This window comes from Juglans regia, chromosome 1, assembly GCF_001411555.2.
Source record: "Juglans regia cultivar Chandler chromosome 1, Walnut 2.0, whole genome shotgun sequence".
Taxonomy (NCBI): Eukaryota; Viridiplantae; Streptophyta; class Magnoliopsida; order Fagales; family Juglandaceae; genus Juglans; species Juglans regia.
The window spans coordinates 28868087-28940175 of NC_049901.1; the positions used below are offsets into that span (position 1 = coordinate 28868087).

The following is a 72089-nucleotide window of genomic DNA, read 5'->3' on the forward strand; positions in this document are numbered from 1 at the left end:
TACCAATCCCCAATCGGAATGGTAGAAGTTGTAACACGTTTAGTAAGAGGCGACGATGACCAAGAGGAAGAGAACGGCACCTCCTCCTCCGGAGAGGATTGTGCCTTAAATGGCCATGAATCAGCCTGAGTCCTCCATCTGGGAGCGCTTCGAGGCCATTGATCGAGAAATCATAGGTATACTAGAATTCATCGCAGAGTTCAAGCGGTGTAACAATCGAGACAAGGATAAAGCTTAAGAGAAGCGCGTGAAGCTCGAGTCTTCTTGAAGAGTACGGGAGTATAAGTGTTTTGTGGGAAAGAGAGAGAGAGAGAGAGAGAGAAGGCAACAACATTTATGGCCATCTTTTGTGGACTTATGTTTCTTTTGTGAGATTCCCGTGTTTTTGGGAACTTAAAAGTTATGTTTCATGTTTTTGGGATATTTTGCCTTTAAGGCCTATGTTTATGTTTTGGGGACAATGTTTTGGGTTATGATATTAGTTTGTGGTACCATGTGCTTTGCAATTGCTTATCGCGTTGCTTAGTTACCCGACTTTTATTAATTGTTCCGCTGCATCGTTATTACATACTGCTAGTGTACTTAGGTGCATAACATATTATCTGTCATGTACGATGGATGTGTAGCCTTGTGTTACATGTTCCGGTGTCTCAGTCACCGTCCAATCCCAAGCGGGGGCTGGGGGCGCCACATTAGCCCTAGCCAAAACCCTAGAGTCCCACAAGGAAATTCCTACATTTTAGGAATCCTCATCTCATCTTCTAAATTCAATCCCTAGAATCACTCAATCCCTAGAATCACTCAATCCCACCAAAGACCTTCATCCTCTTGCCATATCCAAATCCTATCTTCCATCTCCAAATCCCTAAATTCTAGGAACAACCCTAGACTCATTCAAACACCACCAAATCCTCATTTCCAAGCCTTAGCCGAATTCCCATCATCCTTAAATTGTCTCCAACAATTTAGGAGTCCTAGCCTCACTCATCCACATCCTTCCAAACCCTAGCAACTCATCCTACACACCAACCCTAATCCAACTCCTCCCAATTTCGTAATCCCCCTTAGCCACCACCCATATCCTAGCCTAGCTTCACCATACCAACCCTAAACATCACCCAAGTGGCGCCAATACCAAGGACCATCATCAAGTCGTTCCACATTGCATCAAACACACAAATTCATCACTTAGATCACCCCTAATCATCATCATCATCAATTCCACCGCTAAACCCCATACCTCCATCAACCTAGGGACTCTCCATTGCCACAATCCGTTCAAGGCCAAGAAAGTTAGCAAGAATCATTTGGTCATCACAAGGCAAAGCGAGCTAGCGGACCTTAATGTTTAAGGACTAGACCGAGGTCCTTAACTGCCACACCATGGGCTATTTGGTGGCTTTAACTCTTACATTCATTTTATCCCGAATAGTACCCCCTACTCTCAAGGTTGACTTATCTTGCTAGAAAAGCATTGAGAATCCAAAACTTGGTCTCACCTGTCGTGTTCATCTTCTCCTCTCCCTTCTTTTTTTTTTTTTTTTTTTTTTTTTGCAATTCACCATTTTGTATGGTTCCACCGCATCCCTTGCATTGTCTTCATGCTGTTTAGGCTTGACCTACCTTGTAACTTCAAATCCCCCCCCCCTTGGGAGCAAGAAGTATTCCTAGTGTTTTTAAGGAGGCCTCAACGAAGCGAGCTCTGGGAGGTGCCCCCAATTTTGGTGAATCCTTACGGTTCGTGAACTTTGGGATGTACCCCCAATCATGGTGCATCTTTACTGGTTGTGAGCTTTGGGGCGTACACCCTAGTCTTCGTGCATACTTGCGGGTTGTGAGCTTTGGAGCGCACCCCCAACTCTTGGTGCAACTTTGAGGGTTGGAACTTGGGGAAGTACCTCCTAGTCTTGTTACATCCTTGTGGGTCCCAAGCTTTGGGGTGCACCCCCCAAGCCTTAGTGCATCCTTGAGGGTTGTGAGCTTCGGGACGTACCTCCTAGTCTTGGTGCATCCTTGTAGAAATGTGATGTCGATGACTATCATGGTTTATAGAGAAAAGATAGCCATAGGCTCCCGAAAAAAAGAGGGTGTGATTGCCACTAAAGGAGGGTGTGGTTCCTGCAATCTTCCCAATGCAAACTCGAGGGAAGGGTGCACAGGCTTGCGCCCATCTTCCCAAGGCAAACTCGAGAGAAATGTGGGCGTGGCTCCTGCAATCTTCCCAAGGAAAAGTAGATAGAAGGAGCATGTGGTTGTCATGGTCTTTCCGAGGTAAACTTGAGGGAAGGATGTGTGGGCTTGAGGGAATGAGGGCATGGCTTTCACAGTCTTCGAGATGCAAAGTCGAGGGAAGGATAGTGTGGTTTTCGTGGTCTTCCCAAGGCAAACTCAAGGGAAGGATGCGCAAGCTTGAGCCGTCTTCCCAAGTTAAACTTGATGGAAGGAGGGCACGGTTGCCATAGTTTTCTCGAGGCAAACTTGAGGGAAGGATGTGTGGGCTTTAGCCGTCTTCTCGAGACAATCTCGAGGGAAGAAGGGCGTGGTTGCTACAATCTTCTCGAGGCAAACTCGTGGGAAGGATGTGCAAGCTTGAGCTTTTTAGTGGAGGGAGGGTGAAGACGTTCTTCATTGCTCAGAGCAAGGACATCGTGGATCCAAACTTCTAAGTCGTGTGGCTTGATCTTGGGGCTTTAGCTCAATTCATCTTTGGCCTTGATGATGGTGTTCGGTGAGCATTATATTTCGTGAGCTTGCAAGCACTTTGCTCTACAAGAAATATGGGGTTTTCCCATGATTTCTTCCTCCATGACTACCGCTAGTGGGAAATAGTGGACTTATGGCACATAACGCTCCCATCACAATAAGTTTTGCCATATATGATGAGATTTCGTGCGTCGAGTGAAAAACCGTGGAGAAAAACAATCTTTGGTGATGAGATATCGTTTGTGTTAAAAGGTTTTGGGAATTACTACTTTTGTGCCCCCATACAAGAGCTTTTTCCACGGAAGGTGTGTATTGCTTCGTAATTTCTACTCGTCGAGCTCTCAATTAGCAAGTACTAGCGATTTGGCTTGAAGAGCTCTCTACATCAAGAGGTTTCCATCACGATAGTTGTGAGGTTCTTCCAAGGTCTCCAAGACTTTCCTTCCCTAGGTTACAACCTCCACACTTCCGATATCTCAAGCTCCACACTTCTGAGATATCAAGCTCCTCTGTTGTAGTAGTCTTTTGAGCGCTATGCTTCCTCTATATAGAAATAGCCTCTGCTTTTAACATGGTTTTCTGGGCAACTCATGTCCTTTCTTCGATGGCTTTATCTCCTTTCACTTGTTCTTGTGGGGGGTCATGCAACCTTTGCTTCAGAGAACAACGAATTGATCTCATGAACAACACAAAACTGTTGATGCATTTTTTTTTTTTTTTCACGGCTCAATGCCCATAGCATGGTCAGATGACCCTCTCCTCTCACACAATGGTCTACAGTGGTGATGCACTTGAGACTCTCATTCATGGCTTCCTTAATCATGAATAACCAAAATTAAAGGAGGGCGGTTTTTTCGTGGTTTTGGCACTGAGGCTTGCGTCTAAGGATTCGGGGTGTAAATTCACTATAAATGGATTTTTCATACAAGCTCTCCATCCTCGCAAAGCTCTCTATAAGTGCTCCCATGGAGTTATCTCTGGTCCTCAATTTCTTCTCTAGAGCTCTCTGGTCTTCATTCTACAAGGAAAAGCTAAAATTGAAAGAAGTCCCTTTTCTGTTTCCATCAACCCCCCCTTTTCTGTTTCCATCAACCCCAAAATAACCCACCTTATGATCTATCTTCCCGTTGTATGTCCCATCATCTGACTTTATGTTTCATCTCTGTTGCTTTGTCTTTTCTTCTAACTTTGTCCCGTTTGGATAGTGAGATGAGATGAGATGAGATGATTTTAGATGAAAGTTAAAAGCTGAAAGTTGAATTGTTTATTATATTTTGTGTGTAAATTTAAAAAAATTGTAATGATAAGATAAGTTGAGATGAAACACTTTTACTATCCAAACGGGCCGTAACAGTCCTATCATCCAACTTTATGTCTCATCTCCCTTGCTTTATGTAAGGTTGATAACTCTCCCTTCTTCCCTTTCAATCTTTATACTTCCGTGTACTTGGCCTTCGATCTCTATGGACTCTTTGGTTGGCTTTAACTCTTGCATCCATTTTACACTGAAAAATTATCATTTAGTAAATTTAGTAATTTTCTCCGCTATGCGACTAGTTAATAGGAAAACTGGACAACAAATTACGCAGTCTTTTTACGTTCCCAGTGGCTGCAAGCCCCTGTTATTATATTCAGAGCAGTAAATTTCTTAAGTGTTGAACTGCCTTGCATCGAACATTGTCCAATGGTACCTACTTTGAACAATGTTTGTCAGAAACTAATGCCGCACCCAAAATCACTGGGGTTCCGAGGACACTTTCCCTCAACGACAAGGGTGCTAATTTGTTCACAGAAATTCAGTTATATATAGGGTTGTAATTAAAAAGGTAATGGAAGATCAAGTGGACTTTGTGCGAGCCAATACAAGAGTGAAAAATCTAATTTCTGTTACTATTGTTGCTCCTGGTTATTTCTCCGGCCTTAACATTTGGCAAAGTGCTGGGAAAAAAAAGAACCCTAGTAATTAATACAAACCAATTAAACCTCAAACAGCAAACCAATACCAACTGCAACTATATTGAAGAGATTGAATTACATAACAAAAAATAGTTTCATCATCAGCATAAATGATTTCATATTACCTTGCTAAACGTAATTACAATATTGTTAGAGAACTATAACATTACCCTACCAATGGTATATTGCATATGCGTGGAAACCTCGGCTAATATCTATTATGGACATGAATTAACCAACATTGTGCAAGGCAGAGCTAAGTATGAGCAGAGACTGAAGGTAAAACCTCCTTCTCTCTGGTCCCATATCGTACCTCTGTGTTTTGCCCGAAATGAATATATGAGTGAGAGAACTTTGCTCTCTTCACCCCATGAGCCTACATTCCCTAACGAACTTGTTTGAGAAACTTACATATTTATTCCAAATGCTTCGTACCTCCGGAAACCCAATCTCGAGCCATGGCTTTGCAGGGCCACTGAAATGTATTACAGCAGCATCTTCCAATATCTCTCGATGAATTTCAGTCGATTGATAGCCTAATCCGGCAACATGCCATGATGGATCAATAGGACGCACATGACCCTCAAAAGCTATCAAGGAAGGTGGAAGGACTCCTGGATGCCATAATGCCAACCCAGATTTGAGGCTCTGTGAGATAAGGTAATAATATTATAGCAACAAACAAGGGAAAATTATTTCCTTTTCAAATCAACATGGTAAGCATATTTACCCATCAGACTAGTGAAACCTAGAGAGATATTCCCCAAAATATCTATCCAAAACTGGGTTTTGGACAGTATAGCATATGAAATTTATGAATAATATTCATCCATGCCAGAAGCAGATGATTTCATTTTTTTCAAGGTAGGAGATGCCTATCCCATGTGGAAAATGCTGGCAAATGGCTGAGTTTTTCAGCAAGGTAATCTAAATGCTTTTGGGAGGACAGTAGTTTGAATAAAAATGCTACCATGAACAACTTAATTATGCTATTTGTCACAAAGAAACAGATGGGGAAGGATAATAAACTGCAGCGTAAGCAAAATAAAAATCAGAAGGAAAACTTATCCTCCATTCAATCTCAAACATTATCTTCTCTGTATCTATTACGCACTGTTTCTAGCTGCTTTCCCTATGGCATTTCAAAGGAGTAAGAACAATCAATATTTGTTCAATCGCAGGTCATTAATCACCCAAGGACAGTACAAGCAAGTATAAGCCACCACTTCTAATCATAAAAAAGAGCAAGATTCTCCCATATTACTTGCTTTAAAATAATGGTTTTAATTTCTAAGAAAAACACAAAACAAAACTTTTTTTCAAGAGCAAATGCATGATGCCAAAAAATCATTAGCTATATCCATCTCGACGACAATATGCAAATCACATTGACAACAGTTTCTCGTTACCATCTTGTGAAAGTGTTAGGGACAGTTTCTCGTTACGATCTTGTGAAAATGTGAGGGAATATACTTACAAGCTCTAGCCATTGATGGTAAGTTGCAGTAATGTTGGTCCTTCTCCAAGCTTTTATATCAAATATATTCATGCCATACAGCCATGCACAACGATCATGATCAAAGTTGGATGATATAATTGGATGAGAGAAGTTCAAATAGTCCCTGTATTTTCTTCCTGGGCAGCAGCCATCTCCACACCATGAATTAACAACTGCACCAACAACTTTTCCTTTGAGATCCAACTCCAACAAAGATGCTATGTCGTGTTGCACAACAATATCATCATCCAAGAATAGTATCTTGTTGAGATCTGGAAATAGCTGTGGCCCATGAAAATCACATGATAAATCAATTGTCAAGTGTGAAAATCTGATGTGTCATTTACTCAGAGAAGATTCAGTGAAAATATTGGGTGACTACCTCGGGGATATAAATTCGGAGATGATTCAAGAGGGAGAGGGAGCTAGGGCTTAATGCCTCTAGATATCTTTTGTGTCCTTTATATTCAAAATCTTCGTCATTCAAATTATTGTAGTTGTGCTTCCAAATTAGGCGATGAATCTCTAGCATCTGTTTAACCCCAACATTCACTTCCTGAGACCAGTCATATTGGTGCAATCCCTTAACTTCCACCACAGCAGATTTAAGAGAATTGATTGCAAACCATGCATGCATTGGGGTGTATGTTTTTTTGTCAGTTACTATGTGGAACACTAATTTTCCAGGGTTGGCTGAATTTTGGATCGTAGAAGAGACAACAACAGACGCTGCAAGGACATTATCAGTTAGGAGAACAAGGTGGAGAAATGAGGGGTCAGCAAGGCGAGAAACATATTCTGGTGGAGGTAGAAGAGATCGAGCCATTGAATTTACAGCATATTCTTCAGCAAGTTTGAGGCAAAGACAATGTAAGCTCTTGGGAACACCGTGTGATGCTAAATGCCAGAAAATAGACTCGCGCTGTCTTGCTGACTGGACCTTATGCTCCATCCTTAGCAGCTACATATCAAGACAAGAAATGTAGGTTTAGGCTTAATCTTCATATTATGATGATCATATGTCTCTTGTTTTCATTCACTCTCATACTTCAAAGTACTAATGCAAATATCCACATTGACCTGACATGTTCAACCCATCTCGTACAGTTTCCTCTTGTTTGAGATTTGAATATACACAATTCATGCTATGATTATCAAAATAATAACAACCAGCCTGGCATTTTTTGCACATTTCATGCAAATCACTAGCAAAAAAACCAAGCTCCATAATTTCCACAAATTACAAGAATACTAGGATGGTTATGCATGGATAGAAGACCAGGATACAGGGTACAATATGAACAATATGATATCAATATGCAATACAAAAACTTCTAAAGTAGTAGAATTACATCAAATATGGATAAGAGGCTTAAACCAACACGATAGAGAGTGTATACGATGCAATGGTCCATAACCAGTACATTATATCTAAACTAGTGAAAATTAGGTTGGTATGCAAGAATCTATAGGATTTTATCACCATTGGTGACATATTATCTCTATAATTATCCCTAAGTTTATGTTTGAATTCAGAGATTGAACTATGCATTTATAGGCTATATGAACCAGACATGCATCATATGAATCTTCAAACATAAAATATCTTAAATGGTACAGTTCAATCAATCTCTATGAGCACTCTTCATGGCTTCTTAACTATAGCATCCACAATCGCCCAGCCATTTACCCCAACAGTTGCAGCCACAAAACCATCATGGTAGCCATAGTCACAATAATCTCATGCCCAATCCCTCTCTAGCGACAATCATCACTACTATATTCTCTTCAATAAAATTTAAGCTGCCACAGCATTCTTCAAAGCTCTGGAATTCTAACATGATTTTATGTTCAGCTAACAGAAGGTCTCTTCAATTACACCCTTGCATCTTCAAAACTTAAGTCCAGCTCTTATGAATAGATCTTTGATAGTCACAGCTGCGGCAACCTTTTAATCAAGATCTTCTTTTTCGAATCTCCAAGTCCATTACCTATCACAACCAGATTTTTAAAATATTACGAAGTGTACAAATCTTTATTTTATCCTTAATAACATTTCACTTCCACGACAATCTCACAACGCAATTACCGTCAAGCAACAATTATCACTACGTTCCTCTTTAGCCGCCACTTCATTCTTCAACTCTCCATGGCATACTAACATTTCAAATAAGTGGTTCCCTCAAAATTTTCCATTTCTTTTAATTTCAAATGCCTTTTATTTCAAAGATATCATTGCTAGCGGTGAGATCCTTTTGTTCTCTCTTTTAATTTTCAATCTCTATTATTTCCAAGAGATAGGTTTCCAATGATGACACCCTCTTATTTTTTTGTTTCAACTTCCTTTATTCCTTACGCAACATTATTTTGTTACTTTAGCATTAACAATCAGTTGTCAACATGTTCAAAGACAGAAAAAAAATTATCAATTTAAACAAAATCATAGGAAGTTTAAGATAACTCTATATTTTAGGAAGACAGCTTCTCACGGAATTCCATCAAATGATTTCAGGTTGTCCAGCTTGCAAATTATCCATGATTCTTGCATGCCACAGATCAAGCCTAATATTTGTTTGTAATGTTATGTTATAGAAGTGTATAGTAATGTAGCTTTACTTCCTTTCATTCCTTTCTTTCCTTATATAGATGAGCTGTAAAACTAATATATAAGTTGAAAAATAATCTCTCTATTCTCTGCCGTGAGATAGAGCTTTCTCAGAAATATCCTTAGTTTACTGTATTCCAATCGTAAAAAGTCTACCCAGTTCCAGAAACTCATCCAAAGTTTATTTTGCAGCTATTCTAATTATTCCTATACTTTTCACGATGGATCTTTTTAGTGGCCTCAACGTTACTGTCGCTGGATTCTTTGTTATTATTTATCTGTAGCTCGTGGCCATAAAAGAGTTTTTAACTTTGTATTGAAGGCAAATGATCAGTAAATCATTTTTTTCTATAAGTAAAACATAAAATTATTAGGGTAATGATATACCTAAAACTTTTTCATAACTATTTTACAACCTGTTAGTATTTGTAGTACTGGCTAAATTCAGTTTCAAAACAATGGGTAACGTTTGTTATTTGGTTTGGGTTGATAGATAAGATTTAGGCCATGTTTGGGAAGTGAGATGAGTTGAAACCATCTCATCTCAAAATATTTCATAATTTTCTTCCTAAATATCACTAAAACACAACATTTTTCAATTTCAAATTTTCAACTTTTGCATCTAATCATTACCTAATCATTACAACTTTCTCAAACTTCCACACAAAACACAAAAAACAATATAATGCTTTCAAATTTCAAAACAAAAATAATATTAAAAAATTATATTCAAACAATTTTTTAACTTTATAATATTTTTATTAACTTTTTCTCTCTCCATTCCCAAAACCCAATAAACATTTAAATCAAACCATTTCACTACTATTTACAGACAATTTCATTATAATTCATAGAAATTTGATCTCATCTCATTACCCAAGCATGCCCTTATAGGTAAGGGTTAATACGAGATCAAATTTATGTACAAATGTTCTATTTGAATAGATCAATTTAGTATTGGATGGAGACGGATGCTTAAATATCTCAAAATTCAAAGTTTGGATAAGACCATGCTATCTGGAAATTTGAGGATTCCTCAGAATTCGTGTCCAGTCAGGAATCTGTCATGATAGGTCATCTGCAGATTTTCAGGAATGGGATTTGGAAACTGAAAAAGAGTTTGATCAATAGTGATAATCCATCCAAGTGTGCCAAGAGAGTAAAAGAGTTTTGGGACTTTTACAAGAATTATCTCTCTTGGAGTTTTGTAACCACACAAAATACAAAGATAGTGATAGTGTGATTTGAGGTGAGTTCAGCCATGGGAGGTTCCAGGGGAAGAAGCCAGGTTTGAAGATTATTAGAGGTTCTGGCTGCTACTACAGTAGGGACAAAACAGGTCATTTTGTCATGGCAAGTAAGGGCTTCATAGTATAAAGGGTTTGTAAGAAAACCCTTTATAATAGATGTTGGCTTCTTTTGCTTTATCATTCATATTTATATGTTAATTCAATATTGTGATTTGATACATGTGGGCTGATTCGATATTTAATAGATGTTGCTACTATTTGACATGAATTAAAATTGGACAAAGAACTGTGACATACACCTATTCACCCTCCTCAAGGTGTTATTTAGAGTCAATCTTGTAAATTCACAACCCATTCTACGCAAGCATGCCACTCCATTAAAAATAAGTTTTAAGTTTAAGAAACTACCCTTAATTTAATATGGAGTTGTAAGATAATTGTCAGTTGTAAGATAATTGTCAAACAGTTCTGAGTTGATCTTTTCCTGCTGTCATAATATGCAAGCACAAGGGCTTCCAAATTTGGGATCATATTTTTGGGGACTAATTTTCGAAAAATGCCTTGATGTCCCTAACTCCAACAGCTGTCTGCTTGTTTTAAGGTTTAAGATGAATTGATTTAGGTGCTGATTTGTTATAGAAGGCAAGTAGATGAAAATTTCCTAATTGGGTATAGTATAGGAGAAGAAAAACTGACCAAATTTCTGATTGGCACTAAACCAGTAATTCCTGCATTTAAGAGTCCTAAATCAAGGCTTCGACGTTTGCTACTAACCAAGGAAGTTGCCACAAAAAACACCTTTTTCTCCTCAATCTATATGCAACCCAAGAAAACCCTAACCTTTTCAACTCAGGCTAAACTCCCCTTTGATGCTGCTCTTTTTCATCCCCTAAAACTCCAAAAAAAATCATAAAATCACAGCTTTTCTCCTTCCTTAACAGAAATTCTATCTGTTGGCCTGTTAAGTATCAAGATCAAGAAACAAGAAAAAGAACAGAAAGAATCGTTCTTGGACTTTATTGAATCAAGAAATGGAATTATTCAAGGTAATTCCAACCTCCACAAACTACCACCAAAGTCTCCAATGACCCCCACCCCTTTCCCTCTTTGTATTTATATGAACTGAACTACAAACACCTTCCCAAAGAAGAAGACCCTCATCACACCGTTTTACTCACACAAACAAATACAAAACGCCCTGTTTCATTTACACTACATGCACCCTTACATTCATCAAAACGACCCGTTTCATTAACCCAAACTCCCCATTTTATCTTCAGCCTTTAACTGCCAGTTCCCTTCCACGTCAAATGACGATTTCCCCCACTTAACAAAGCCTTGACCACAAAGCTTGTGACTGCCATTCCTCCCACTCAGAGCACTTTGCCCACAAGGTGGGGATACAACTCCATCAGCTTCCACAATGATTCCCAAGAACTGTCTTCTGATAATGCCCCTCTCCACTGAATTAAAACTTCTGCGATAGGTTGATTGCCCCTTTTCTTTAATCTTCTCTCCATTATCAGTTCTGGTTCTGGTTGAAGTAAACCTTCCTTGTCCACTGGTGGCAAGGTTTGTAGGGGTGTGATGTGCTGCCCAAGCTTCTTTTTAAGACATGAAACGTGGAACACTGGATGGGATCTTGAGGAAACTGGTAGGTCCAGTTTATCAGCCACTTCCCCAATCTTGGCTAAAACTTTGAAAGGACCATAATATCTTGGTGCCAGCTTAAGGTTGTCTCAATGCTACTGACTTCTGTCTATAAGGTAGCAACTTCAGAAATACCCAGTCTCCCAACTCAAAACTCCTTTCAGTCCTTTCTTTATCTGCAAAGAACGTCATCCTCTCTCAAGCCTTATTCAAATTCTCCTTCAGTTCTGACATAATCTGCTCCCTAGTCTCAAGTGGCTAATCCACAACAGCATTAGCTGTTGTCCCTGTAACATAGGACAACTTTGGAGGAGCATAGCCATACTGGTTGAAAGGAGTCATCCTGGTTGATGAATGACTAGTGGTGTTATAACACCACTCAGCCATAGGAAGCCACACACTCCACTGCTTGGGCTGAGACTCTACAAGCACCTTTAAGTATCCCTCCAAGCATTTGTTCGAAGCTTCAGTTTGCCTATCTGTGTGTGGATGATAGGCAGAGCTGAAAGCTAAGGCAGTGTCTTGCAGCTCAAAAAGATCCTTCCAAAATTTACTAGTAAACACTGCATCTCTGTAAGAAACTATGGTTTTAGGCATCCCATGCAATCTGAACACCCCTAAGAAAAACACTTGGGCTACCTTGATTGCAGTATAAGGATGGGGCAGAGAGAAAAAATGGGTATATTTAGTCAACCTGTCAACCACAGAAAATACTATTAGTGGATTATATTTATTTGAATTAATTCCTATGTTATCTATGTATTTTCTGGTATAGATATATTTGGACAGCTGTATAGGATTTATATGATTTGTAATTTGAATATTTAGATTATGTAGATAAGTATGGGAAACAAATCTTATCCAATATTTGAATCCCTATAGGATAGGAAGTCAGTTTTCGAATGGCTAATTGGATGTAATCTATTTTGACTATTTAATGAATGAGAGGGGAGAGGATGAATTATTCAGTCAAAGAGAAATCTGTTATGGTATCAAGAGCAGGTTCATAATTTTTTTTCTACGAATTTTTTTCCTTTCTCGGGGGATTTCTTTGTGGGTTATCCATTCTCGGCGCTGGCTGAGTTCGTGTTTGGTCTTCCGTGTGCTTCTCGGTGCCTTCCTTGTTTGTTCTTGACCTCCCGCGTGACTATCGGCATTGTCTGAGTTGAAGGTTGGGGTTTCTTGTGACTTTCAACAACCTCGTAGTGTTCCTTGTGCATTATCGGCGCTGTCTGCGTCGATCTTTGGCTTCTGTTTCGGGAAAAAAAAAAAAAAAAAAAACAATTTTCTCTGTTTCGGTGATTATCGGCACTCTGTTTCAGAGTGTACTGTGGATTTCTGAGGTCATCGGCACCTTCTGTGACTGTTTTCTGGGCTGCGATACGTTGTACTGGGTGAGGGTGCTCACTTCTCAGACTATCGACGTTTTCTGCAGCAGTTTGGTCCTTGGTGAGGATTGTTACATCTAGGGTTTCTTGTCTATCATGTCTTCTGAAATTAGAGATTCCCTTCTGGTTCGATTCAATGGTAAGAATTATGCTGCATGGTCTTTTCAGTTTCAAATTTTGGTGAAAGGAAAGGAACTTTGGGGTCATATTGATGGGAGTAGTGTGGCACCAGAAGACAAAGTTCAGCGGGCTTCTTGGGAAAGCAAGGATGCCCGAGTCATGTCTTGGATTCTAGGATCTGTTGATCCTCACATTATCTTGAATTTACGCTCATTCAAGAATGCTCGTGATATGTGGAATCATCTCAAGCGGCTGTACACTCAGAATAATGCAGCAAGGAGATTTCACCTTGAACTAGAGATGTCGAATTTCTCTCAAGGAGCTCTCTCTGTGGAGGAGTTTTATTCTGGTTTTTGCAACTTGTGGGCTGAGTATACAGATATTGTATACACTTCAATTCCAGCAACAAGTTTGGCCGATATTCAAGCTGTTCATGAAGCAAGTATGCGGGCACAGTTTCTTATGAAACTAAGGCCGGAATTTGAATTTATTCGTGCTAATCTGATGAACCGAGATCCGGTGCCTCCACTTGATATGTGTTTGGGAGAGATATTTCGAGAGGAGCAAAGATTGATGACTCAAACAGCCATGGAACAAACTACTTCAGCTCCTGTGGCATATGCAGCTCAAGGAAAAATCAAAGGGAGGGATTTCAGCACTACTCAATGCTATAGTTGCAAAGGTTATGGGCATCTTGCTGCAAATTGTTCTAAGAAAACTTGCAACTATTGCAAGAAGCAAGGACATATTATCAAGGATTGCCCAATACGTCCGCCACGTCGCCAAGCAACTGCCTATTCAGCTGCTGCTGAGGCTACTAGTGCTGCCAGTTCTACCTTGGTCCCTTCCTCTCATGTTCCAGCTTCCACTTCTCAAAATTCCATTCCTATTACACCAGAAATGGTCCAACAAATGATAATCTCAGCTCTTTCAGCTTTTGGTATTTCAGGTAAAACCAAATCTGCCTCTAAACCTTGGTATTTTGATTCCGGTGCCACCAATCATATGACAAGTACCTCTAACTCTCTTGTTAATGTCTCACGGTATGCTGGTCCTCTTCAAATTCACACGGCAGATGGTAGTTCCCTACCTATCACTGCCGTAGGTGACATTTCTCCTTCCTTAAATAATGTTTTGGTGTCTCCTTCATTAAATACCAATCTGATTTCTATTGGACAATTAGTTGACAGAAATTGTAGAGTGTCATTCACTTCTTCTGGTTGTCTTGTACAGGATCAGGTGACCGGGAAGATGATCGCGAGGGGTCCTAAAGAGGGTCGGCTGTTTCCTTTATGTTTAGATTCCAAATCTGTTGAGTCAAAGTCTTTATCTTCGTTTTCTTGTAATGTTGGTATTTTGAGTGTGAAGGATTGGCATAGGCGGTTGGGCCATCCCAATTCTCACATACTTCATAAGTTGTCATCTTCTGGTTTAATAGGAAATAAAGATCTCTATTCTCTTGCTCAATTAAATTTTGATTGTGATACATGCAAGTTAGCTAAGAGTAAAGTTTTGCCTTTTCCTTCAAAAGGATCTCATGCCACTCGTGCCTTTGATGTTATTCATAGTGATGTGTGGGGTATTGCCCCGATAGAATCTCATGATCGTTATAAATATTTTGTGACGTTTATTGATGATTATACTCGTTTTACATGGATTTACTTTCTTCGCACTAAGAATGAAGTATTTTCGGTATTCAAGCGTTTCTTGGCTTATCTTGCTAATCAATTCTCTACCTCTATTAAGGTTCTTCGCTCTGATTCAGGAGGAGAATATATATCTACTGAGTTTCAAATATTTCTTCAAGATCAAGGAATTATTTCTCAACGTTCTTGTCCATATACTCCACAACAAAATGGAGTAGCTGAAAGAAAGAATCGTCATCTTCTTGATATGGTCCGGGCTCTCCTAATTGATTCGGGTGTGCCCTCTCGTTTTTGGTGTGAAACTTTGTCTACTGCTGTATATTTAATTAATAGATTACCTACTCCAGTATTAGACAATGTTTCTCCTTATTCTTTGCTATTTGGGCACTCTCCAGACTATTCTCAGTTGCACTCTTTTGGTTGTGTTTGTTTTGTGCATCTTCCATCTCACGAAAGACACAAACTTTCTGCTCAATCAGTCAAATGTGCTTTTTTAGGGTATAATTCTTTTCAGAAGGGTTTTGTTTGTTATGATCCTCAAGCTAAACGCATTAGAGTTTCTCGCAATGTGGTGTTCTTTGACAAACAACAATTTTTTCATACTCATATAGACCCTATTCCTCCTAGTTTCTGTGTGTTGCCAAATTTCTCAGATAAAGATACAACTTCTACACTAGCTTCCGCTCGGTTTAAACCTGGTTGTGTTTACACCAGGCGCAAACCATCTCATCCAGAAGATCTGACCGCTCTTTCTGCCCCTCCTGAGCATCCGCCCGTGCCTCCTGATCAATCACTTGACACATCTTATGATCCACCACCACGCCGGCATACTTCTAGAGTCTCCAAACCCCCGGATCGGTATGGTTTTTCATCTCATTCTTCTATGTCAGCTACACTTTCTTCTATTGCTATTCCCTCCTCTTATAAGCAGGCTATGGAACATGAGTGTTGGAGGGATGCCATGCAAGTAGAAATGGATGCACTAGCGGTCAATGACACTTGGGATATTGTGTCTTGCCCTTCTTCTGTGACACCTATTGGTAGTAAGTGGGTGTATTCTGTGAAGCTTAGATCAGATGGGTCCCTTGAGAGATATAAAGCTCGTTTGGTAGCTTTGGGAAATAGACAAGAATATGGGATTGATTATGACGAGACGTTTGCTCCTGTTGCTAAGATGACGACTGTTCGTCTCCTTCTTGCTATTTCCGCTTCTCAGTCTTGGAAATTGCATCAGATGGATGTGAAGAATGCTTTTCTTCATGGTGATTTAAAAGAAACAATTTACATGAAACTTCCTTCTGGTATGCCCCTTTCCTCAGCTAATGATGTTTGTAAGCTGAAAAGGTCATTGTATGGTCTAAAACAAGCTCCCAGAGCTTGGTTTGAGAAGTTTCGCAATACCTTACTTGAGTTTCAATTCACTCAGAGTGCGTATGATGCTTCTTTGTTCCTTCATAAGAGTGATTTTGGCTTTGTTTTTCTGTTGGTCTATGTGGATGATATCATTATTACTGGATCCGATATTGAATTTATTCAAAAGGTTCAGATGCATCTTCATAGGGTCTTTCATATGAAAGATTTGGGACTATTGACTTATTTCTTGGGGCTGGAAGTTCACAATCAGCCACATGGGTTATTTATTAATCAACATAAATACACCCAGGACCTTGTTCAGTTGGCTGGGTTGGGGGAGACTACTTCAGTTGATACTCCTATGGAAGTCAATGTGAAGTATCGGAAGGATGAGGGTGATTTACTTTCTGATCCTACATTATATAGAAAGCTTGTTGGAAGTCTAATCTATCTCACTATCACACGTTCGGATATCTCATATGCGGTCCATATTGTCAGTAAATTTATGGACACTCCTAGGCACTTGCATTTAGTGGCTGTTCGTCGTATTATTAGATACTTGATTGGGACCCCTAATCGTGGGTTATTTTTTCCTGCTGGCACTTCTCTACAACTTATGGTTTATAGTGATGCCGATTGGGCTGGTTGCCCAGATTCTAGGCGTTCTACAACTGGGTGGTGTATTTTTCTTGGAGATTCACTCATCTCCTGGAAATGCAAAAAGCAAGAGTGTGTTTCTAAATCCTCTACTGAAGCTGAATATAGAGCTATGTCAGCAGCATGCTCTGAGGTGATGTGGTTGCGGGGCATTCTTCAAGAGATTGGTTTTTCACAAGATCGGCCAACTCCTCTTCATGGTGACAACACTAGTGCCATTCAAATTGCTGCCAATCCAGTATTTCATGAGCGTACCAAACATATTGAAGTCGATTGTCACTATATTCGTCAAGCCTATGAGGCTATGTCGATTATTCTTCCTCATATCTCTACGGATCTTCAAGTAGCTGATATATTCACGAAAGCGATGACAAGACAGCGGCATCAATTCCTAGTTAGCAAATTGATGCTAGTAGATACACCGGCATCAATTTGAGGGGGGATATTAGTGGATTATATTTATTTGAATTAATTCCTATGTTATCTATGTATTTTCTGGTATAGATATATTTGGACAGCTGTATAGGATTTATATGATTTGTAATTTGAATATTTAGATTATGTAGATAAGTATGGGAAACAAATCTTATCCAATATTTGAATCCCTATAGGATAGGAAGTCAGTTTTCGAATGGCTAATTGGATGTAATCTATTTTGACTATTTAATGAATGAGAGGGGAGAGGATGAATTATTCAGTCAAAGAGAAATCTGTTAAATACTACACTAACCCATGTGATAGTGGCAAACCCTCTATAAAGTCCATCTAAATATCAGACCATGGACTCTTCTTGTCCCAGTTAGTAGCGGCAGCAAGCCAGCAGGATGGACAACTTCATACTTAGTGATTTGACAGGTATCACACTCTCTCACCATCTTCTTAATGTCTACATGCATTCCTTGCGAGTAGAAATCCATCTTTAGCCCATTCAAGAGTTTTGTGGTAGCCTGCATGTCCAGCTTGAGGGTCAGAATAGCTGTGGTGTAGCACTTTTTGTTTGAAATCTGGAACCAAAATAATTTTGCCTTTTCTTAGTAAAAGCCCTTGATGTAAGGAATAATGTTTGTCTGTTTGTTCCCCTTTCTGAAGCCTTGAACATAACTTCCGAATTCCCCGTGAAAGTGCATAACTCTGCTTAAGCTCCTCAATCCAAAGTGGGGTGGAAAAAAAATAACTGACAGTGTTCATTCTTCCTCTTCAAACTTCCTTGATAAGGCATCTGCAGCCTTATTCTCCTTCCCTCTTTAGTAGCCGATGGAAAAGTCATATCCCATCAATTTAGTCACCCACTTTTGCTGTAACTCAGTACCCACCTTTTGCTCCAACAAAAAGTTGAGGGCTTGTTGGCCAGTCTTGATTTTAAAAGACTGGCCAAGGAGGTATGGCCTCTACTTCTGTACAGCAGTTACAAGGGCTAACAGTTCCCTTTCATAAGTTGATAACACCAGAGCTTTAACTTTGACTCTTGAGGACCTTGCTATAATATGCAATAGGTTGACCCTCTTGCATTAACATGTCTCCCAATCCACATCCACTTGCATCACATTCAATTGTGAATGCCTTGGAAACCTCTTGAAGCCTCAATACAAGAGGCTGTGTAACAACCTTCTTTAAATTTTGAAAAGCTTCAGTGGCCACATCAGTCCACTCAAAGCAATTTTTCTTAAATAAAAATGTAAGGGGTGCTGCAATCATGCCATAATCCTTTATAAACATCCTACAGTAACCCGTGAGTCCCAAAAAAGCCCCTGAGTGACTTCAAATTAGCAGTCACTGGCCACTCCAACATAGCTGATATCTTAGATGGATCAGCTTTAACTCCTTCACCGAATATCAAGTGTCCCAGATAATCAATTTCTGTAACAGCAAACCTACATTTTGACCTCTTGGCAAACAAATGGTGTTGTCTCAGGACCCTTAACACAGCCAGCAGATGCCTTGAGTGCTCCTTAAAATCTTTACTAGTACCATGTAAGGGCTTCCCCTTGCATATGGTACGAAACTATTGACAACCTCTAATGAAGAGGTGTTTCAAGGAATTCAAAGTGTTGCATTACTTTGAAAACCCACTCCGACGGGCTATTTCCATCAAAATGAGGGAAATCCAATCTTACACCCTCGATAAAGAAAATCTATCATCCTGACTACCCATATGAAAATCTTGGTCCACTTCCACATAAGGAAGCACACAATGATGCTCAAACAATGTACGAATCATGTCGTTCAGTTGATCTAACTTGTTCGTGACGGAATGAATGGACTGTTCCTGGTGATCCAATTGCCTCTGGATCGCCTCCTGCTTCTCCTCACAGTGGCCCATAACCCACAAGTCTGTTAAGAACCTGATAGATGAATGCTTGTAATGGAGGAATATGGAAATGCTGAAGATGGTTGCTATAAGGGAAAGAACAGAGTGCACGGAAGATGTTTAATGAAAATACTATGAGAGACTGTATTGCTACGGGAGTGCTTTGAGGGCTCCCAAACCTCCTTACAATTTAATTCCTTACAATCAGATTCTTCAATGCCGTTCCTCTCCACTCACCTTCCTCTTTATGCTTACAATTTCTCTCACTTGTAACTAACTCTCCAAATGATAAACTAACCTTACTGACTATGAAAATCAAAATAACAGACTGAGGCACAGGTTTTAACTCTCAACCTTGGCCCCAATGCACCGTTTGAAGTTCACTAACTTAAACGGTGCGTTTAACAGTTATTAAACGCAGCAACTATAACATAAAAACGCACGCACCCATGCTTAATTCAAAACGCACGCACATTGCCCCTCATTTCACTTGAAACGCACGCACCCTTCACGATTTCTCCTCCAACGCACGCACACCGACTCAGCCTTCAGGATCTCGCTACGCACCGTTTCCCCTTTATCTTCTTACGTCGTCGTTCCGAGTTAGACCTTAACACTTAATCACTTCAGCTTCCCCTTCTTACTTCCAGTTCGACGCCCATCAATTCTTTACTCTAGGGTTCTTCGCTTCTTGTCCCAAAGCCAGCCGCCGGTTCATGACAACCCCCTCCCATCACAGCACCTTGCCCACAAGGTGTGGGTAAAGGCCTTGTAGACGCCATAGCAGTTCCCACGTGTTCTCTTCAGTCGGCAACCCCAACCACTTCACGAGGACCTCGGTAACTGCTCTTGCACCCTGTTTCTTCATGCGCCTTTCAATGATTCTTTCTGGTTCTGGTCTTAACTCCCCTGTGTGATCTGTAGGTGGGAGTGATGGAAAGATTGGAACTTGACAGCCGATTTTTCTTTTTAAACAAGACACATGGAAGGTCGGGTGAATCTTGGAAGATTCTGGAAGCTTCAATCTGTAAGCCACTGCACCTATTTTAGCTTCGATTTGAAAAGGCCCATAGAATCTGGGAGCTAATTTCATGTTGTGTCGAATTGCTAGGGCTTTCTGTCTGTATGGTTGTAACTTCAAATAGACCCAATCTCCTACCTCAAACTGTCTCTCAGTCCTTTTTTTATCAGCAAAGTGTTTCATTCGATTACTAGCTTCACTTAAATTGTTCTTCAGCAACTGTATCACCTGATCCCTATCCCTTAAAACTCGATCTGCCATATTATTCATGCTTGTTCCCGGAACATAGGATAGTAAGGTGGGAGGAGGGTACCCGTACACAGCTTCAAAAGGGGTCATTTTTGTTGATGTGTGATAAGTGGTGTTGTACCACCACTCTGCCATAGGTAACCAAACTGACCAGGACTTGGGTTTAACCCCTGCATAGCATCTTAGGTAGCATTCCAATCCCTTGTTAAGTGCCTCGGTCTGGCCATCGGTTTGAGGATGATAGGCCGAGCTATAGTCAAGAGAGGAACCCTGGGAGTGAAATAGGGCCTGCCAAAAGGAACTCAAGAAAATAGGATCCCTATCCGACACTACAGACTTAGGAAACCCATGTAACTTGAAGATATTTTTCATAAACACATCGGCTACTACTTGAGCTGTATAGGGGTGGGACAAGGCTATAAAGTGGCCATACTTCGAAAAACGGTCCACCACTACAAAAATAACACTGAATCCCTTAGAATTCGGTAACCCATCAATAAAATCCAGTGATATGTCGGTCCAAGGCTGATTCGGAATGGGTAAGGGTTGTAACAACCTTGCTGGATAAGTTGTCTCATACTTAACAGTTTGACAGGTTCCACATTCTCTCACCAGCTGTTTGATGTCCCTCTTCATTCCCTTCCAGTAGAAATCTCGTTTGGCTCTTTGATATGTTTTTAAATATCCGGAGTGACCTGCTTGGGGGTTATTATGAATGTACTGCAGCACTTTTAACTTAAAATCAGAATCTGGGTTCAAAACCACCCTTCCCTTCTTAATAATCAGCCCTTGTTGCACGGTAAATCCTTGAGGAACGTTCTGATTTTGATGCAGATTTTTAAGTAACTCCACTAACTCCGTAGAATCGAGGTAGTTTTTTTTTAACTCCTCAATCCAAAGAGGCGTAGGGAACGAAATCATAGCTGAGTAAACCGATTCTTGATCTCCCCCCTCCCTTCTTGAAAGGGCATCCGCCACCTTGTTTTCCTTACCCTTTTTGTGTTCAATGGAAAAATCATAACCCATTAGCTTTGTAATCCATTTCTGTTGCTTCTCAGTTCCCACACGCTGTTCTAACAAAAACTTAAGGGCTTGTTGGTCAGTTTTTATGATAAAGGGCTGCCCAAGGAGGTAGGGTCTCCACTTTTGTACTGCAGTCACAAGAGCCAATAATTCCTTCTCGTAGGTCGAAAGTAGCAAGACCTTGCCCTTAAGGGCCTGACTTAAGAAATAGATGGGCTGTCCTAGCTGCATTAACACTGCCCCTATCCCTTTTCCGCTTGCATCACACTCAATTACAAATGGCCTGCTGAAATCAGGAAGTTTAAGGACCGGTGGTTGAGACATGGCCTGTTTTAAGGCTGTAAAAGCCTTGCAGGCCTCCGGGTTCCACGAGAAGCTGTTTTTTCTGAGTAAGGAAGTAAGCGGTGCAGCGATGAGACCATAATTCCGGATAAATTTCCGATAATACCCAGCGAGTCCAAGGAATCCTCGTAAGGCTTTCACATTCTTAGGTTCGGGCCACTCTATCATTGAAACAATTTTAGAAGGATCAGCCATCACTCCTTTACCATTAATAATGTGTCCCAAATAATCAACTTCATCAACCGCAAACCGACACTTGGATTTTTTTGCAAATAGGCAGTGCTGTTTCAATGTGTTTAGAACCTCTCTTAGGTGAGCCACATGGTCCCCCATTGATTTGCTGTATACAAGAATGTCATCAAAAAATACAAGCACAAATTTTCTCAAAAAATGTTTAAAAACATCATTCATGAGCCCTTGAAATGTGGCGGGGGCATTAGTGAGACCAAATGGCATTACCAAAAATTCATAATGTCCTTCATGAGTACGGAATGCTGTTTTTGGAATGTCACTAGGCACGACTCTCACTTGATGATAGCCCGATCGTAAATCGAGTTTAGAAAAAATCACTGCCCCAAAGAGTTCATCCAGCAGCTCGTCTATAACTGGAATAGGAAACTTGGCTTTTATTGTTTCCTTATTGAGTGCCCTATAGTCCACACAAAGCCGCCAACTACCATCGGCCTTACGAACCAGCAAAACAGGAGATGAAAATGGACTAGAACTAGGCCTAACCACCCCCGATTGCAACAACTCAGTCACAATCTTTTCAATCTCAGTTTTCTGGTAATATGGATACCTGTATGGTCTACTTGAAATTGGTTGAGTGCCCTCCTTGAGGACTATATGGTGGTCATGGCTACGGGGTGGTGGCAGCCCTTGGGGTTCACTAAATACCCCTTCAAACTCCTCCAACAGATCAGAAATTTGCCCTTCCACATCAGCACATTTTTCATTTGTTACCTCCTCACACATGATTTGCAGCAATATGCCCTTCCCGGTAGTCATAGTCGCCTTAAGCAACTTATCCCCATCCTCCACTACTGATGAATTTAACTTTAATCCTTTGAGTTCAATAGGTTTTCCATCCAAAACAAAATTCATAAGAGATTTCGAAAAATTCCAAGAGATAGTGCCCAATGTTTCCAACCATTGGATGCCCAACACAATGTCACAACCCGCAAGATCCAATAAATGAAGAGGTGGGTTTAGTAAGTTACCTTGGACCTTTAAAGGGGCTGATCGGCATATTCCTTCACTGCTTAGTCCTTGCCCATTGGCTACTCGCACCCTTAGATTCACTGAATAATCCACTGGTAATTTTAATCTCGATGCTACAGCTATGTCAATAAAATTGTGTGAGCTGCCTGAGTCCAGCAATATAATCACTTGTTCGCCCAAGATACTTCCAACTACACGCATGGTTTTTGATGTGGGGGTTCCAGCAATGGCTGCCAAGGAAATTTCGGGTTGTTCATTGTTGCTGGACAGTGTTTCTGGTTGAGTTTTTCCAACAATTTCATCAACCTGCAGCACCTCTTGCTCATCACCCTCATCCTCACTACCTTGTAACAAATAGATTTTTGGGCTCTTACATTTATGCAATGGATTCCACTTTTCATCGCAATGGTAGCATAAGCCTTTGCGACGTTTTTCATCCATTTGAGTTGAATAGACAGGTTTAGTACCCCCTGTTGGATTTTTCCATTTATGATACACCTCCCCCGAGTAAGAGCTTTGGGAGGAGTTACTACCACTCATAGTATTTGGTTTGTCCCTTGTAGTCTTAGTGAATTTTTTTGTGCTGCAATAATACTCCTCTTGCATTTTTGCTAACCCATATGCTGCATGTAAATGAACAGGGTTTAAAATACGGGTTGGAATGCAAACCTCGTCTTTCAAGCCGCTGAGGAAACAACTCAGCTTGTGAGAGTCGGAAAGACCTCTCACACGATTTGCCAATGCCTCAAACTGGCTCATGTAAGCAGCTACAGTGCCAGACTGTTTTAACCTCGTCAAGGCCTCCATTGGATCGTCATACGCCGTGGGACCAAAGCAAAGGAGTAACGCCCTGGAAAACATTTCCCAATCCCGGAATAATCCACCATTTTCCGCTTCTTGGAACCAAACAAGGGCCTCACCTTCCATGTGGTAAGAGGCCATCAACAAACGGTGAAGTAGTGGAGTTTGGTAAAAATCAAAGTAGTGGTTAGCTTTAAAGAGCCAAGCTGCCGGGTTAGAACCTTGAAAATGAGGAAATTCCAACTTGACACCCCTGGTGTTAAATCTTCTTGGGTCTGGATTGTCAAATTCCAGTTGGAATGGATTGTGTGGGGGTGGAGGTGGGGGCGGGGGGGGATTGTTTTGTTGGGCGAAATGGGCTCTGAGCATATCTTTAATCTCCTGAACATCTGTCTTAACTTCAAGGATCTCCTGTTTAGTTTGATCCATCTGAATCTGTAGAGCATCAACCTGCTGCTGCTTTTGTTGTTTTGACCGAGTGTTTTCTGCCATGTTAGGCTATGGTATGGTCTGAGTAAAAGGTTGGATCTGTGGCTGTTTGGGTTTTATTTTGGTGGCTGTTTGGATGAATTTTCTGGGTTTTCTTTTTGGTGGCTGTTTGGATGAATTTTCTGGGTGTTTTGGTTGTATTTTGTTGGCTGTTGGGATGAGTTTTCTGGGTGTTTGGGTGAAGCTTGGTAGGATCGGTTGGCTGCTGTACCACTTGTTAAGAACCTGATAGATGAATGCTTGTAATGGAGGAATATGGAAATGCTGAAGATGGTTGCTGTAAGGGAAAGAACAGAGTGCACGGAAGATGTTTGATGAAAATACTATGAGAGACTGTATTGCTACGGGAGTGCTTTGAGGGCTCCCAAACCTCCTTACAATTTAATTCCTTACAATCAGATTCTTCAATGCCGTTCCTCTCCACTCACCTTCCTCTTTATGCTTACAATTTCTCTCACTTGTAACTAACTCTCCAAATGATAAACTAACCTTACTGACTATGAAAATCAAAATAACAGACTGAGGCACAGGTTTTAACTCTCAACCTTGGCCCCAATGCACCGTTTGAAGTTCACTAACTTAAACGGTGCGTTTAACAGTTATTAAACGCAGCAACTATAACATAAAAACGCACGCACCCATGCTTAATTCAAAACGCACGCACACTGCCCCTCATTTCACTTGAAACGCACGCACCCTTCACGATTTCTCCTCCAACGCACGCACACCGACTCAGCCTTCAGGATCTCGCTACGCACCGTTTCCCCTTTATCTTCTTATGTCGTCGTTCCGAGTTAGACCTTAACACTTAATCACTTCAGCTTCCCCTTCTTACTTCCAGTTCGACGCCCATCAGTTCTTTACTCTAGGGTTCTTCGCTTCTTGTCCCAAAGCCAGCCGCCGGTTCATGACACTAACTTGCCTATGATACCAACTGTTAAGTATCAAGATCAAGAAACATGGAAAAGAACAGAAATAATCATTCTTGGACTTTATTGAATCAAGAAATGGAATTATTCGAGGTAATTCCAACCTCTACAAACTACTGCCAAAGTCTCCGATGACCCTCACCCCTTCCCTCTCTGTATTTATATCAACTGAATTACAAACACCTTCCCAAAGAAAAAGACCCTCAACACATCGTTTTACTTACAAAAGCAAATGCAAAACACCCCGTTTCATTTACACTACACGCAACCTTACATTCATCAAAACAATCCATTTCATTAACCCAAACTCCCTGTTTTATCTTCAGCCTTTAACTGCCAATTCCCTTCCCGCGTCCTGTTATGAGGTCTATGAGGAGAATGCAGATCAGTTGGGAGCACAAGTACTTTACTACAGGATCGGCACATGATCTTAAACCTTGGAGGAAAAACGCATCGTGCAAGGAGATTTTGGATAAGTGACGTGTTCTAGAAGCTAGTTAGTTAGTTTCAGAATATACTTAGTTACCAGTTTGCCCTTTGTAATCAGTATTTTACAGTACACGTGTCTTTTATTAATTAGTCTAGTCTGTTATTCCTGAAGAGTATAATAGGAGGGAAAGAGAGCTGCTAATTTTCCTATCTTGAAAGCTATTGTCTGAACTTACTATTTTGGAGGTTAGGGACCCTCCAAGATCCCGTAGCAATACAAGCAATTAGTCTATTTCCATTTCTAGCATTATGTTCTTACATCACACAACCACCATTACAGCAGTACACTACACTTTCATATATCGAGGACCTTAACAATTGGTATCCAGAGCCACCGATTTTTCATGGGTATGATGCGATTAAATAAACAATAATTGTTGTTGCTGGAAAAGATTTTGGAAAAATTAGAGCATATGAGTGAAATACTCGATAGGATGCAACAATATCCAAGAAGATGCAGGAATCTCTCGTTTAGTGGCACGAGCAGGAGGATGAAGAAGAAGAGGCAATAGAGACTATGGAGGACGACGTAGAAGATGCAGCAAAGGATGAAGAGGAAACAAAAGACACCACCATTCCAGAAAATCTTCATGAAATTGCACAACCTTTCAACGAAATTTCCAACGGGAATACATTGGTGGCTGTAGAAAATGAGATGGAGATAGACGTGATTGATGCGGTCAAGGGGGTACCCACTATCGGAGTCCATCTAAATACCAGAACTCGTAGTAGCCCTTGTCCGTGAAGAAGGTTCCGTAGAAAGGGAGGAGGACATAGAAAATCCAGTGGCGGTGGAGGAATTTGTGGCAGTGTCCACAGACGTTTATCCTCAAGAAATTTCCCTTCCTTCAATTCTTAGAAATCCAAAACCAAAATTAATTTCTCAATTTTCAGAGGATCGAGCCTCGCGACCGCTTCCTGATAGGGAAATTATTAAGTGTGAAACCAGGGGTGATGTTCATCGAGATAGAGATTACCATCGAGATATTCTTGTAAGGATTTTTTACCCTGGCATTCACGCACTCTCTCAAAACCACAAAGGAGGGAAAGACAGAGGGATGATGAGAGCCGCCCTAGCTACTCGCCGAACCACCGGGGGGTACTCCAACACCTCCATAGGCACTGTCGCAGGGCTTGGAATGTTGGGTTTGTCGTTGGTCACCATCAACTCAGATCTAACTCCCTTGGCCACCGTCATCCTCCTTTCTGGCCTAAACCACAACCCCATCTCCTGTTTTGCAACCATGGAAGAAGACAAGGCAAAAGAGGATCATAACATGGACCGATGGAGAGGCCTTGAGGAAGAAGAAGAAGAAGATGACGACGACCATGACTCCTCCAAGCGACACCATCTCCACCATCTTAAGGAGCAAGGGTTTGCAGATACCTTTAATTTCTTAATTTGCTTTCCAAAAGATAATCATATTTGGTGTGGCTCTTGGGATTTGATGGGTCCTCTTTTAGAGATGTTCTACAATGACTTCAAAGACGAGCATCCTGATTCTCCTCTCGAACAATTATGGAAGAGGAATTCTGATGAAGTGCGAAATGTGTCCAATGCATCTCTCAGTAACATCAAGCCTTGGAAATGGTATGATAGAGAGTATGAGCTAATTTGCATTATTTCCCTTCGTGATGTGCTGCGAACCCTTGATGAGCAGAGGGTGACTCAACACTTGAGAGAGATCGAGCAACAGTACGATTTTGGCCGTGAGCTGGGTCATAAGGTTCATACGATTGCTATAACCAAGTGGGTCATCAACTCGGAATGTGAGGGTGAAAATGGAGGTAATCTGAAAAAATCCTTTCAGAAGAAATATTTCCTTTCCTTTTCTCTTCGCGTTGTGTTCACAAGGATAGAAGGGCCTTAGTTGTTTGTGAAAATGCCCATTAGAAGTGGTAATTTATGTATTTGTTTGGTTGCTATCGGGATTATCGTTGAGGTTATAGTCTTCCACCCAATACATCATCACACATGTACGTATGAAAGTGAAAATCTGCTAGTTCTCTTGATCGGGGAAATTCTGATCGCCATACCTACTATTTTTCCTATCACGATGGATGTTGGCTTCCGCAGGTTCTCTCAACTGAAACAACCGGATTTGCCCATCGGAGCGAAAATCCGAATGGAATTAGATTGTTCTATTCCTCAACTAAATCTAACCGGCATGCCATTCTTAGATAGTAATGACAATGACAGTGAAAAGCCATTACACAATTATGAACTAAGCTTTGACACAGGCGTATTAAATCTACCCACACAACTAGAAACCCCTCTAATTGAGAGGAAACCAGAGATGATGTTGGGGGCAGAAACCACTGTAACATCTGCAAGTGAACTGGAACAACAAAATAGGACCAATGAGCCCAAGAAAAATGGTTTGATATTGTGGCCAGGACTGTCTTCAGTTGTCTCATATGGTGGTGGGAGTCGTGGTCCTTCTTTGCAGTCCACTGATGCTAGAATTCCGGGTTGGCTTGATGCTACTTTGATTGCCTCCAGACACAGGTCATCAAAAAATGGTTCTTCAAGTGGAAGAGTTTCAAAAGTTACTGTTAAAAAAAATACATGGAAGAGGTGTGTTGTTCATGTTCATATAAGTCCTCTCATTCAGATCTCAAAAATGCCAGAGAGCTAGGAGAGGTTGCTGCTGCAACTTAATCAATGGAGACCAGAGGAAGGATCAAATCTAGGATTGCTTATGGCAACCAATAGATTTGATGGGCAACTTCATCAAGATTAGCCCCAGGCTCCTCTAGCATCCGGGGTGTACACTCGACAGAAGCAAAGTTTCAATTTCTTGTCCTTGTCAGCTGGAGATGGTGAGATAGAAGCTAAGAATCGTGCTAACAGAGCTGGAAATGGGTTGGATCCTTTGTCGCAACTCCAAGTTCCTTATCTTCATTGTTATGCACAACACCAGAATCTCAGGCCTTTCACTATGCCGCAAACTCATTATACCTCCTCTGCTTACCCTGATCAGCATTCACTAGCATCAGCAGCAGCACGTCAGCTACAAGTAGCTCCATATCTTGGTAATCCACTTCTATGGGCGAAAAGAATATGCGTGTCTTTGACCCTGGTGGTTAGACAATTTGATTTGCGCCAATATTCTAAACCTTGTGGACAAGGTTCTTTTGAGTGTGGGAGTTTGTTATGAGGCCCATGAGGAAAATGCAGATCAGTTGGGAGCCCAAGTACTTTACTACAGGATCGGTCCATGACCTTAAACCTTGGAGGCAAAACGCATCATGGAAGGAGATTGGATAAGTGACGCTGTGTTCTAGAAGCTAGTTAGTTAGTTTCATAATATACTTAGTTACCACTTTGCCCTTTTGTAATTCAGTATTTTACAGTATACTTGTCTTTTATTAATTAGTCTAGTCGGTTATTCCTGAAGAGTATAATAGGAGGGAAAGAGAGCTGCTAATTTTCCTATCTTGAAAGCTATTGTCTGAACTTACTATTTTGGAGGTTAGGGACCCTCCAAGATCCCGTAGCAATCCAAGCAATTAGTCTATTTCCATTTCTAGCACTCTGTTCTTACATCACACAACCACCATTACAGCAGTACACTACACTTTCATATATCGAGGACCTTAACACGTCCATGACATGGCCTCCCTTTGGTGATTTAGGTGAGTTTACTTCTTCAAATTTTGAGTGAAAGTCACTGCCTAAATTCCAGAACCTAAATAATTATTATAACCCTAAGTTTTTTTTTCTTTATTTAACAATACCTCTTTGAAGTCCTAATAGATTGCTAGAGGCTGCAAATCTTTGTGCAATATCTAAGTTAAATCCAGGGTAAGTTTCAACAAGTATTAACCCTAAATCTCGAAATTCCCTATCTTTTGTGATCCTAACATAGTCTTATAGTTTTTATATGTCGAAACATAGAATTCTAGGGCTAGAAGAGTCCAAGGATTCAGCTTTTGGGCAAAGGAAAGAAGAGGTGGATAGATTAGTAATCTAGTCCTAACCCTTTTGAGTAGCAAACTTTCTTAGTTAAAAACCTCTCTTAAACCCCCCATGTGTTGTTTAGTGCTAAGCATATGATTTGATGTATAAAACATGATCTATAACAAGTTTTTATTGAAACAATTGAGGATGATGATAAAAAACAAAACCATGCATTTTTGCCCCCCCCACCCCCCCCGAAAAAAACCCTTTTTCCATTGCTGGTTTTAGAGTTGAGCATAAGTATAAAGACGACTCAATTTCACTCATGAGTGTTTGTGGAAATTCTGCAACAGAACAACAGCACTTTGAACGGGTGCTGTCAAGTCCATTTTGGGCTATTCACTAGGCCTTTAAGGCCATGGTTTTAAGCCCTGAGGACTCATTCTTCATGGCTCAGAATTTGTCAAGTTGAGACAAACCTAGAAATTTCAGCAAGGTAGCAAGTTCACGGCATGCATATACTAGCACCTACCACAATTTTTTAGCTGATGCTAACAATATTTTAGATGATCTAAGTTTATCTGTAAATAGTAGTGAGTTAAGATGTTTGAGTGGGTTTTGTGAGTCCCACTGAGATGTGTTTGGGTGTGTTTGGAAGTATGAAGTAAGTTGAGATATGTTTTAACTGCTTTTATGGAAAGTTGAAAAAGTTGTGGGTTTCATCAATGATTGGTTTATTTTTGTAGTAATGGAATAATAATAAGGCCCCGTTTGGATAGTGGAAGTGTTTCATCTCATCTCATCTAATCATTACAAATTTTACAAATTTCCACACAAAATATAATAAACAATTTAATTTTTTCAAATCCCAAAACAATAATAATATTAAAAAATAATATTCTAACAATATTTTATTCAATTTTTAACTTTCATCTCATCTCAACTCACTATCCAAACAGCACCTAAAAGTCCCATCAATGAAAAATGCTGAGTTAAGATTAAAAAAGTGAGGTTATTTCAAATGAAAGAAGTTTTGTGTGTTTGAATGGAGAGTATATCCATCTGTACGAAACTATTTCAGATGATCTGAGATCATCTTAGCACCCAAACTTGCCCTAAAACTCACATGTAGAGCCCAAAATGAGACCTGACTTCCGCTGTACAGGGATCATAAAGCCAAACTAGACAACTTTTGAAAGATTCTAGGACAAAAAGCCACACGAACCCCAAATAAGAAGGTTAATGATTGAGTTATAGGCTGAGTGCAGTAAGTCCTTAAGCCCATGACAGAAACTTGAAAGTCATATTTGAGGACCTAACGACCATATAAGGAATAAAAGAAGAATAGAGATAAGGTACAAGGAAAATTCAACAGGATTAAGAAAAGTGTTACTATATATAGTGGGATAGGAGCATGGTTTGTAGCATTACTCAAGATTATATTGACAAACCAAAGAGCATAGAAAACAAACGATATTGCATATTACATGTTGAGCAAGTCAACCACGTATGTGACTGTGTGATCATCCATGGAAATAGTAGTAATGATTATGAGCGTTTTTCTAGATTGCATAAGGAGTGATTCCGTGGACGCTAGAAAATGAGGTTAGTAGCATGAACATATCTTTATGAGCATTACATATGTTCTATATAAGAAAAGTATTTACATGCCTTCTCATGTAAACTCCTTTTATGTCCTTATGATATGAAACGTTAGGCAAGTAAAGTTTTACAAATGTTAAACATGATGAATGTAATAGTTAAAAATAAGGAACATGCTTATATTACAAAAGTTTTACTTATGTTTTCTAAATTATGCAATTTATGATTATTCTCATGCTGTGAAAGTTATGATTATTCGGGAACCAAACAGCACAGATAAAATATCGTACAAACAGCACAGGAGAAAAAAAAAAGGAACAGAAGTTGAGAGGAGTATGCGTGTACCATAGCCTTGGTCTTGAAAGCGAATGCCTTGAAATCGTGTCCTTTCGACGTCATATCCTTCACAAGCTCGTTGAACGACTCTATTTGTTCCTCGTCAACGTTACCCGTCGTTGCCTCAACTAGTGCTCCAGTTAGCTCTTCTCTGAGCTTCTGTACGGTACATACATCACCATACGGCAAGAAGCAAACGCATCAATGGACCATTAATCTTTTCAATCAATACTCCCATGACACTAACGTCGGAATCGGAGACCCTTTCTAATAAAAAATAGAAACGAACAAAAAATGTAATGAATCCCACCCCAAAAAACCGTCCTGCCGTGTATGTTTCTAGCCACGTAACGTTATTAATGACGAGCAAATTTTCCCCCGGGCAGGTCCAGGCAAATTTAATGCATGCAACTCGCTTAGACATTTTTCAATAAGAACGTCGTCGCATCAGAATGGTGTGGACGCATCTAGCTAATTCACCGATTATTACAATTTTGTTTGTTTCTTCAAATTATTTGGTTTGTTTTAGATAAAAAGTAGATTACGATGGATGGAAATAATATGATTGCAGTACAACTGGCCACGTGTCCTAGAAAGTAACGGGTAGACTGTAGAGTGCAACCGACAGCGTCTCAAAATGCGCTTATCCTTGGATTATATTCGGCATATCCTTTGGGGGCGAAAATGCCACCATTCATTTGTCTAATTTACGAAAGAGGACATAATTATTCTATTTGTATAGACCAGGTGCGGGTGGGCTCGCAGTTGGAATCCAAGCAGGCTACCATTGCCTTCATCAAATTGGGCATTGCGCCTGTACGTTCGCACGGGCAAATCCTTTTCACTCAGGTTAGTTATACTGGTAACACCGATTAACTGAAAATTATTATTATTACTTTTTTTTTTTTTAAATGAGATGTTTAAGAATTTCTTTTAAGAACTGTTATAAACAAAAAAAAATTATATAAAATAAACTTATAAACTATCATGACTTTATAAAATTTATTATATCTACATTATAATAAAAATAATTTTATAATCTGACGTGCCACATCAAGACACATCAATTTATAAATTTATTTTTATATAATCACTTTATAATTAAAATATTTCCCATTTCTTTTTGTAAGAAGTTTGCTAACAAATCAAGCAATCTTCACGGCACAATCATGGGGGAAACCATTATAGGAAAAGGTGCGTATGGAATTCATAAAAAGTTAGTTCGAAACGTCCAAGCAAGGTCAAAATTAAAATCATGAAAAATTGGCAGCTTTTATAGAAAAAACACAAGAAGAAAAATAAAGAAATGTGGCCCTTAAATTGGCCACACGGGAAGATGTAGGAAGAATGAACAAACTGATCTGTGAATGTCACAATTTTAACAAAATCCTTCTCACTCGTATAGAAAAGAAAAGTGCAATAACCACGCATGAATAATGGGTAAGTTAAAGCGAATTTAATCCAAGACAGTTGTGCAAACTGTTCTAATTGACGTTAGAAAATGGTGGACATGAACCTAGTTGTAGTTGATATGATATGTTCCACAAATTGATATCACAGCTTACGTGACACTTCTTATGTCAACTCTAAAGTTTGGTTTGGTTTGACAAACCTTTTAAATTATCTTATCACACGTCTCATCTTATTTTATATTAAGATTCAAACACAAATATTTTTCAATTTTAAATTTTAAATTTTTCAACTTTTACATCTAATCATTATTTAATCACTACAACTTTCTCAAATTTCTAAACAAAACATAAAAAATAATTTTTAACTTTTTCAAATCACAAAACAAAAATAATATTAAAACATTATATTTTAACCATATGTTAACTTTATAATTTTTTTATTCAATATTTTCTCTTTCATTTCCTAAAATCCTATAAAAATCTTAACTCAAACTATTTCACAAATTATCTCACTACTATTTTCAAATTTCTAATCTCATCCCATCTGTATAACCAATCAAGAACTCTCTTTACATTTATTCCAATAAAACTACCGGTTTTGAAAGCATTAAAAAAATATAAAATAAAATAACGCTATACTCACATTTTTCTAAAATCATATGAATTTAAGAAATCAAGATTTTTAATGAACTGCTACCACATCAATCCGCTACAAAATAATCTTTAAAATATAGGGATAGTCGGGCGCACTCGGAAATAAAAAGAGTTGTCAAAGCTTTTGCCCGTTAAAGAAAAAAAAAAACATTAAAATGATATCAAGCAGTAGACGTGGCATGTAGTGCATCGAATCATCTCACAAGACAAACTGTATAGATACCATCGCAAGGTGTGGTGCACTGAAAAAACTAATTAAAAAAATTTACAACAACTGGTATATAATTTTCAATTAATTTTATATAGGAATATAATTTTCAATTATTTTTCTATAGGCATATAATTTTCATTTTTCATCATTATGTATTGGAAGTTCGAACACTTACCATAGATGCGTCATCCCCCGTGAAAAACCTCCATCCTATACAATCTGCCAATAAAACCGAAAATATAATTAAATAATTAGAGAGAAATGTCAGCTTCTAACGTAGACATAGGTCATTCTGAGCGTAGTTGTACCTTCTACTAAAATCCATGTTATCCATAGACAACCATTTTGGGGAATAAGGTACAACTATACACTGCACACTCTATTCCTCCACAACATTCTCAAAAGCGTACTTTAATCGAAGATTGCAAAATTACCAAGTGGGGAGGAACAGGCAGCGGCAGATTCGAGCACCAAAAACGCAATTCTCACGAAGAGAAATGGCAGAGCGATCCCTAGCACTAGCACCACCGGCAGCACCGTCCGGCTCGGAATACGACGACTCGCCGTGGCCGTCGGCAGCGATCCCTTCACTGCGCTACCGGAGCTCGATATCGTTACTCGCTTTATCCCCGTCGTTGATATGTAAAACTTCATGTTCTCGAGCTTTTATGAACTTCCTCCAATTCCATGAATACGGTTTCAAACGGTCGGTTCACTCCAGCTGATTCCTGTTTATGCTCATTTCAAGCAAGATCTGTCGGTACAGAAAAAAATAATACACACACAGATACACGCAGTGAAAAGGCATGCTTGAGATAGAAATGTTGAAGCGAAGCGCAAAAACGAATCGGAAAAGCATTGGAATTGGACTGGGTTTAGAAGAGCAAGAATTTACCTGTTCCGGACGAGACAGGAACTCAAGAGAATTGGGTAGCTTTGTCAGAGACTCAGGGGTATATTTCACGCTCCCATATATTTTTGTTCGGACTATTAAAACAATCAATATCAATTCTCAATAAATACTCAGTAAGTTTGGGAAATAAAAATAAATGAAATTGGAGAGAGAGAGAGAGAGTGGGAGACAGCGTGAGAGTGGGAAAAGCCAAAACCAAGTTACCAAAGCCGCGGGAAAGAGGGACGCGCAATTAGATATGATTTGGGAAGGACCTTTATCAAATTGTCTGATTTGACCTTCATTTTGCGTGAAACTACGGATGTGACCTCCACCGACAGATAATTGAGTTGAAAAAGAACATGTGAGAAAGAGACAGAATCGTCATGTACAAAACAATTAGGTCTATTTTTTTTTTCGTATAAGATAAAGATGAATTAAAATTAAAATTAAAAATTATTTTTTAATATTATTTTTATTTTAAAATTTAAAAATGTTGAAATGTTTATTTTATTTTGTATAAGAATTTGAGAAAATTATAATAATTAGATGAAATAAAATGAAATGAGTTAAAAATGAGTTGTGAAAATAAATGAGGCCTAATGACAACCATCACATTGGGTAGTGAAAATATTCAAAAAAACCCTAAAGCATTTCTAATAAACTAAAGCCTCAATCATGGCCATCGAATAATATTGTGAATGGCTATATAATAATATTGCGTGAGACGCCTTCTTCTCCGTCTCTCTCGTAAAAAATCAAAAGTTACAGATTTGATTTTTGTCAGAAGGGAAGGAATACAAGGCCTCTTCCTCCCTCTCCTCCTCTCCTTCCCTCCTTCCTCCATTCACGCATCTTATCTATCAAGGTTTCTTTTACTTAGTTTTATTTTACTTTCTTCAAGATAATTAAGAAACAAAAAAGATCTACAACTTTCTAGCAACTCTAGAGAGACACACGCGGCATAAGCAGATTCACAAGTCAAAAATCGTTAGGTGGAAAGTGGTGGTTTTGTGAAAATCACCGCATGTGGTTCTCACTCACCGCCCACATTTACTGGTGCTCCTCACGTGCCACCCCTTCCAGTAACTCTTCTAGACACACGCGCCAGATCACTGAACTCGCCACTATCAGACCTTTCAAATCTGACTTTTGTGGCTGAAAAGAGACAAGTGTGTTGCCTTCACAAGCCGTCACAGATTCCGAAATCTACCGAAGTTAGTCCAAACTGTAATCCGTCATTTTTTGCATCTATCTTACTACTTTTGTTTTTGGTTTCCTTATTGTTAATTAAAATAAAAAATGAGTTCGTCTCTTGGACATTTGTCTGTAGAGGTTGAGTTCTCTCTTTCTATGAAGGGTGAGGTTGAGTCTCTGTTTAGATAGAAAGTGTTGTCGTTTGGACGTTTGTTTGTAAAGAGTATGTGAATACCAAGACTTTCTAGGCTTTTGTGTAATTTTTTTTTTTCTTTTACAAGCCCATGAGAGTTTCAGCCCTTGTAGGAAATTAGGGTTTTGAAGCCCAATGGAATTAGGGCTTACACCTAACTTGAGGTTTATGCATGATATTTGTCATCCAATGAGGCTATGTATAGGACTTGATGAATCAATATGGAAATAAGGGAAGAGAGGTGAGAATGAGCTAGGGTTTGGCTTACACACCTACCATAGGAAGATCTACCACTTTTAGCCATGTGCCACGCATGCATAAAGATCTTTACTTATGGGAGAAAGCTTTTTGACACGTCACTATAGGAAAGAGGTTCTAGAAGGAAATGATGAGGATAAGGAAAAGTAGAACCTAGGGTAGGCCAATAAGCCATGGATGGCAACAAGGAGAAAGGGAAGTAGCTTTTTGCCATGTGTCATACATGCATAAGAGGTAGGTAAAAAATTTTCTTGAGAAAGAGCAAGATCAAGGTTGGAAGAGGGCTACAGGCCTAAGGGCTTCTAGAATAATATATTTTTCGTAAGAGCACTTGAGGTGGACGCTAGGGCATAGTTCTTTGTGTAAAAAGGGATCAATCACATGCTTGTCCAAAAGTATGGTGAAAAGAAGATATCCTAGGAAACAGAAGGGTTTGGCAGCCCATGCACTTACACACACACTCCTCACATGCCATTTGGCACTCATGCACACATGTAAGAGATTGAAGAGGATTTGAGTTGATAAAAGACCTTATAGCCACTATATACATTGAACTAAGACATGAAATGGAGGGCAAAAAGGGGAAGTGAGTTCGGTTTTGGAAGAGGGAGGGGCCACATGTAGGAAAGGATGTTTTTGGTTCCCAACACAATCAAATGATGACCTATGGGAAGAGGTTATAGGGTTACATGCCACTTGGCATCCATGCATGAGCTTGTTTCATGCAAGAAGCTTTTTGAATGTCTATAAAAGGGAAGGATCCGAAAACCCTAGGACCTTTGGCCATTTTGTGCATTCTCTTGAAGGTTTTGATTACCACACATTTCCTCCCAAGTTTCCATCATTTTCTCACCAACCAAACACTCACCTCAATATTCTCTTCTCACCCAAACATTCTTTTAAGGATAGGCTAAGTGAGGATACTTTCAAGAAGAGAAACTAAGGAGGTAAGAAGCTAACTTTTCTTTTATTCTACACACACACACGCACAGCGTCAAGAAAGAGAAGTTTCGGTTTGAGTCAAGTTCATCTATAACTTATGCTAACTTATGCACATTGAGCTAGAGGAGATAGCTTGTATCTTTGGAAGATTTTCACATGAATCCACAACCTCACATACACGGCTAGGTTAGGGTTTTCTTCAAAGAAAGATGAATGTAACCCCACTTGTTTTAAGCCTTAAAGCATGGTGTTTTGAGGTAAGAGGGTCACAGCACCAGCTATTTGTAGCTAGGGTTTTTGTTGAAGATAAGTTTCGGATTCAAGGGGGAAGGGTCCGAAAACATAGAGTTTTTTCTTGGAAATAAAAAGGTGTAAAGAGCACTGCACTTGAACACATGAGTTTGGGTTTTTCTTGAATAATGATCATAACTAGTATTAAATGTGATTTTTCAGCTTGCTTGCTATAGATACATATTTCAGATTTTTGTAAGTACACATCTAACTTGTACTTGAATATTTTATGCATATGGCTTGTGAAGTTGTTGGTTGTTTCGGTTTTGTATAGTCATTGTGATATTATTGTTCTGCCATGTGCTATGAACATCTCTTGATATGATTATTTTTAAAACATGATTAAAATGGTTTATGGAAGATGTGTAAGATGTGGAAAGAAATGGAGTAAGAAGTCATGGTAGGGTTTCGGGGTTGTTCTATGTTGTTTGAACATGAATGTTGTCATTTCACCTTTAGGTTTGGGACTAAGTTCATGAAAAGATCACCCATAACCACAAGAAAATGTTTCAGCACACATGAGGTTTCTTTATTAAAAACTTTGCTCAATACATTAGAAGATTCTAAGTTTATGAAAATTGATTGGAATGCATGTTTCCCTACATAAACGTTTTCGGTCAACCTTATAAATGAAGTGAGATTATTGGTGCTATAAGATTTATGTGATAAGAACAATTTTTGGTTATATTAGGGTTTGTAGGTTTCGGCCCTTATATGTATATTATTGGAATGAATGCCTTGAATTGTTATAAAGAAACATGTTCGCATGTTCTAATATTTTCAAGCTGTAATGGGATATGTATTACATGCTTGAATGTTTTATTTTATGATGATGAAGCATTTCGGCATCTCATGGTTATGATGAAGCATTTCGGCATCTCATGGTTATGATGAAGCATTTCGGCATTTTATGTGTCTCATGAAAGTTTTAAGATTTATTGTCATGTCACATGCATTGAGATTGTGAAAACCCTTTTTGAAAGGAAAATAGTATTTTTTTTAAAAGCAAAGTTTTTATCACGACCCCAAATGCTAGGACAGGGGAATGTCCTGGTGAAACTCCTCTATAATCTTAGGAGTGTTTAAAATGGAGGGATACCCCTAGGTCGACGAAGTACTGTTGGTGGAACTCGAATGGTACCTAAAAGAAAAGGATACTAGAGTGGGATTACACCTAAAGCTAGTGGGTGCACCTACGGTGAAGGTGAAATGCAAGATGCCGTATATGAAAGTCAAGACGTAGTCACCTTAGTCAAATTAGCCAATGGTTGATGTGGTAATTAGTGGAGAACACACGATGCATAGGAGAGCCGTGAGACCATTAAGTATGGATGGAATCTGTGAAATAATAAAGGACGAGTTAACTGTGGAGGCTCACCGTCAATCTACCCTAAAGTTGCTTAAGGTGTCAGCTCAGCAACTCAAAAAGATTGTAGCTATTATCAATGAATCTGATGGCGGTTTTTCATCACTGGCCCTCAAAAGATGTTAAGGCTTATAGTAAAATATGAGTTTTGTGTCAAGACATTTGGAGCAAGCTAAGAACTCTACTGTAGAGGCTAAGGAAATAGCCACAAAGTTGGGTTTGGACATAGACGTTCGACTGTCTAGGGGAATATTCTTAAGTCTGCTTGAGGATAGACCCTGGTTCTGACCCATTCCACTTTTGGGAAAGGACCTTTTGTTTAGTTTTAAATATTTTGGTCTCATGTTTTTTAGAGTTCTTTAGAAACTCGTATCAATTATGATGTCTCTTATGAACTATGAAATAGTATTGGGATCTTATGTTTTCAGTACCATGACTAATGTTTCCTTTAAATTGACTTAAGTCGACTTTCCCTTGCGATATACTGCATACTGCTAGTTATCATTAGGTACATTGCATTTTATCTATCATGTACGAGGGACAGGTAACCCTGGTGTTGTATGTCCCAGTGTTTCAATTTTCGTCAAATCTCAAGCGGAGGTTGGGGGCGCCACAGAGTATTATCAATAATGAAGACCAGACCAGTCACAAATGGAAACAGTGTACTGGTGGAGCTCCGAATGCATTATTTTGATTTATGATGTCATGTTTGATATGGGACATCCCAGAATGTATTTGGTCATGCATGTAAGTTTCTTTGATGAATGAATGATAACAATTTCCTTTAAAGAAAAACTAAAGCCTCGTTTGGTTATACAAATCATCTCATCTCATTTCATCTCACCTAATCATTACAATTTTCTAAATTCTCACACAAAATACAATAAACAATTCAACTTTTTTAAATCCCAAAATAAAAATAATATTAAAAACTTATATTATAACAATATTTTATTTAACTTTCAACATTTATCTCATATCAATTCATCTCATATGTGTAACTAAACGAGGCCTAAGAAATTTCATTTAACCGGGATAGAATGTGAGAACTCGGACTTTGCCAAGTCCCCGTTCCTATTTTTATTTGAAGAATTATTTTAGTTATTAGAAGATGTTAAGTGTTAGAAGAGAGCCATAGGGTATATTGTATTTTTGGATCCTAAGAGTTCTAAGTTTAGGAAGCCCATAAGAGATAGGTGAAGGAAAGAGTCTAACAAAGTCCATGTGAATTTCGGCCAACTAGGTTGAACATAGGGTTTGGAGGCCCACAATGATTTCTAAAGGGAGATGTAGGTGCCATATGGGACAAGAAGGGTCATTTGGTCTTTTCTAGAAAGAAACCTAGGGAAGAGGTAAGTATGACACTTGTCGAACATGTAGGAGGTTCTAGAAGGTGTGAGTGGAGGATGATGCCATTAGATTAGGGCTTACATGCCCACATGCAAGGCCCATTTTGGTGAGTGACACTTGTCAAGCATGCAAAGAGACTTGTGGAGTTCCAAGAAGATCTTACTTGGGATGAGGGAAAGGCATGTTGTTGAAGAATGTTGGAAAAGCAAGAGAGAGGAGGGCAACGACACCATGCATGGGGAAGGCTAAAGATCACATTGGGAAGGCCAAGGATCACCTAGGGAGAAGCTAGGGCTTCGGCCACACATGAAACACACACACTCACTTGCCACATGACAACTATGCACGTGAGGTGGAGTTCTAAGGAGGATTGAGTTGTGTGCTTTGACCCTTATGCCACCAAATACATTAAACCTAGACAAGTAGGGAAGGGCATAATGGGAAGTGAAGCAAGATAGGGTTTCGGTTGGTAGAGGCTATGTGGCGCCCCCAGCCCCCACTTGGGATTTGACGAAAACTGAAACGTCAAGACATGCAATACAAGGTTATCTACCCCTCCTACATGACAGATAAGATGCAATGCACCTAATGATAAACCAGCAATATATAGTATATCGCAGCAGAAAGTCAACTTAGGTCAAATAATGAAACAATAGTGATGGTATTGAAGAAAATAAAATCCCAATACTTTATAATTCATAAGAGTCATCAAAAGTAGTTAAGATTTTCCAAAAGAACTCTCCAAAAACATGGGACTAGTACATCCAATTATCAAAAAGTCATTTCTCAAAAGTGGTCTCATAGCATAGGTCTTTATCCTCCTGAGTGAGGATTGAGCTTCACTCGCTTCTCTAACGCCCGGTCCTTGTCCCGATAGTGGCATATTTTAAACTTCTCAATGTCCTAAATTATCTCAATAATAGCTTGATCAACTCGATCGAGCTTAGGACCATTTTAGGCACGATCCTCTATGGAAGAGGTGCTTTCCTCTTACGCTTTTTCATTGGAATTTACTAAACCTGTCACAGCTTCTACCATTTCGAGGAGGGGAATCATAGTGAAAATTACAACAATGAGATATCAAGAAATCTCAGTAAGTAAACAAATAACATATAACAGATATCGTAAGCATATGTAAGCAAACTTAACAATGAATGCATGAACATGAGACTTTACTTATGTATTTGACTTTTCAAAAGACATTGTGTAAATCTTGACTTTCATAATCTTTTCTTTCATAAAACATTTTTTCTTGATTTCATACTTGTTCATTTAACATACTTGTGAGCTCAGTTCTAGATCATATAACATAACTTTGAGCGTTCCCCGCTAGTTACTGCATCAACCATTGGCCACTTTGATCAATGTGACTGTGTCTTACTTTTAATCTTTCATATAGGGTAGTTTGCTTCGCCTTCACGGTGGTGCACCCACTAGTTTTAGGTGCGATCCCGCTTCAGTATCCTTCTCTTTTAGGAACCGTTCAAGATTCGTCGATCATACTTCGTTGACCCAGGGGTTATTACTCCATTTTAAACACTACTGAGTGGACAGATGAGTTCCACTAGGACATTTTCCCGTACTAGCCCCTGGGGTCATGATAAAACCTTTAAAAAGACTCTTTTTCCTTTCAAAAGATTTTCCCAATCCCAATGCATGTGACTAACTATGACACTTAGAACTTTCATGAAACCCATGCAATGCCAAATTCTTCATCACAACCATATGACATTCAACATGCAACTCCAATACATTTCGCGTTACGGCTTGAAAATATTAGAACATGCAAACATGTTCCTTTATAAAATTTTCTAATGCATTGAACATCAATCAAGAATCAAACATTCAATATTACCATATAAAGGCCGAAACATGTAAACCCTAGCACATTCAAGAATCGGTCTTTGCCCATTAGACCTTAACCACCAAATTATCATACCTCATTCAAAGGAATAGCCAAGACTTTTAAGTTGAAAACATGCATTCCAATAAATTTTCATGAACTTGGATCCTTCTAATGTGTTAAGCAAAACCTTTAACAATAAATACTCATGGGTGGCTGAAGCACTTTAGTGGTCATAGACAAACATTTTCTTGAACTTAGTCCCATACTAGATTCGGTCAAGTAACAAACATTCATATACAAAACAAACATTGTGCAATCCGAACCCTAAGATGGCTTCTTACTCCATTTTCATAACATGAATACATTCCATAGACCATTCTATTCATACATTAGATAGTCATGCTAAGAAGAGATTATATCACATGGAAGAAACATCAATATCACAAACATTCACATAAAACTAAGCAACCAACAAGTTTACATGACATATATACAAAATATCCAAGTGCAAGTTAGAAGTTTACTTACAAAAAGATTCGTAATAGATAGCAAACAAGCTGAAAATACATATAGTAATCGTTAGGTTCGTCATTCAAGAAAAGTCCTAACCCATGGGATTAAGTGTTGTGCTCTTGACATCTTCTTCCAAGAAAAGACTCACAAACATTCAGACCTCCATTTCCTCAAGTCCGAATCTTATACAACTAAACCCTAACTCAAAATAATCACTAAGGCCATGACACTCTTTCATCAAAATAATATGCTTATGAGCTTAAAGCAAGAAGGGTTGAATCCATCTTTCTTGAAGAAAAATCCTAATTTAACCATGTGCATAAAAATGTAGGTTCATATGGGAAAAACCTCACAAAACATGAGCTAACTCCTTTTAGCTCAAATGTGTGTGTGTGAGCATGAGTTCTAGATGAACTTGCTAGAATTGAAACTTCACCCCTTTAACTTGTTAAATGACGTGTTGGAAGGGTGATGTTGACTTCATACCTTCTATGACTCTTCTCTTGGAAATATCTTCTAACTTTGCTTATGTATCGCCCGTTCTTGTGGTCGGACTTTTTATAAAATAATTTTAGAAAAGGCGACGGGAATTACCGTTCGATTTAAAAATTTTTACTTCCATACCCAGGATGCAAGACTCTACGTTATAAAATAAAATGTCTTTTAAGAATAAAAGAGGGTTGCAGCAGAAAACATCAATCTTAAAATAAAAAGGCATCTCGTACAGTTAAAACTCTCATGCTTAGACTTCCGTGCTCTTCCCTTTGGGCCGTGTCTGTCCTGACGCGTACTACGCATTTAGTTCCTATAGGGGGAGGGGCACACATAAAAACTAAAATGAGTCAAGTATAGTAAGCATTACTTCATATAGTTAAAATATAATAACATATGTTTTCATTCATGCATTCATCACTCCATACATACTATATGTACATGAGACATGCACTCATTTGAAAACATCACTAGGTGAGATTTTTCTTTAAAAAGGGTTTTCTTTTTGTAAAACGTATCTCCCGTTAGTGCCTTCATTTCTTAAAGAGTTTATGCATTCATACATTCTTTCTTATCACTTTCTTTGGCTGGTACACACTGTTACGCCCCATGTGTTGGGGTTTGCAATCTTTCTTTGGACTCGGACTCTGCCTGTGGCCACGGATTGGGAATCCCTTTCAGTCAGGGGCAATACTGGGTGCACTACCAGTACTACTTACCCGGCATTGCAATCTGCCCATTCCTTTGATACCCTTTTCATTCATTCATGTAGCCGTTACGTATTTTCATACATTAAACGTTCAGTCCTTTCTTTCTTTCATTTATGTCAGTCCTTTCAGTCCTTTCCTTTTCAATCCTTTTCATTTAACAGTTCATTCATGGAAATACGTCATTTAAAAGCACAAGCTTAAACATCATCTTTCATGGCATCCGTAAAGTATCAGTTCATAGGAACATTTTAAAACACTTTCTTTGTGTCATTCAAAGTATCAGTTAATGCACGAGGCGTAAGCCTCACATTTTTTTCGTAAAAAATACATACAATAGATATTGCGTATAGTCATCCATTCACATGCATACAATTAATACTTTGGTTGCATAAAAAGGGGCTGCCAAGAAGGGCCATACATACGTATACCTTTGAACACTTATACTTAGCATGCTTTCATAAAACATTATTTCATTTCGTTTCGTAAAGCATCGTAAAGGAAAATCATTTCATTTTCATTTCATATCGTTTTAGAAAAGTCTAGAAGAGTATGAACATAATACTTACCTGGACTCTATGCCTACTCATTTCATGCAGTGCATTCATGTGCGTGTCAAATGGCAACCATTGTCTGGGTTGACCCGTGCGTTGTTCGTTGACCATCACAGTCGATGATGTTAGAAGGGTCGTACATGGCGGCTAACCCACTTACGGTGGCTATTCACCTTACATGGTGGCTGTTTGTGCATTTGGATAGCTAGGTGTGGTCTTGGATGGGCTCATGGTGGCCTCGTGGTGGCGGTGAGGGGCTGAACACAGAGGATATAGTCGTGTACAGTGGCAGTTAGCCACATACAGTGGCTATTTGGGTCATTAAAGATGGCTACGAGTGCGGATCTATGCGTAGGAGGGTTGGGTCTTGGTCCTGGGTTCGTGGTGGTGCCGAGGTGGCACACGTCGGAGACACGACAGCTCATGGAGGAGTTTAGGTCGTGGGTTTCAACATGGGAAATTGGAGGGGGAGCTTGGCTAGTCATGGGCTGGCCATGGAGGGCTTAGGGGGTTGCTGGTGGAGATGTGGTGGTGAGGCGGAGGCGGCACAGCGGCAAATCTGGGCCAAAGGGTGGAGGAACACCCATGAGATTGTGAGAGGGCATGCGGGAGGAGGGAGGCTCGGCTGGGCATGGGGGTGCCTAGGGGAGGTCATTGGTGGAAGGAGGAGCCTCTGGTGGTGCTGCGGTGGCAGTGGGAGGCAGAGCTCATGTAACGCCCCGTCCCCGAGATGTCCGGAGAGTTAACTCTTAATACTTAATATCAATTCAAAAAAAAAAATACTCGAATACTTAATTGGGTTTTTCATACTCATAAGCCCAAAGATATTTAAAAAATCGCGCTTGGCAAGGTCCTGGTGTTTCATCCTCCCCTCCTTACAAAAAATTTCGTCCTCGAAATTTGTTGCACCTAAAGTCAAGTGTCAAACACTTAATCCTTCATACATATTTGCACACATTGTATCGCACTTCGAAAGATCCAAATTAGGTCTAAACTATAAACCTCAGCAACACAATTAAAAAGCAATAATAATTTCGAACTGCCACATAATCCTTGAACCTCAAACAAATAGCAAAATAATCTCTCATACTAACATATCACCGAAACCACGCTTCCGTTGCGCACTCTAATAACTTATAGTCCCAAATGCATTGTATCTCAATCAGGTACATCTAAAAGGAGCTAACCTCCACATTGGATTTACAAGCCTAATAATTCCTCTAAAACATCAATGTCACAAGTCTAAGCCTCAAATTCCTAACCAAAACTTTTTCCAAGAAGTCAACCTGAAATCTAAACCTTAAATTCTATCAGAATCATTTCCTACAGTCAACAACATTACGCCTACTGGAACTAAAATCTCAAATGTCTTAAAAAATCATTTTTCTAAAATATGCAAAATCTAAAATCTCAGATTTCGTAGGACACATTCCATAGGTTCGCAAGTGCTAAAACCTTATGTATCCTAAAAAATCATATCCTGGCGCTAGCAAAATTCTAGGACCTTAAGTCTCATCAACAAATCACTTTTTACAAACACGCCACTTCTAAACTTTAGATTTCAAAAACTCAATCTATACAATTTTTAGAATCTCATACCTTAATTAACAACAAGAATATCTCTTAAGCTCCGCCAAATTATAAACATCAAATCTGAAAAATATTTCCTAAAGTCCCTAATAACCCAAAACCACATATCTCAAGTATGAAATTACTTCCTAAACCCACAAACATCCAAAACCTCATATGTTATAGTCTGCCCAACCTCTACACTTGACTTTTGGTCAAACTTATGTCAACTTCAAAACCTAAACCTCCAAGTCATATCCTACAGTCTACAGAATAAGTCCATCAAATATAAAACCTCAAATTTCCAAAACCTTAATTCATAAAGTCTGCAGAAATCTCAAACCTCAAATTTCATATAACTCCTTATTATAGTATGCAGAATCTCAAACCTATCTCTGATACCAACTGTAATGCCCTGTCCCCGAGGGGTCCGGAGAGTTAACTCTTAATACTTAATATCAATTTCAAAAAAAAAAAATACTCGAATACTCAATTGGGTTTTTTCATACGCATAAGCCCAAAGATATTTAAAAAATTGCGCTTGGCTAGGTCTGGGTGTTACAGCTCGGCCGTGGGTATAGTGAACCCATGCGTGCGGTCTAGGGAGGAGCTAAGGCGGCTGGGTTCGGTAGAGGGTGGCCAGGGAAGGCCCATGGTGGTGCTCAGTGGCCTAGGTGGCCTCGTTTGGGAGCACTAGGAGTTGTGCACAGTGAAGCCATGCATGAGGAGCTGGGGGCATGCGTGGGAGAGTGTAACATCCCCTTCCCATAGGCTAGGAGTGTCATGTGTTTTTTATAAAAATAAACCCGGCAAGAGATCTCATATTTCATAAATGAAATTAGAAATTATTTTGTGAAAAAATGTCTAATAAAAATGTTTTCCAAAAACATTAAATGAACAAACTGAATAAAATCTTATGTCATAAAAGCAAATTTTATTCTAGAAAGTCTGAAACTAAATCAATTGCTCCTTCTAATCTTGGCCTGCCTGCTTGTATTCATCATCCTCACATGGGTGGTTAAAAACATGAAAACAACTAAAATGAGTCGAAGACTCAGCAAGAAATCCATCACAATGTAAACATAATAAACATAAGTTTTTCATAAAAGTTTTCGTGCTTAGAGTTTAAATTCATGACTGTTCATACTGATGCTTATGTTATGCATGACTGATTTATCTGAATTAACTGATTGATCTATTTGATTTGATTGATTTATCTAACTGGCCAACACACTTAATCTTGTGTGCGAGGTGTGCACCGGCCCTACGTCCCACGGCCGCGAGGGGAGCCGCTAATAGTATTCTAGATACTATGGTGGACCACGCTTGAGTCCGTGGCTTGCACATCCACCTTGAAACTGAACTACATTGATACCATGCATCTGAATGGCCATCTGATTAACTGATTTGCTCTTATATTATACTTGGACTTAAGATAGCTTACATGTCTTATACACATGAGATGCATGACATAATACATACGTAGTTATAATTTCTGAATTCGAACATGATGTGGGATGACATGATTGTATGCTATGCTAGATGACATGTTTGCATATGACATGAGTGGTGCATAAACTAATGGTTGTTAGTGAACAGGCTTGAATAATACTTATATATAAGTTGAATTGTGATGATCCTAATTTGTGATCAAAATTACTTATCTCGATGCGCTTCCTCTTGAATCTCACTTCATAGCTCGACACCTATACGCAATATTAACTATCACTAAATCTGTCTAGAAAACGTGTCCTGATATTCCACTTGACTAAAATCGTACTTAATTACACTTAGATTTATACATAATAATATTATTCCAAAACTCATAACATATTCTTTAATTTTCCATTTAAAATATAACATAATAATCTTTAAAAAAATCTAGTTAAATAGTCAATTGAAATATTAATTAACATAATAGGCTAAATAGTATACTTTAAGATACATTTCAATATCTTTAAACATTTTCTTATAAAAATGAGACCATGACTAATATCTTTATCTAAGTAAAAAACTTTGGGCTTAAAAATCAGTCCAGCCCCAATTAAGAAAATAATCCATTTAAAAATCATTAAAATATGTAAAAGTTGCAACCTGACCCATAATATTTATAAAACACAAGTTCATCTAAATAAGCCTAGTACACGCACTTGGCTATAAGGGCCTAGATCTAGAGATTTTATACACGGGACAAAACAATGAGGAATGGCCGTGCGATAAGAAAGGAACTCACCAAGAGAGGGAGATGGCCACTGCGATGGTGGTTTGGGTGGCTAGTGGGGCTAACGGCGGTGCAACCGGAGGCTCCTCTGAGTATGGTGGTGCGACGCAGAGAGAGGGGGAGAGAGTGAGGGTCTGTTGAGCTGAAAAGCAATCGAGAGAGAGAGAGAGAAAGAACTGTAAAACTGAAAAGCCTTAGGAAGAGAAAATGGTGACCGACGACGATGGGCTTACTGGGAAGATGTGGGTTCGACGAGAAACAACAAGTCGGCGGTTTCTGTGTTTTCCGATAGGTGCTCTGACGTCCTTAAGGTGGCTGGCGAAAGCAACTTGTACTGGCTGCGTTGAGGTGCTCGTCTACGGGTGAAAGAGGCAGCAGCATGGTTGAGCTGGGTTCTCGGGTAGTGGTGGTCCATGAGCTGGCACCGGCATGATCTAAAAGTGGTGGTGGCGCTCCAACGTCTTTTGTGGTGGACTCCGACGAAGTAAGTGGCTCGATTGCTCTGTTTCGGAAGTGGAAAACAGAGGCTCACCATGATGAGTTCGTGTGGTGCGTGGTGAGGTTTACTATGTTGTCCGAAGAGTGGGTTCATCGTACTGTGAGGTTGTCGACGGTGGCGTCGGCGTGCTCTAGGCAGAGGGGCTGAGCATACATGGAGGGGAAGGCTTCAAGGGAGATTTGCGGCTTGGAGTTTTCTCTCCATGCAGAAGGGATAAGCGCAATATATATATATATGTAGATGATTGAGAAACAAAAGGAAACTTAGAGGAATAGAGACGTGTATGTGCATGGGAGTGGAGACGTGCGGAGTGGAGAAATTGATCATCAACTGAGTCGGTTTCCATTAGAATACTAACAACTAACACTGAGAGACGTACGGGTTTGGAGGTTTATTGTGTTTATTTCATAGGCTAAAAATCAAGATATGAGATTCGGTGGAGATAGGAAAAACTAAGATTTGAATTCAAACCAAAATTCTAGAGGGACGCAAAATCTGATAAAATCTAGTAATAATTATTAGAATTAAAAAATAACACAAAACTCTACTAAATTCAAACAAAATTATAATAGTAATTATTAAAATAAATATATATAAAATTTGATAAAATTATATTAATAATAATAATAATAGAATATTTATAGTTATAAAAAAAATACATAAAACTTATCTTATGGCCTAATCTTAGGATCGGGTTGTTATAGAGAGTGTGGCTATGAGATGGAGGTTGGGTTCAATGGTGGGAGCTCGCCGGCATGAGAGGGAGTCACCGGTGGTGGCAGTGAGGCTGGGCTACGCATGACAGCCCCAGGCTGGAGGAGAAGAGAATCGAGTGAGAGGGAGAGGGGATGTGTGGCATAAGCTAAGGGAGAGGGAGGAGAGAGAGGGAAAAGGGAAAGTGAGGGAGAAAGGCTAGGGGCTCGGGTATTTAATCCAGACCCTTCATCTTGGGATCTTCAAAACGATCTAACGGTGGACATTAAATACTGATTTCAAAATGCGTAAATATTAACTTAACTAAAAACACTGAGAGGAATTAAGATAGAATATTATTTAAACTAAACTTTAGTTTATAAAATAATATTCATTCATCATTAATAAATGGGCTTGGGTATTTAATACAGGCCCTTCATGTTGAGATCTTTAAAAAGATCTAACGGTGGGCTTTACATACTGATTTGATTATGCGTAAACATTTAACTTAACTAAAAGCACCGAGAGGAATTAAGATAGAATATTATTTAAACTAAACTTTAGTTTATAAAATAACATTCCTTCATCATTAATAAAATGATGAAGTTTAATTTAATATTTTTAAGAGAATAAAATCATTTAATTAATTAGAGTTTTCAACATAATTTGAATCACATAACATTTTAAATAACTGAAACCATTTTAATAAAATGATATTAAAATGATTTCCTACAATTATAATATTTTTGGAGCTCTTCAAAAATATTATAATTGTCTTATTTAAAATCAGGCTTGGTTCAATAATACTGGAAATACCCCATATAAATATTTTCAGGGTATTTAAAATATTTGAGAGCTTTAAAACACTGGGCTTACTTTAGAAATTACATAATATCTTTAAAAACACGCCATCGAGATTTGACACGTATAACGAGACTCGCTGTCGAATTTGCTTACGTTATAAAGAGGGAGTGGAGTGTTACAATGAGGGGCAAGTAACCCTAGTGTTGGATGTCCCGGAATTTCAGTTTCTGCCAAATCCCAAGTGGGGGCTGGGTGTGCCACAGTGTCCCTCTTTGTAACAGCATGCAAAATCCTTAATCAGAAAGTGACTTTCCTTTTTTCTCTCTCATCTTCATCTTCTTTGGAGATTGGTCCTCTCGAATGAGTCTTTTACTAGAAGAATTATAGCAAGTATTTGGGGTGTGTTAAAAATTGCTATCAGAGAGACACCGATCTCTGTGCTATCAAAAGCTATGGAATAAAATGTTCTTGCATCATTACTCAAAATCAAAGAGCTGATGGAACAAAACCAGTGTGGCGCCCCCATCCCCCGCTTGGGTTTGGAGGATGACTGAAACGTCGGGACATGCAACACAAGGCTACATACCCCTTGTACATGACAGATAAGATGCAATGCACCTATGTATACTATCAGTATGCAATAAATAATACAGCGGAAAATGTAAAGTTCCTATCGGACTCAACGCATAAAGCAGTTGCCTTAGCACATGGTACTGTAAGACTAGTCATAATCCAAACATTGCCTTTAGCATATCCTACTTTTCAGAAGTACTAGATAAAAGATATGTCCATTGTTTTCCAAAACATGAGTACTAGAAACCTTTTTCCCAAAACAAAGGGACCAATCATAAAAAGGCCTTAAATCATTAGAAATCTAAACATGTTTCCTGGCATAGGAAAACGGTCCCTCATTTTTTTAAAAAAACTAGTCAGGCTTCTTTCATTTCTCCAAAAATCGATCATTGTCCTGATTCCTTAATCTCGTCAACTCATCAATGAGCTGTAATGCCTCGGATATAAGTCGTTCGACGTTCTCGACCCTATCCAACAAGGAGGGCTCCGTCAAGCTCTCATTGTTCATCGGTACCTCCTCGAAGGTCGGGGGTACCATCCTCTTGTGTTTCACCGTGTGGGTGATCTTCTAGACTTGTCACAACTTCTACCATTCCGGGTGGGAAATGGTAGTGGAAACTACCACGATGAGATTTCGAGAAATCTCAGCAAGTAAACATACAACATACAATAGTTTTTTTTTTCTTTTGAGAAAGAGGACAACACCTCCATCGTTTATTCAAAAAACCCTCACTTATGGCGGAGGAATACCATGAAAATAATAATGGACCAACATTACAAAACACCAATAAACAAAGAATCAAAGGACTACCCTATATTAACCAAGTCTCAAATAAGGCATCCCAATTTTGTCCAGCCTGATCAATCCCTTCATTGCCTATGGCAATTCCTGCCAAGTGAACCAAGTCTTTGAGATTCTTTCTGAACCCAATACTTTAATCTGTTCCCAAAAATCCTCGAGGTACTAGATCCCACATTGGTTTCATTGCATCCATTGAACAACAATCATTGAGTCCATCTCAATTTCAATAGATCGAATATGAAGTTCATGAGCTAAATGCAAACCATGAAGCAAACCCATCAATTCTGCAAAGTTATTGGTCCCATGTCCAAGGTGCACTGCAAAAGCACCCATTAGCTCACCAAGATGATTTTGGATCACACCACCTGCACCTACCTGTCCTGGGTTCCCCTTGCAGCTTCCATCCACATTTAATTTATAAATCCCAGTTACTGGACGTTGCCACTTTACTCGCATGCTGATCTTTTGTTTTGAGGGTTTAAATGGTATACTGAGATCTTGCAAAATATCCTCATCATGGTGGGACAAAGTCTTCCCATCTTTCAGTTTCATACCAGCACATGCCACCCAATATTTGAATGAAAACCATGTTGTCTCTATATTGTCCTGCTTATCTTCCATGCATAGTTTACATCTCCTTTTCCACAACAACCATGTCACAATGCACGTTATTAAGCCCAGTAGATTGCCCACGTCACTTGACTTGACTTCCTTGCATGCCTAAACCATCCCTCAACAATATCTCTCCAGCTTCTACCAGTGACAAAAGGAATTCCTAGACAACTTGAACATCTTCGCGACATCTCCTGTGCAAAATCTCCCATAGCCAACCCATGATTGAGGTCTTCATAAGCAGGATTCATACAACAATTACATTTTGAAGCCAATGAAATTCCAACTCTCCTTATTCTATCATTAACACTTAAAGGATTATTCATTGCTTTCCATGTTGCAATAGAAATATTTTTTGGAAGGCAAGGATGCCACACACATTTAGACCAGTTGATCCTTGGAGCCGAAATTCTAATACATTGCCATACACTTTTTGTTGTAAACTTCCCATTGTTTTTTGTTCTCCAGATTAATAAATCAGCTCCCTTTTTACTGCTTCCCAAAACTTCCAATAGCTCATATGTTTTATCCAATCCGACATGTGACGGCCCCAAATTTCGCTTGGGATTGGACGGACATCTGAAGCATCAGGACATGCAACACAAGGTTACCTGCCCCCGTTCATGACATATAAGATGCAATGTTCCTAACATGCATCTAGCATTATGCAATATTCGCAGTCGATAATTTTTTTTTAGCAATACTATGCACCAAACTTATAATATCCCAAATAGTTAAAACATAAACCATGCATACTTAAAACATCCACGATTACAAACTAAAACTTGGGCGATTGGTCAATTTGTAAAAACTTAGGGGTTTTCCCGAGGTTCCTAAAGTCAATAGAAATTTCACCAATGAATTTCTAGCGGGCTGTTACATCCTCCCCTCCTAAAAAAAAAGATTTCGTCCTTGAAATCGACATAAGTATAAACATAAAACATGCTCAAAAGAATAACTTGCTTAACAACTTACTGTCCATCACCGGATGCCTCATCACGCTCATAGGGCAGGTAACGCTCTTCTTGAGGTAAAGCCTTCCTCTCGTAGTCAACACTATTCTTACCCATAACCATTACATGGTTACACAAAATAACTACCACCATAACATAAGGGTATAACACTCCCAAAGGTTATTGCCTAAACTTAATGGCTTCTTGGCTGACCTTCTAGGATATTGAATCCTTGCTTAAATGAAATCACTATTCTCCTTACTACTCAAAGAATTATCCACAACATGTATATATATATATATATCTACCATTCTTAACTCTCTCTCTCTCCCTCAAATCATATCAATTTGTTCATATTGAGCATGGAGAATTCAGCATTCTTAACTCTCTCTCTCCCTCAAACAGATGACCTTTCCATAGTTAAAAATACTTTTGACCAAACAATTGAGCATGGAATGAGACTAATAAGATATCCACGGAAACTAGACTCAAATAGGAACAACTTGCATGAAGGAGTCATCTTGATAAAATACTTATAGGGTGAAGAACTGATAGAATGGAATGAAATGTTCCTTACACAACTATAGACTCCTGGAGGGGGAATTTGTGGGCTTGAATGACCCTTGATTAGAGTTGGCTATGTGACATAAAGTGGAGAATAGTGAGGGGCAAGGACTGCTTGTAGCAGCTACGAGAGATGGAGGTTGATGGAGTGTATTTCTCCTTCACATCAAGGCACTATTGGGTGCAGCCAATGGCAGTGAATGGTTTGCCATGTGGGGGAGGAAATTTCGTCAAGAAGCTTTGCCAAGATGGCCAATTTCGTGGGCCTTGGTGGGCCCCAACCAAGTGGGCTTCAATTTGGGGTTTAAAGGGTGTTTGGTTAGGATTTGAGATGCTATTAAGCCCAAACCAATTTTTCTTGACCCAATCAAATTTCCAAGGTTTAAAAGGTTGGATAATGATGTCATAACAAGGATTTGATTCATTAATAGTATGGAAATGATTTAATCAAGTGATTAAACACAATACTAGAATCGGGTTAGAAAGGGTTTGGAGGCCAATTTTAGGGTTTGGGAAACAGTTTAGGGTTTCGGTTTCAACCGAGCTTTTGGGGTTTCAATTGGATTCCAACAATTTAGGATTTCGCTAGGATTGAAACCTTTTTTGGTCTGGCACAATTTGGTTAAACAGATGAAACACAGCTTTGCTTAGGTGGCATGATCTCTCACCTTGACTTCCTTCACAAATCCATCAAATGGTTCCTCATGGTGCTAAGTGTCTAAAACTATTCACTATGTGTGCCTAAGATCTTTTCAGGTGTCCAAATAGAACTTATCTAACCTAATTTGGATATTTCACACTGTGATTTTGAAAGCACTGCACTGGGTGCCGCTTATCGAGGTTACTATTTACTCAAAAAGAAGGCATAATAAACTTAGTACTGAAAAATTATAAATATTCATATTAACCTATCGTGAAAATCGATTACCGAAATTCAACTCCGGAGTGCCCTAAAAAATAATTTCATAATTTCGAACTGGCGTTTCGTCCGGAATTATGAAAATGGGCTATTGCGCCATAAAATCCTAAATAATCAACTGAGTCTAATGGCGTAGACCAAAACACATTTTGACACTTCTAACTACCTCAAATAATTAAACTCATATTTCTAGCACTACAGTAAGTGATAACACTGACTATGTTGATAGACTAAAACCTGTGCGATTGGTCGATTCGTAAAAACTTATGGGTTTTAACGAGGTTCCTAAAGTCAATAGAAATTCCAACAGTGAATTTCTAGCGGGCTGTTACACGACCAACGCCTGCAAGTAATCCACATTCCAACCATTATCTATCTTACAGTCTTTGATGAGAAGATTTGAACATACATTCACCTCAAACTAATTAGCTAGTAGGCCATCCGATGTCCATTTGTCCCCTCCAAAATGAAATCTCTCCATCTCTAACCTTCCATTTTGATTGTACAATCATCCTTGGGATACACTTCAGAATATTTTTCCAAAACCGAATTCCTTTTCCTGCATCAACCAGTGAAATATGCTTTTTTTCACATACTTAGCCTTAAAAAACTCAGTCCATAGAGAATCTCTGTCAACATCTTCCAAGCAAATTTCATATGTAAAGAAGTTTGAACATCCTTAAAGTCTCTAATTCCCAATCCACCCTCTTGTATTGGCTTGCAAATTCTATCTCAAGAGCACCATTTTCTTTTAGATTTTCCATCCGAAATACCCCAAAATAATGATCTCAATATCCTGTTTAATTGTTTTATCACCAAAGTCGGGACTTGAATAATGGACATTAAATGGATAGGTATACTTGACAGTACATGTCTTAAAAGCAAAATTCTTGCTCCATTAGATAGCAACTTGGTCTGCCATCCTTCCACTTTCTTTTGTATTTTCTCCACTAACTCATCCATATGCTTCACTTGCAATCTGCCAGTAATCAAAGGAGCCCCTAAATACTTGAAAGGTACACTCTCCTCCTTAAATCCAGTTATACTCAGAAGCGCCCTTTTCCATGTAGGAGCCATGTGTTTAAAAAACAATCATGGAAGATTTCTCCTTATTAACCTTTTGTCCCAACCAAGATTCATAAGTTGTAATTGTTCTTTTGATTTCCCTTAAAGACTTTGTACCACCATTTGCAAAGAGAACAATATCACCCGCATATAGTAAATGTGATATAATAGGGGCTTCTCTTGGGTGATAATAAGGTAATATTTTACCTTCTTGAAATTTAGCATTCAACAAACGAGAGAAAATTTCCTCAACAAGAATAAAAAGGAATGGAGAAATGGGATCACCTTACCTCAAACCATGGCCTCCTTTGAAAAAACCTTTCCATGTACCATTCATGACAGTAGAATACCGTGGTGAACAAACACATTTCTTAATCAGTTCCAACACTTGTTCTGAAAAACCAAATGAAGCTAAAATGTGTAAAAGAAATTTCCAATCAACACTATCATACGCCTTGGTCATATCTATCTTTAGAATAACATTACCAAGATCGAGTCCTAGACAGGCAGACCTAATTTTAACTGTAGGTACAGTAACAATGAAAATGACTCCTCCTTTAGTTAGATTGTATGAACAAATCCCTGAACCAAAATATGTTATTGTTCTTCATAGATTTCTCGAGATAGTTTTTTACGAAGTTTTGTTATAGCATCTATTACTACTTTCAGTTTAGGTAGACAGCTTGGCAAATAGACATCTACAGGAATTAGCTTATCGACTCCCCGAACAGTACTATAAGAATTGGTACTGAACATCCCCCCTGTAATTGTATCAATTATTTCATTGTAATTTTTGACCTAAGGCTTGTTAATATTGTGAACCATTTCCTGAGTCAGGCTTATGTTATCAAATATGCTTCTCCTCGGTATGAAGGCCCCTCGTTCTTTAGACACTAACCAAATAAGCATGGGAGATAATCGACCCACCAAAAATTTTGAACAAACCTTATACATTACCGGACATAAACTAATTAGTCTGAATTATCAAAACCATTAGGATTCTCCACCTTGGAATAATTACTAATGAGGAAGCAGTGTAAAACTGAGGAAGAACCATGCCACTAAAAAAATCTCTCACAGCTTCCACGACATCACTTTGTACAGTACTTCAACATGCTCTAAAGAAACCCGAGCCAAATCCATCAGGACTTGGACTGCTGTCAATCGGAATGGAGAAAAAGGCCTCTTAATTTCTTGCAAAGAAGGAATCTGACAAAACAGTAAATTATCATCCTCAACAATAGTCTTCTCAACCAAATAAGATAAATCTGGAGGAGGATTTTGTGATGCACACTCCATCAAAAAATTTTGAAAGTACTCTACAGCCCCATTATGAACATCTTCTCGCAAATTCAAGGTAGTCCCATCCCTAAGCTTCATCTCCCTAACCACTTTGAAATTTCTTGATTGGAGACTTTTAAAAACTTAGCATGCCCTTCACCCTTCTCCAACCATGTTATCTTAGCCTGATGTGCTAAGAAAATCTCCTCCTGTTTGATCCACGTTGAAAGTTCAAGCTGATAAATTAATAAATCTTGTTTGTTGTGACACCCCTAGCCCCTGGTTGGGATTTGACGGAGACTGAAGGATCGGGACATGTACCACAAGGATACATACCCCTCGTACATGATAGCTAAGATGCAATGCACCTAATGATAACTAACAGTATGTAGTATATCGTAGCGAAAAGTCTACTTAGGTCAATAAATATGACATATATCATGATATCAAAGCACATAAATCCCAAAATAGAAATTTCATAAATGTCATCAAAAGACTTAATTGTTTCAAAAGAGACTCCCAAGACATGGGACTATTACACCAAGTGTTTTCAAATTAAGTCATGTATCAAAAAGCCTTATGAATCAAAACCAAGGCTCCATCCTTGGCTAAACTCAAGAAAACTCCCCAAGTCTTTCGGGGGTCCTAACCCAGCAATCCCAACTTAGCAACAACTTCCCTTGCTTCTACAGAAGAGTTTCGTGCTTGTTCAAGATATCTCGACACAAAATTCATATCATTCTTAAATCTCAAAATCTTCGTAGGATCCAGGGATGAAATCCCAAGACTTGACTCATTGAGGTTTGTTAAGATTTTCTTGAGTCATTAAGCGATGACCTTAAGCAAATCTAGAGTGGATTGATGACGAGCCTCCACTGTAAACTCATCCTCCATTATTTCACAAATCTCATCCATACCTATAGGTCTCGCATAGCTAGCACAACTTCTACCATTCCGAGTAGAGGAATGGTAGTAGAAATTACAAAAGTGAGATTTTGAGAAATATGAGTAAGTAAACAAATACCATGTAACATATATCGTAAACATATGTAAGCAAACTTAAAAATGAATGCATGGACATGAGACTTTACTTATGCATTTGACTTTTCAAAAAGATACCGTGTACATTAAAACTTTCATAACCATTTTCTTTCATAAAACATCTTTCGTCATTTTCATACTTGTTCATTTATCATACTTGTGAGCTCAGTTTCTTGTTCATATATTGTAATGGCCCAAGTTTCGTCTAGGTTTGGCCCTTAGAATCATTTTAGGTTGCCATGGTATTTTAGGAGCCTTAGTTACTTTGAAAGGCCTTAGAAGCCTTTGATGTAGTAACTTAAACCCAAGAGAAGAGTGGCTCTAGTTTACCTTAGAATTCCGGCCTTATTGGGAATTTAGATCCAAAGGTTTAAGCCCATGATCCAATTCAAAATTAGCTAAGTGTTTTGTGACTCAAGAATGTTTTGCTTTGAACCTAGTCTTGAAAGTGGCTAATGGAGAAAAGAAAAGCACCCTGATGGGCTTACACGCCTAGCCCATTGCTTTTTGCCTAAGAATCAAGTTCCAAGGTAGGTTTCTTGGAAAGGGGAGCCTAGGGAAGTAAAATGGTATCTTTCTAGAAGCTTTGCATAGGAAACTAAAGGGAGGCCTTTGGGATTTCGAATTTTGTTAGGTTTTGCCATGTGTCAAGCATGCATCAAGTTTCTAGAAGATTTTTGGATGAGGCTTTTTATCAAGGACAAGTGTGCCCCTAGTATTCTCGGCTAGCATACCCCCAAGTATTCCATTTGCTTGCCACTTGTCACTTAGTGCGTTTTGGACCAATGAAATGTGAAGGGTCACCTAGGGAATGAATTTTGGGGAAGATGAAGCAACACCTTGGGAATGGAAAGTGAGAGGGACGGCTAGGGCTATGGCACACGCCCATGCATCTTGTCCTCCATGCCAAGAGTCTTTTGTTGGGAATAGGAAAGGCCATGCATGATTTTAGCAAGTTACCCCTTGAGAAGATGTTGGGAATAGGAAAGGTCATGCACGTTTTACCAAGTTACCCCTTTGAAAGCTCTCCCATTTTCTTGCGTTTTCTCACCAACCAAACAAAGAAGATCCTTGCAAGAGAAGGATTTTGGCTACCCAAGGATTTGTAAGGTACGATTTGGTTTTCCTAAGTCTTGCTCACACACAAATCTTTTCTCAATCCGAAAATGAGATTCAAATCTCATTAGACTTTGAGAAATGATGGAACACACACTTTCTACTATTTTCTCTTGGAAATGATTTAGGGTTTCTGAGAGAAACCCTTGAGGCCCAGTAGTGAAGGGGGAATTTATCCTCCATGTTTTGACCATCACATGTATTCTTGGCTATCCTAGGTTTTGTTTTACCTTATGAGTGAAATGAAGAAGGTTTTAACCTAATAACCCTAGAAGCTAAATGGGTTAAGACCAAGTGATGCCTTAGAAACACACACACGCACTCAAGAAGGTTTTAGATACTCTTTCTAATATGGTATGTTCGGATTTACTGCTTGCTAGTGTTTCTTCACAAGGATTTTGTAAGTATACACTCAACCTACTCTTGGTTAACACATGTATATGATTTTGTAAATCTTTTCACTACCATGTTTTTTTTGGCTACTATTTCTTTATTCATGTTTGATCATGTTAATATGATCTTATTTCAATCTATGGAAGGAATTATATGCTTTGAAATTGTGATGAATATGCCATGAAATACATGTATATGTTTCAGTTTTCACATGTTTAAGAATGATGGAATGTGTATCATGATATTTCGGCCACACCATGTCTTGAATGATTCGGATCTTGGTCAAATGTTATGATTTCATGCTTTGTTTTACTAAACTATGATTTCTATGTTATTTGCTTGAAGTTTGGAACATGTTTTTGTGATGAATCTTCATGTTTTTGTGCCTATGAGTTTCTGCCTAAGCATGTTTTTATGGTTCTTTGCACATGTTTTGATATCTATCATGGTTTATGTGATCATGCTATGAAATGAATATGTTATGCTTGGTTGTTATATGCACGGCATCTCATGTGTCATATGTCATGCATAAGTAAGCATGTTTAAGTCTCATGTCACATGCATTTGGGGAAGAAATGTTTTCAAAGAAGTATTTTCAAAGAAGTGTTTCAAAAGTGTTTTCGAAGAAAATGTTTTCAAAGAAAAAGTTTTATCATGACCCCAAGTGCTAGGGCAGGGGAATGTCCTAGTGGAACTCCTCTGTCCACTCTGGAGTGCTTAACAATGGAGTGGTAACCCCTAGGTAGACGAAGAATAGTTGACGAGCCTCGAATGGATTCTTTTTAAAGATTGCCAGAGCGAGGAACCACCTAACGCTAGTGGATGCATAAGGCATGTAACCCGACGGAATAAAGTCGAGTTAATATGTTTATCTGTTTATGACGTATTCATCATAGTGTACGAACCATTGATAGTGCAGTAACTAGCAGGAACATGCGGTACAAGGAGGGGAGCCGTGTTGTGTCCACCCTTTGAACAAGTAGAAGAGCTCATATGATAAGGATCACTCGATGAAAATCTTGTGATATGTTCTGATAATGCAAGTTCTGAGTAAGATCACGTGAATAAGAAAGTTAGGAAGTTTTTATGAAAATTTTAAGCCTCTGTTTCAAATCTTTTGTAAAGGGTCAAGTGCATAAGTCTAGTACATGTCCATGCATGCATATCATGGTGTACTTTTCGTATGCTTGTATTAACTATGGTATGTTGTGTGATTTTACTTGCTGAGATTTCTCAAAATCTCAATGTGGTAGTTTCCACTACCATTCCCCAACTGGAATGGTAGAAGTTGTAGTAAGAAGCAACGATGACCAAGAAGAAAAGAACGGCACCTCCTCCTCTAGAGAGGATTGTGCCTAAAATGGCCATGGATCAGCCAGAGTCTTCCCTCTGGGAGCGACTCGAGGTCATCAATCGAGAGATCATGGGTATACTTGAATTCATCGCCGAGTTCAAGCGGCTTAACAACAGAGATAAGGACAAGACTTTAGAGAAGCATGTGAAGCTCAAGTCTTCTTGAAGAGTACTGGAGTATAAGTGTTTTGTGGAAAGAAAAAACGACGAGAGAGAAGGCAACAACATTTATGGCCATCTTTTGTGGACTTATGTTTCTTTTGTTGGAATCCCGTGTTTTGGGAACTTTAAAATTATGCTTCATGCTTATTGGTATATTTTGCCTTTAAGGCCTATGTTTATGTTTTGTGACAATGTTTTGGGTTATGATATTAGTTTATGGTACCGTGTGATTTGCAATTGCTTATCGCGTTGCTTAGTTATCCGACTTTTATTAACTTTCCACTGCATAGTTATTGCATACTGTTAGTGTACTTAGGTGCATAGAATATTATTTGTTGTATACGAGGGGTGCGTAGCCTTGTGTTACATGTCTCGGCATCTCAGTCACCGTCCAATCCCAAGCGGGGGCTGGGGGCGCCACATATATCATAGCATAACTTTAAGCTCAAGGCCTTTCTTTGACTTTTAACTTATAAATGGAAACCTCACGGTTGCACTATGCACCGTGTGTTCCCAGCTAGTTACCGCATCAACCATTGGCCACTTGATCAAGTGACTATGTCTTATTTTTAATCATTCATATTACAGCAATTCGCTTTCCGCCTTCACCGTAGGGCACCCACTAGCTTTAGGTGCAATCCCGCTCTGGTATTCTTTTCTTTTAGGAACCATTCAAGGTCCTTCGATTGTACTTCATTGACCCATAGGTTACCACTCCATTTAGACACTACTTAGTGGATATGGGAGTTCCACTAGGACATTTCCCCATCATAGCCTTTGGGGTCATGACAAAACTTTTTAAAAGACTCATTTTTCTTTTTGAAAGATTTTCACAATCCCAATGCATGTGACATGAACTATGAAACTTAGAACTTTCATGGGACACATGCAATGCTGAAACTTAATCATGACCTTATAAAAAATAATCATGCATATCCTTGTACATTTCGCGTTACGATTTGAAAATATTAAAACATGCAACCATGTTCTTTTTTATAAATTCTGAGGCATTTAAATAATAAGCAAGAAATCAACATTCAAAACTTTACATGTAGTGACCAAAACATATAAACCCTAGCATATCCAAGAATTGGTTTTAAGTCATTAGAACTTCAATCACAAAATGCTAGTACTTCATCCAAGGTCATGGCCGAGACCTTTAAATTTTGAAATATACATTACATCAACTTTTCATGAACTTAGAATCTTCTAATGTGTTTAATAGAGTTTTATAAATGAATATACATGTGTAGCCGAAACAAGCTAGTGATCATACTTATAAAAAGGCAAGTATTTCATGGGCTTAATCCTATAAAAGATTCAATCATATAACAAATATCCATGAACATGTTAAGCATTATGCAATCCGAACCCTAAAGGTGGCTTCTCATTCCATTTTCATGATATGAACTAACAACAATAAAACATTTCAACCATATATTGGATAATCATACAAGGAAACGATTATCACATGGAAAAGCATCATTATTTCAAGTATCAACATGCAACCAAACAACAAACGAGTTCACATGACATATACATAAAATATCCAAGTACAAGTTAGAAATTTACTTACAAAAATCCACAATCGAAAAACAAGCAAGTGGAAAATATATACACAAAAAATCATTAGGTTTGGTTATTTCAACCCTAACTCGTGTATATGTATGTGTAATCTCATGGCATATAGTTTAAGGAAAAAGCTTCCAATATTTCAGACCTCCACTTCCTCAAATCTAAAACTTGCATGAACTAAAACCCTAGTCTAAAAAAAAACCCTAAAACCATGTATATATAGGTGTGGGTTCATGTAGAAAACTTCTCAAGACATGAACTAACTTCTTCTAGCCCAAATGTGTGTGTGAGAGAGCATGAGTTCATGATAAACTTGCTAAGAGCCGAAACTTCACCTCTGAAGGCAGTGTGTGCGTGTATGAAATGAAAAGGTGGTTTTGGCTTCATACCTTCTATGATTCTCTCCTTAGAACTTAGAAGTATCTTCTAGCTTTGCTTGCCCTCAAAATGATGTTTGGGTGAGAAAAGAGTAATGTGAAGGGTGTTTGAATGGTGAGAAAGTGATGGGAAGTTGAGAGAAAGGTGGTGGCCCAATGCTTCTCAAAAGAAATCCTCCAAGTGACTAAAAGAATGGTGTTTTTGGCACCTCCCCTTTCTATAGACACAAAAAGGCTTCTAGCACAAGCCAAGATCATTTTCATGGATGCCAAGTGGCGTCTCACCCTATGGCCTCTTTCCCTTTCTCATCATTTGATTGTGTTGGGAACACAAAAGAACTTTTGGACAAGTGGCGCCTCCTTCCTCAAAACTGAAACTCCATTCCACTTTTTCCCTTCACCTCATGTCTTGGTTCAATGAACCTCGTGGCTAAATGGTCTTTTATCAAGCTAAGATCTTCCTCAATCTCTTACATGTGTGCATGTGTGCCAAGTGGCATGTGAGGAGTGTGGGTGTGTGCATGGTGGCCCAAAATCTCCATCTCTTATGTGGCGCCCCTAGCCCCCGCTTGGGATTGGATGGTGATTGAGACGCCTAGATATGTAACACAAGGCTACACACCCCTCATACATGACAGATAATATGTTATGCACCTAAGAACACTAGAAGTATGCAATAACATAGCAGCGGAAAAACAGCAGAAGTCGGATAATCTAAGCAACGCGATAAGCAGTTGCAAAGCATATGGCACCGTACTAATATCACATCCCAAATATTGTCCAAAACATAAACATGTCTCATAAAGGTATAACATCCCAAATCATAGAGTATAGTTTAAAACTCCCAAAACGGGACCTTCTCAAAACATAGTTCCACAAAAGTTGAGGTCTAAAACCATAAGTACTATTTTGCTTTTTTTTTTTTCCCCAAAAAATAACTTAAGTTCCCGTATTCTTCAAGAAGATTCAGGCTTCACACGTTTTCCCAAAGCTCTATCATTGTCCTGGTTGTTACACTACTTGAACTCCGCAATGAATTCAAGTATACTCGAGTTGCTCCAGGATGGAGGGCTCGAGCAGATTCACAACCATCTTAGGCACAATTAGTTCCGGAGGAGGTGCCGTTCTCTTCCTCTTGGTCATGGTCATCGTTTATTATACCTGTCACAACTTCTACCATTTCGGTTGGGGAATGGTAGTGGAAACTACCACAATGAGATTTTAAGAAATCTCAGCAAGTAATCACACAACATACCACAGTTAACACAAGCATACAAAAGGTATATCATGAAATGCATGCATGGACATGTACTTGACTTTGCCTTTGACCAGAACTTGACTTATGCACTTGACCATTTTCAAAAGACTTGTAACAGGACTTTAGCATTTCAGAAAAACTTCTTAACTTTTTCTTAATCACATTAACTTAATTAGAACTTGTCTTATTAGAACATATCACAAGATTTGCATCAAGTGATCCTTAGCACATAGACTCATATTCTCATTTAAAGGGTGGACACAACACGGTTCCCCTTATTATCACGTGTTCCTACTAGTTACCACACTATCAATGATCCGTACACTGTGATGAATACATCATAAACAAAGATTCATATTAACTCGACCTTACTTCATCGGGTTACATGCCTTATGCACCCACTAGTGTTAGGCGCTTCATTGCTCTGATATCCTTTGAAAAGAATCCATTCGAGGCTCATCGACAGTACTTTGTCGACCCAGGGGTTACCACTCCATTCTTAAACACTCTAGAGTGGACATAGGAGTTCCACTAGGACATTCTCCTGCTCTAGCATTTGGGGTCGTGATAAAACTTTTAAACTCTTTTCTTTGAAAACATTTTCTTTGAAAACACTTTTTGAAAACACTTTCTTTGAAAACACTTTTCCCCATATACATGTGACATGAGACTTATAACATGCATACTTACACTTGACATATGACATGCGAAATGTCGTGCATGAAATAACCAAGCATAACATGGTCATTTCATAGCATGATGACATAAACCATATGAGATATCCAAACACATACATGGAATCATGAGAACTTGCTTAGGCCGAAACTCATAGGCACAAAAACATGAAGAGTCATCACTTAAACATGTTCCAAACTTCAAGCATATAATATAGAAATCAAGACTTAGTGAAACAAAACATGAAATCATAGGTTTTTGACCAAGGTCCGAAACTTCCAAGACATATTCAAAACCAAAACATTATGTTGCATAAACCATCAACCTTAATAAAGTGAAAACCAAAACTTATAGAAGTATTTCATGGCATTTTCATGACAAATCCGAAGCATATAATTCCTTCTTTAGAGTTACTCAAGATCATATTAGCATATTCAAACAAACAACCAAGAGATAACAAACAAAGCAATCAAAACTATGGAAGGATTTACACAAATATATACAAGCATTAACCAAGAGTAAGTTGAGTGTATACTTACAAAAATCCACGTAAAGAAATACTAGCAAGCTGTAAATCCAAACATACTATATTAGAAAAAGTAACTAAAACCCTATCTCACGTTCTTGAGTGTGTGGATTTCTAGAGTATCACTTGGTCTTAAACCACTCGGCTTCTAGGGTTTTTGGGTTTAAACCCTTTCATTTCACTCATGAAGTAAAACAAAACCTAAAGTAAGCAAAGATACATTTGGTGGTCCAAAACATGGAGGATGAACTCCCCCTTACTACTCGGACTCGGCTTCAAGGGTTTTCTTAAAACCTCTTAGGGTAGGTTTGGGGGGTGACATGAAAATTTTGTGTTTTGTTTTGAAGTTTAAAATATTAAGTTTTAATATTATTATTGTTTTGGGATTTGAAAAAGTTAAATTGTTTATTATATTTTGTATGGAAATTTGAAAAATGTGTAATTATGAGATGAGATGAGATGAGATGAGAATTTTATGTTTTGTTTTATGCCCCAAACCTGCCCTTAGTCATTTTCAAAGAAAACAGTAGAAAGTGTGGAAAGTGTGGTGGTTCTATCATTCTCAAAGTCTAATAAGATTTGAATCTCATTTTCGGGTTGAGAAGTGATGTGTGTGTGCAAAACTTAAGAAGAAGCCGATCCTTACCTTGCTTATCCTTGGTGGTGTCGAAATCCCTTCTCTTGCAAGGATCCTCCTTGTTTGGTTGAAAAGAAAATACAAGAAAGTGAGGGAACTTTCAAATGCACATGGGAGAATTGTGTGCAGAGAGTGAGAGCTCATGCAATTTCTAAAAAAATGGCAAGGGAAAAGCCCCTTGGCATGAACCCCTTCCTTTTTATAGAAGACCCTTCACTTTCCTCCTTGGTTGCTTCCAAAATCCTTGTATGGATGAAAGTGGCATATGTGTCTTCTTCCCCTTTCTCTTTTGCCGAAAATGACTTTGGAGTTCCCCACTTGGATTGTATTGGGAAGGGACATTTTGGGGGGTGGCGTGTAGGGTTTCTCTTCCCTTGGCCGAAATTCCCTTCTCTCCCCTTTATGCCCTTCCTTTCCTTAAACAAGTAAATATTTCTTCAAGGGTAGCTTGGTAAAACATTACTTGCCTTTTCCTTTTCCCAACAAGTAACCTTTGGCATGAATGACAAGTGGCATTGGGCGTGTGCCATAGCCCTAGCTATCCACTTCTTCTTCCTTTCCCAAGTTGATGCTTCATCTTCCAAGTGCTCCTTCCCTAGGTGACCTTTTATGTGTTATTGGTCCAAAATAAACTAAGTGACAAGTGGCAAGTGAATGGGATGCTTGGGACTGTGCTAGCCGAAACTCTAAATGTGACGCCCCCAGATTCCGCTTGGGATCGGACGAACATTTAAAGTGTCGAGACATGCAACACAAGGTTACCTGCCCCCGTTCATGACATATAAGATGCAAGATTTCTAACATGCATCTAGCATTATGCAATATTCGCAGCGGATAGTTTTTTTCTTTAGCAATACTATGCACCAAATTAAAATATCCCAAATACTTAAAACATACTCCATACTTAACGACATACTAAACAACTAAGATCACAATAATAGTCCATATGGTTGTGATCAAAAGAGTGCTGGAGATTGAACTCCATAAATATAAGTAGTAATATGAGGTAACTACTGTACTACCATCTACGTCGCACCGTCGCTTAGTCGACCGTTTCCAGTTGGTCGATTCCCGGTTCTCCTTCAGATCCTATAACAAAATCTACCATTTGGGGGGAATGGTAGTTGGGACTATCACAGTGAGATTTGATTACAAATCTCAGCAAGTTAACAGAAAATTTCCACACAGGTTAATGATGCATGCATGGCAATAAAAGCATGAATGCATAATCAAATCATAAGTAATCATAGCATAACTTGACATACAACATAACATAACTGGCATAACTTAAACTGAAACTGAAGCTTAGCATGAACGTGACTTGAAACATAACATGAACTTGAAACATAGCATGAACGTGAACTTGAAATATAACATGAACTTGAAACATAACATGAACGTGAACATGGATAATTTGAACATGAACTTGAGCATGACACAACATAAATGTGAACTTAGAACATAACGTAAACGTGAACATAACATAATATGAACTTGAAACATATTCTTGTCTCATGGGATTACCATGATTGCGTGAACGTAAACTTGAACATAACATAACGTGAACTTGAAACATGACTTGAACGTGAAATACATGAATTTGAAATCTTATTCAATAGACAGGTCCCCTTGAGCGTTTTTGAAATCTTATTCTAGAATCTATCTCTAATAGTGACAAGTGTCATAATGCCTCTTCTTACAAGCAAGCCTTTTTGCATGCATGACACATGGCAAGAAGGTGGGTGATCCTCTATGGTAGGCGTGCAGGGCCAAACCCTAGATTCTCTCACCTCTCGTCCCCCAATTCAGTCCAGATTCATCAAGTCCTAGCTATTAGCTCCATTAGATGACATGTGGTGTCCAAGAATTTGGGTTGGGCGTGTGCCCTAGGAAATTGGGCTTCAAAACCCTAATTCCTTATAGAGGTCGAAACACTTATGGGCTTGGGCCTTTCTTAAGGCCTTAGATGCCTAGTACCAAACCAAATTTCTAATTGGGTTACTCCATCTCTCTCTTGGCCCAAATTAACAATATATAATAAAATGCATAAAAAGTCTAGCAAAACTCTTGGTCGTCACATTCATCCTCTTGAGAATAGCATTGTTGAAGACTAAGCTCTAGTCTCTCAATTCTCTGCTCCAAAGCTCGAATGTTTTCAGTTTTACTCCCAAAAGTCTCCGTATTCCATCTTCTAAGACCGATTATGAGTTTCTTCAGTTTACTATCCAACCGATAAAGCCCATTGCCATGTTCTTCCTCAATATAAATAGACAACACACGATCCATGAATCTCTCATGAGTTACCCACATTTGCTGAAACTTAAAACCATCACTACCGTATGGTTTTAAAGGAGATTCCTGCCAGATAATCATAGGTGAGTGATTCGAAGTACTTTAAAAGTATTTCATATGAACTCCCCCGTGGTTTTCAAGACAAGAACCATTAACAAGAAAGCGATCTAGACGTGCCCAACTCCTTGTCCACCCATCATGCCCATTGCACCAAGTTTGAGAATTGCCAGAATGAGGTAAATCAGATAACTCATTACCATTGATAAACTCATTGAATTCCTCCATAGCAATCGATGGCCTCCTTCTCCCTCCACGTCTTTCAAAGTCATTAGAAATAATGTTGAAATCCCCAAGTATCATCCAAGAAGAGTCTAATGGAATGGATCCTTCTAGCCTGGCCCAAAGTTCACATCTTGCTTGGTAAGAACCCTTAGCATATACAAAGGTGATAAACATATGATGGGATTGCATTTGCACTGAAATAGTAACATGTTGTCCACTCCTATTTTCAACTGACACCACAACTTCAAAATTCCATAGAATCCATAATTTACCCCCCACATCTTCATTAGAATAGCTACAAGAGAAATTCAAATCACATTTCAGCTTTCGTAGTTTGGCCTCATTATTGAAAGGTTCTACCACAACTAAAATCTTTGGTTTGTATTTATACACAAGCTTCTTCAAATGTCTTTGCGAGGTCCCAATCCCTCTAACATTCCAATACATGAAAGGACTCATCATAAATTCATTATATTGGGTCTACTTGCAACCCTGGTCGAGCTCCTGGTTTTTGTTCCTCCCTTATCAACCTTTCCATTATTTTCAGAATCTGAATAAAAGTCCTCTTTACTTAGTGGCATCAACAGGACCTCCTCATTCTCAGACATCACCTAAACCAATTCAGAATTATGTTGGGCGCTTTCCTTCCCAGTCCTCTATTCATTAACCCCATTACCCATATCATTCTCAGCAAACTGTTGAACAATCAATTCATCAACAGTTTCAGATACCACCTTCTTGCCATGCTCTAGGACATCATCTTTAGCCATAGCATGAATGCCACTAGTAGCCCAATCTTCAATGGGCTCCAATCTAACAGGTTCCTTTGATAACACAGTTTGTTGCTCAACAACATCTTGGCTCAATTCATTCATAACCCTATTTTCTTCCTCCATTTCATTATTGTCTTCTACCGTAATCTAATTCACTGGACTCTTTAAAGCCTTAGTTTCATGTGATCCCTCCATTCTGCCACTGGTTACCTTCAAGGCCTCCTTTGAATCCTCTTTTTCTTTTCTTTGCCATATACGATCATGCTTTTTTCCGTCACCTTTCCTCGATTCCTCCTTTGATTTTTTTCCATCCTTTTTACAAGCCATTGTATTTATGTCCTTGCACTTTGCAGATCCCACAAAATGTAGGAAGGGTTTCATAAACCACATCTTGAAAGAAACTTTTCAAATGATGAGGTAAACCAATCCATACTCCATGAATTGGATCTGTGGTGGCGTCCATCTCTAAACACACCCTTGCACCATCTGTTCTAGTAGCACAACTAGTGTTGTTGTCCCACCGTATCAAATGCCCCATTAGCGCAGTTATATTTTTCAAAAAGGAATAATGATTAAAATTGGGAGGGAGACCTAGTAAAAATGCCCATACATGGACCATGGATGGTTCTTCTTCCTCGTTAAAATCTGTATTCCAATGAAACGCCCTATATGACACTCCTTCCATCTCACAAGTCTCTCTAGAAGGCCTTCAAGAATCCTCCTCCGATGTAAGCCTGATAAAAAGACGTTCCTTGCCTTCTGTATGGAGGAGACAACAAGTTGCATATTGAGTCCCTTGCTATGGATAAAGGATCTGATGTTATCAAGCGATGGTCTTTGCTTTAAGAATTTCAAAACCATCAAAAATTTGAAAGGCATGATAGAGCGTTCAATTTCCTCTTTTGAAAAAAGGATGCAAAGATCACCATCAACGGATTTTGGAGGACATAAAGGGATCATCACCTCTGGAAGAGGTTGAGGTGATTAGGAGACCATATCTGAAAAGGAGCAAAGCCTCCCGATCTGCATCGAGGAGCCAGGGCCCTTAGCCATCCAACGAATTCTTGGCTTAAAAACCCCTTTTAGACTTAGGGTTTCGGCAAGTGTCATTCATGTCTTCAACATACAATAGTTAACATAAGCATAAAAGTGGCAAATCATGGAATGCATGCATGAACATGTACTTGATGATTAAGTGAGTATTTAAATTAAGACATTTCACCTAAAAATCACTACAAATACTCACTTACACATCACATTTGCTAAAGGGACATCCTAAAGTCAATAAGAAAGGATAAATGGGTAAAATGGTCATTATACACTTAAGATACCTATTACACCTTCGCACTACACTTAGGAAATTTTCAATTGTTCTATCACTTGAATCCTAACTCTCTGTGTTGTGCTTACAAACCCTACACTCTAGAAGGAACTGGATAGAATTGGAGAGGAATCAATTAAGGGCATGGCAAAGGATGGAAAGAGGGAAGTTAAAAGGCAAAGGAAGCGGGATCAAAAGGGTGGGTTTTTGCTACAGAATGTGAAGAAAAAGTTTAGGGTTTCTTCTTTCTTTAGTTTTTTTGCGAATGTTGTTTATTTTTATTTTTGAATATAGGGATCCTGAGATGAAGGGGGAGTAATTTCTAAACCCTAAGTCAAGGGAAACCGTCGAGCAGTGTTTATTCTTTAAGGGTTTCGATTCCCAAATTGTAGTAATTTGCATTTCTTTAAGTTTTTATCATTCCCCAATGAAGTGAAGTATGGGGGTTTTCACCCTTTTTAATCTATCGTTGATTGAAAGCATGTTAGATGCTTGAAGAGTGCAAATCCCATTTCTCTGAATATGTTAGCTGAAACTGGGTTGATGGGAAATTTATTGGGATTATCTATTATTATTTTTCTTTGTTGTGTGTACATGATATCCATCATCCAAACGTTCTAACCTTGACTGGAATAACATTTGAAGAAGATTGTGGGATGATGACACTCTTTAGATTATTCATTGTGAGAAGGTTGCCCGAGACTTAGGTTTATTTTCCAGAGAATTAAATTTCTTTATTTGATCATTGAATCTGTTTGAGTCTGTTCAATATAAGTTTTCAGTTTCTTGAGTTACTTGATTTGATTTGTTAATTTCTAGTAAAATCTTTGAGTCAGGGAAAGAAGAGTAGGTCAATCTTACCTTACACTTATTGAGTCCTTGGGTATCTGGGGGGAGCATCTCAATTAAGGAATTACCCCTTGGTCAACACAGTGACCAAGAGGGTATTCATAGGTAGATATAACATCCATTTATTTTCTTTTTAGTTCTAAAGTATAAATTGTCTTAATCCTTGTGAAACCACTACACATCAACGCAACACCTCTTGCACTTGGGAGCTAATAAAATTGGAGAACCACTTGACTTATGCACTTGACCTTTTTTTGAAAAGCATGTAACAGAGATCTTTAGACTTTTTCGGAAAAACATCCTTGACATCATTCTCGTGTTGATCTTTAAACATTTATTTCATATCGTATCTTATAACGTGATTCATATCATGTGATCCGTATCATGCAAGCTCATTGCCTTGTTCTTATAACACATGGTGGACAAAACACGGCTCCCCTAAGCCCTGTATGTTCCTACTAGTTATAGCACTAGCAACGATTCGTA

At 38.8% G+C, this 72089-nt stretch overlaps 1 protein-coding gene across 5 annotated transcripts; it reads right to left on the minus strand.

The window, feature by feature from the left end:
* Positions 1-4701: 4701 nt before the first annotated feature.
* On the minus strand, positions 4702-34859 carry LOC118343697 (probable galacturonosyltransferase 15). Of its 5 annotated transcripts, none has more exons than XM_035689182.1 (7): positions 34713-34849; positions 34252-34571; positions 33993-34036; positions 31550-31696; positions 6540-7118; positions 6137-6439; positions 4702-5307 (listed from the first exon to the last, which is right to left on the minus strand). In XM_035689182.1, the coding sequence occupies exons 2-7, from the start codon at positions 34469-34471 to the stop codon at positions 5023-5025; spliced, it is 1578 nt and encodes a 525-aa protein (XP_035545075.1). In that variant the 5' UTR covers positions 34472-34571; positions 34713-34849; the 3' UTR covers positions 4702-5022. The 5 variants fall into 5 exon arrangements, with proteins under 5 accessions (XP_035545075.1, XP_035545072.1, XP_035545077.1 ...); XM_035689179.1 differs by having other exon boundaries at positions 31550-31699; positions 34713-34846; XM_035689191.1 differs by having other exon boundaries at positions 5156-5273; positions 31550-31699; positions 34713-34859.
* Between the last annotated feature and the right edge of the window lie 37230 nt (positions 34860-72089).

What these genes read in the sequence shown, in the direction of transcription:
- LOC118343697 (XM_035689179.1), bottom strand. Translation starts at nt 34,471, where the DNA reads ATGAAGTTTTACATATCAACGACGGGGATAAAGCGAGTAACGATATCG. An exon ending in TGCCTGTTCCTCCCCACTTG is followed by an intron (nt 34,037 to 34,251) that starts GTAATTTTGCAA and finishes TTTTATTGGCAG; the next exon opens with ATTGTATAGGATGGAGGTTT. An exon ending in CGGGGGATGACGCATCTATG is followed by an intron (nt 31,700 to 33,992) that starts GTAAGTGTTCGA and finishes TGTACCGTACAG; the next exon opens with AAGCTCAGAGAAGAGCTAAC.